This window comes from Mizuhopecten yessoensis, unplaced genomic scaffold (genome assembly GCF_002113885.1).
Source record: "Mizuhopecten yessoensis strain PY_sf001 unplaced genomic scaffold, ASM211388v2 scaffold11171, whole genome shotgun sequence".
Taxonomy (NCBI): Eukaryota; Metazoa; Mollusca; class Bivalvia; order Pectinida; family Pectinidae; genus Mizuhopecten; species Mizuhopecten yessoensis.
In genome coordinates, this window is record NW_018408915.1 from 980,382 (window position 1) to 1,041,329 (window position 60,948).

The following is a 60,948-nucleotide window of genomic DNA, read 5'->3' on the forward strand; positions in this document are numbered from 1 at the left end:
GGTGGTTAGTGCGTTTTCGCTGGAAGGTCAAATATTCTGATTCCGCGGATGGCCCTTGGGGTTGTGTCATTCAACAAGACAATACACCGTCGTTTCTTAACTCTGCTAAAACTTGAGCTAAACATGTAATGGTCTTTGCTTCAGCCTTTAATTCCATTGAAGAGTCCTAAATGGAAAAAATGGCCATATGGCGCAGAAACATATTTCTCTTGTTTGACTCTCAGCGTCGGGAACTGTTTCAGAATTTGTGTTTCATAAGTTCGTATTTATAGCTATTATTTTGGGTATTATGTTTTCCCTGCTGTTGGGATACGGTATGACAAATATACAAATGAGCCGTTAGAAATACAGACTAATAAAAAGTAGAACACCGTATTTACACATTTACAGCAAATTACTATAGTATACTGCTTGTCATACTAGAGGAGGGACATACGAAACAGGAAAGAGCATATCTGCACTATATTGTATTCATTCTAATTGATTGACACCTTGATGGTCTGTCGTGATGCATTAATGATATGTTGATTTATTGAAATCAGAATTCAAAAGCATGCTTAGGAATACCAATGTAGGGGATAATTTTCTCATGTACAATCTTTGTTTACTGGCATGTGAGGACGTGTGAAATTTAAAGCCGTCATTCACTTAAACAATATCACCATTATTACATGTACATGTCCACTCATATGTGACATTAACAAAAATAATTATAAGAATTATATAAGTTTAATCAACCTCGAATTAACTGCAGATTTTCAGATTTCGTGTATAATTACATCAATTGCGCAAGAATATCAGATTTAGTAAAAAAAATATAGACCAAGTAAAGACTAAACAAGCGAATGAAAGTTAATACAAAGATACCATGCATATGCACGCACATCCGACTTAACTATTTACTTAACTAATGCAATGCTTAGGTATAACACTGCTGTCCCCATTTTTGCTTTAGTGGTTTTAAAGACATTTTTGAAAAATATGGATGTAAATGAAGTCTGTACATTCGTCAAAATACAACTTACACTCGAAATAAAAATGCAGCACCATGAACAAACAGACAAGTAAAACGTTACATAGAAAAAATACAGGAAAGACCAGGTGTTCCTGAAGAAGAAGCTGACAGTTTTTAGTTTTATTGGCCACCCTAACATGGACACGAGAAAATTAACATGACGATATTCAATCAGCTATCACATTTATTTTGATTTATAAGGTAACATCATCATCTTTCTTGATAGAAAATCCGGAACTTCCGTATCCGAGGAGCAGTGTCAGCACCGTTCACAGCCTTCAAACCAAATGGGTATGTTGAAGATTAATCAGCAAACGATAATGGCACACCAGGGCCGCTTTCGTTTATCACGATACAAACGGTTGGACAAGAGTTGTTCGATTATGCAATAAGGTCGAACCTAGTAATCTGATGCTGCTTTCAGGTGAGCATTGATGGGATGCACGAACTTTTGCAGGTCTGCCAGGATTTACACCAAAAGATGTTGCATTTATAATCAGACGAACCGAACAGGCCCCAGTATTCCTTATATAATTTATATCAAGTACGTAAAGCAATGTCTAAATATATCGATGGAAACTAAAGCTTTATTTGAAATCTATGATATAGATTTTGGTTACATGGGATGCGATCTATATATGTGGTATGTGTTTTATATAATCCTTTATTAAAATTAAATATATTCAAAGTTGAGGTATATTACTGTATTGAGTAAAGGATCTCTGTCCTACTGACGAGAAAACACTAGACACTTCCAACGTTTTTTTCGTACATACAGTAACCTCCCCTTTATTGCATTTAAGATGTAACTGTTGCGGCACTAAGACAGGGTACCACGGTTGACGTTGTAGCTCGATCGGTTAGAGTAGAGAGGCAGGATAATGTTAAGAGGACACGCTTTCGAGTTCTGGTTAGCCCTCGTCGTATTGTTTACACTCACATCACTACTGTTTAGGGTTTTTTCATCTTTAATTTTTGTGAAATGTGGCGCCGCGCAACATATTGTTTTCTTTTCCGAGATGATTAACGAAAGATGAAGTAATGCAGGGAAACGTTTTCAAAACACTGTCACAGTTTTTGACAGTGTTACGGGGATCCTAAAATGTGAATTAATGTATTAGCGAATAAGTACTCGGAAACGTCAGTTTGTGATATTAAGTATATATTCATGTAATATAAGCAGGAAGTAATAATCTGCAGCATACAACGTTCTGTATTGTACATGTGCAATACGGAATGTTGTATTTACCTACTAGCCGTAACTACTTTTTATAAGTTTATAAAATCTTTGTATCGATCTCTACCAAATACGGAAGGGATGTGATAAAAGCAGGACCACACACTTGTCTTTTTTTAACGAATCAGAAAGCACTCATTTATTGCACGGACGTATATATTCACTCGTTGCTCTCCGCTCACTCGTGAATATACATGTTAAACGTTCTCATTGTACTTAAACTCGTGTACGTCCTTGTGACCTAAATCTGTCTTCTACCACCGTCCTTGCCTCATACATTTCGCGTCAGAATAACCTTAAACAGAACTGACCCATTTCAATACCTAACTATCGATTTTTTACCTTTAATTTCACACATTTACCATACATATACATGTGTTGTATTTCGCAGCTTCTAAGCTAGAAGTATTTGTTTAAAGAATAGATAATAATGTTGAAAAATTCACAATGTTAAAGTAATGTTTCACAATTTTAAATTATTTGAAGGACAACATATTTCGATGTTGAAATAACTTTGATTTTTTTGCAACGTTATGTTAACAACGTTGAACTAATGTTAAATCAATGCAAATATATCTTATAAGGACCTTATTTTAACGTTACGAATAACAAAACATTATTTTGACGTTAAATTCACATTAAATTGACATGAACCTTTAACATTATATTCAGTTCACTGGTTATTTCTGTGAGATTGGCATTTAACATTTACGATATACTAACGTTTTATGTTGTTGTAGACAAAGTATTTTTTTATTGTTCTTCTTGTTCTAAAATAGTTAAATAACAGCTTACATTTATCTGCATTTATTTTGCGTGCGGAAATATTCGCGTTATGACTCTTTAAATAATTTGCGATGTGGATATGTTTGCATTAATTTACTCAACGCAAAAAATGCGAACATTTCCACACCGCGAAACTTCTACTTTTACAGTATATGAGAATATATGAATTGAATCTCTATATTCTGTATAATGATGCGAAAAGGATGATAAACGTTTAAATAGAGGAAGGGTCGTGAATAGTGAATAATATTAACTGAATTATTAGTCAATTTTACTGGATATTGTCTAGTTTTCATTTAGCAATGTAGTTAATATTACAAATTTCACGTCTCATTAAACAATTGAGCAATATGTTCTTGATATATTTTCTTTTCATTACTGCTGTTACAGAGAAATCAACTATGAAATTATTCCCGCGTTCTGCTCGTACCTGAAAGACCATCATTTCGAATATGCATATGGTAAGTGATCTCATACACAACTGCAATAATTTGATGACACATCTTTGGTCAATTAACACTCAACAATACATCACCAATTAGACTGATATAATCTATTTGCTCATGCCTCTGTCAAACATATCGATATCCCATTGATTCCTGTGTGTTTCCTGTAAACTTAATACTGTTATATTTTGTCGCTAGTGCAATATGTTGAATCATTATGAGCTCATGACTAAATATGACATCATGGTCTTGTCTCGATTGTGGCGTCATAATCGATAGTCCAGAAACCACGATTGGAGGTTATTGATTTGTGATCAGTGCATTGCTCATCGGCGTGAGGTGTTTTTCTCTAATTGCCTACATGGTGTGTTTTTTTGTCTCAAGTTTAGATTTGTTTCTTTATCAAATCCTATAGGATCACAACTTGCCTTTACTGAACCGGAAGTGATTGATTGGTATCGTAATATACTTGTGGATAAACTACTGCGATCTAAACTACATATTGAATTATTAAAAAGCAATGTTGATATGATTTGTTTTATTCAATATTTTCATGAATTGATGTTTAATTTATTGTTTATTCTACTTTATATTTTGCGTAACAGTGGTGATATTCATACGCAACCAATGTGACTTCGTTCACCAATATAATATCGTAGATGTTTAAACTGAGTAGGACTGTGCAGGAACAATACCTACCATTCTCTACCTTTATTAATTTGCAAATATATTCACCTCAAGCTAAATTTCCGAAGTTTCCATACCAGTCTTTGGTTCGGATATTCAGCAGTCTTATACCCTTTGTGTTTAGATTAATTTGTTTTATGTGCAAATCACGGAAAATTAATACTCGTTATGTGATGTGTTAATGAACAGATATGATACCGAGTGCTTTTTTAGTTCAACCACTTTCATCTCGCCCGATTCTACCCGCAAAAACTTAACTGATAGCATTCAGCCAACAACACATTATAAACCAATACTGCAATAGAAAGAAACGTGTATAAAATAGTGTCCTCCCTTAATGTTACAGTAAATGGTACACTGGGAGAGGGGATGTCACTGACCATTGAAGAGAGAAAGAAATCCTTAGAGGCTTGGGTTGAAGCAGCTGACGGAAAGTAAGCATGTTAGCGTAATGTCATTAACATACAAAATTTTGCGCTGTCTAAATAAACCTATCCATCGAATATGTTGCTAGCCAAATAACAGCACAAGCCATTACACGTGGATGTTTTCCTATCGGAAAATGTTCGGATCTCACCGTCAGCTGTTTGAGTTATCGGGGACGAATCATGACGTGACGTCAAATTCAAATTATGATGGAAATTCCCGTATGGTTTCAAATGACATTCGCCGATTAAATGAACTTGTAACCATAGAACATACAATCTTGTTAACACAAGAATGTCTGTTCCTTCAATTGATAAACAGTTAGTCCAAAAAGTATTGTGTTTTGTAAGTTTTGAACATAAATTTAAGTATCAAAATGCATATTTCATTCAAACATATTTTCCAAGATACTTATAATGGAATATGTTTGTAAAGAACTGTATTGCATATCATCTTACATGTTAAAAAGGAGGCATTCCAAACCTTAACTGAAAGAACATTCATGCAATTCCAATGAAACAAAAACAATGATTTTCAATGTTAATCGGCATTGAACAAATATTGCAGTAGTGTGCAAACATCTTAAACAAGTTCTGAATAACGGAGAGAAAGTTGTATGTCCTTCATGCTTTCTGGCCTGTTTCAGGATTGGAATAATAGCTCATGTTGGAGCAAATAACCTCCGGGATTCACAGGTTCTTGTGAGTATGAGGAATATTCATTTTATTAGATTAGACGACAAGAAAAGAGTACACGGTACATTTGTGGTAGTGAGTCACATAGTCGCTCAGTGGCTACTGAGAAGAACATTTCTTATATCCCAATTGGTAGAACATTCGACCTGTACTCTTTAGTCTTGGCATCAACTTCTATCAACAGTACATGGATAAATTTAAGTGACTTCAAATACATCGGCGACCATGCAGGGAATACATATTATTATCAACATCTTCTTAACTTTTCACAAGCTCTCACAAGCATTGTTGTACTCCTCGCGATTCTAAAATGAGAGGGAAGGAGTAAGTCATAGAAATGAAGTTCCATATAGTTAATTGTTAATTACTATGCTATTTGAGTTTTCCTTAACGCCCAGCCGGGACAGCACTGGGAAAGTAAACTGTAATTCCGGGCTCTAATCGTAAAACATGACCTCGGCTACACATATATTTGATTCACCTGTTTCCTTCTAGGCCCGCCATGCTGAAGACGTTGGGGTTGATGCCATAGCCGCTCTTGCACCATCATTTTTCAAACCAACAAATGAAGGTAAGTAAATTCAACTCTTTGATATTGAATCGCCTATCATTATTATAAACATTTAAATATATTTCGCAAGATATACACTGTTTCGAATTTATATGCGTAGAGTCGATCGCGATTTAAATATTGATCATGCAGGTACATTTTGGTTTTATTGGGTTCATATAATCCTTCGGATTACATTCACAAAATAAGTTCGCTAAATATACGAGGGGATTAACATAAATATCTTGCAATACTTTATGGGGCATTTTTAAAATATTGCATTGTTTTTTGGAAAATTTGTTATGTGTTCATGAAAAATGTATATACAAGTTTGAAACCGATTATTAGACGTACACCGAATGTTCTGAATTTGCTTAGTGAACAACTGCACCGATGATATCTGTTGTTTAAGTATGTGAATAACGTTTAATGATAAATTGGGATTAAACATAGAAAACAATAAATTGCTTTCCTTATTATTCCCCCGCATTTTATTTTCCCTGAATGATTCAGAACCAACGGTTTGGTGGCGCAGTGGATAGCGCACTTGCTTTTCACCAAGGCGACTGGGGTTCGATTCCCTGATCGGACGTGAAAAGGTATGGGGTCACCCGATCACGTGGGTTTTCTCCGGGTACGCCGGTTTCCACCTACTTTAAGACCCCCACGCGCTATCATCCGGGGCAACAAGAGTGATAAACATAATTGTTGTAAAATAAGTTAATATTTTTATTCAGAACCAGAATTACTTTTGACGATAGTATGATAAACATTACAGAGGCACTGGTGGAATACATGGCTGCAGTGGCTGGAATGGCTCCTAAAACACCTTTCTACTATTACTGTATCAACTATGTCACCGGGATTTACTGTGAGTACTTTTCATTTTCATTGTACAGTTATAATTTTGTCGGGTGGATAAATATTCTTCATACCATATATTTCGTTTTTCGTTTTTTTTTTGTTTTTTTTGCCAGATAAAATACCCCGAACATTGAAACACGCTCTTTTGATGACATATCGAAAAATGCCACTCACTGTCAATTTAATTGTGGAAAATGAGCAAATTCGCGAAGTTTCCATCACGCGTAAAAAAAAAAAAATGATTAAAGGTAACGTACATCTGCTAACTGAATTTTTTTTGTTTGCCGTTAAACTTTCTGCATGTATTATGCAGTGAGCATCGAACGCTAAGTTCTAAAATTGTCTAAATGTTCGAATAATGTTTGACCGTAAGCTGATACATTGCTGGAAATTTTCAAAATGTTTGAATGCTGTTTAATGCTTATTAGTGAATGCGGCCAAATTTCTACGCCTTGCCAAGGATAAGATTCCAACACTTTGCGGACTTAAGCACTCATCCAAGGAACTGACCAGTGCCCATAGCTGTATGATGGTGGACAAGGATCGATTTCAGGTCATGTGTGGGACCGATGTGGTAAGGAATAACTTTGTATAGCAAAAAAAGGAAAACAAAGTCTTACGTAAAAACAAATTATAACAGCCCTTCTGCAGGCAAAACAATAGGGAATTCCACTGTTTTATTTGTATAATATAAAGTTAACTCTCATTCAATTCGTTTAGGATAGAACTGTAGTGCAACTGGGAAAGTGTGCTACTGCAGGCTAGATGTTCCAGTATGTTAGAGAGAATTGATTGGAATTACAGGGTTTGAATCCGTGTCTAGTCCTGTTGCGTATCCAACTTGGAAATTTCATTTCTATTTTGTTTCATGAAAAGTTCCGGAAAGTGTGTTTTTCTTTCAGAAATGATTTATTAAAGCTATGATCTTGTCGGAAAAGAAGTTTCTAGCGCATAATTACAATTTTTGGCAGTGGTATCAGATTCCGTAACATATCGCGAGCCTTATAATCATTTATGTTCTCTTTTTCGGAATCTTCTCCATCCGTTTATAAAGTGGAACCTCATTAGCAGCAATGCTGAACTATCGGTCACGTCGATTTTATTGATGTTTTCTAGCAATACATAACGGCGTTAAGTTTGGGCATTGATGTACCAGTATCGGTGGCCTTCATGGGGGATGTGTTCTACAACCTGAAGACAGCGTATGATAAAGGAGATATGGCCTCAGCTATGAAATTCCAGGTAAGATCAACAACATAAATACTAAGTCTGGTCATCGTTTTTTGGCATTGGATGACTTTCTGTTTTAATAATATCTAAATTCTGTTTTTGTTGATTTGTATAACCAAAGAAATTGCAAGTCATTGTACTAATTTCCATAAAAATTATGTGCCATGTTTTCCTATTTTTGTTTGTTCTTATTCTCCTTGTTCTCCTTCTTTAATATTGACTGTAACATCAGATGTAGGTTTAATACTTATCTTGACAGATAGCTGTAAAATTAAGTACTTTCTATTGATACCACGTAAATGAATCGCAGATCACATGAACTCAATACCGCATTAATCTCCAAATCACAGCGCAGATGTTTAAAACAAACGCGATGAAAGTAGGGGAAGTAACTGTAACCCAAGTTTTGAATTTTAACCGTGTATTTGTCACATTTACAGGAACAAGCCCAACTCATAGATACACTGAGGGATCGCCCCGGTAAGAAATATCGATTTTTTTCTTCTCAAATTATAGAGTAAAATATGATGAAACTGAACATTAGTTTGATTCATTGCAAAACGAAACATTACGCGAAATTGTGTATATGTATTGCTAATCTGTATAAGTCTTAAAAGTCTTCAAGACATTGCTTGGTAATTTTATTAATTCAGGTATTAATCTAACCCATAACATTGAAAAATTAACATAATGTTTTTTAAGGATATGATATGTGACTGTTGATAAATGTCTGTTTTAGGTGGAGCCTTTCCAATAGCAAAAAGGATGTTCACAATTATCTCAGGTCTTGATATGGGACCGGTTCGTTTGCCCTTGAAGGACATTTGCAAAGAACAGGAGGACTCTTTGAGGAAGGACATAGACGCATTAGGACTATGGAAGTAATCCTTGGGAATGGATTTCCGTGGCATTTCTATCTGCAGTAATCAGGTTTAAATGAATCATAGAACGTTAAGAAAGAAGAAATCTTGCAATCTGACATTTATTTATTTCTGGCGACTTCTTTCATTTGCTTTCAACGACGTTGGATGAACATGAAACAGCGTACAGTTTTTGTACTAGTGCTCTCCCTTGAAGTGGAGCATCAAACCACCGATTGTAGGATCTTTTGTTCAGTACTATGCATATGTTTGAGATATTGCCTCTTGTCATATTAGTTAATTTCTTCTTACGGTTTCAAGAAGGTCATTTGACATGAATACAAGTTAAATCTTATATGAATTGGAAATCCTGCCGCAAACATCTAACCCGTTTTCAAGAATGCTTGGATTATGAAGCCGTGATGCACTAGAGGTCCTATATTCAAATGACGTCAGTTTCTTAACCAGATTATTAAATGTTTCTGTTCATCATTTCATTGTATTTGAACAAAGAGAAAACCATGGGCAGATTTATATATATATATAAATCAATCAGTTAAATGATTTGCCTTTTAATCCTTTCATATTTTGAAATTGAAATATACTAAAATAATAACGATAACCATGTAAGCAAATAACATATATCAAACGGCTTCTTTAATTAATCAGGGCTGCTTAAAGATAATTCATTCGGCTGAAATGGTCAGGATGACACAAAAAACGAGTCAAATGGAAATGTATAAACAAAAATAAAAGAATATTTTCGCATAATGAATCAACCATTTTCAATGTAGAATTACCGCCGTCTAGTGGTAGTCAGCACTTAAGTTTTCCTCAGGCTGTTCATTTATGCTAATATCTTCCTTTTTTGTTTGAGTTACCACATTTCCTAGATTTGACTGAAATTTACATGGCGGGTGTCGCCCATGAAGAAGACGACGACACTTGCCCTTCCGGAACACCTGGTTATATTCTTTCTCCATTTTATTTTTTCCTTTAATTATATTTTGCCGCGTTTGAGTTTGAGTTACGGTTTTGTTTTCACTTCAGTAAATCATCGATGAATCAACCCTGAGTTCATATTTTGCCTTTAAGGGCGGTAACGATTCCTCGAATCGTATCGTATCGTGATACATTCTTGTATAACGTATAGAATTACTCTGTTTGCCAGTATCCCGATACACTAACATTACTGAAAATATCAATCACTTTTTTTTTTTTTTTTTATTAAATACCCAAAAAATGTAATCATTATTTTTTTTAAATACATGGTCCACCATTCATGCATATAAAAAGTACTGCATTGTTTGGTCCGTTTGGGGTTTAACGTACACGCAACCGCATAGGTCATATGAAGACGGGTGCCTAGGGAGACACCTCCTAAAAGAAAGAGTAGGGAAGACAGAACAGAAAACATAGGCCCCAAATGAAGGGCAGCAGATGAATTTTGATTTCTTCAGGAGACGTAAAAGCAAACTCTCCTATTCTACATAGGTTTCCGCATTAGTCGCCTCTTTCGACTTGCAGTATGATACAGCAAATCTATCCTTTCCCCGAAACTGCAGGGAGTGATACATATTTCTGTCTACTGTACAATTACTTAATCACTGTGGTCTATTACAGAGCGTTTAAACCATGAACAATAGTGGCTCATATCAAACCATGTCTAAACCATTATAAAAGACATTCGTATCTCCATAACATAATAGCTTTATGCACATCACGCGAGGTAATGTAATCCCATTTATGATTATTTCGTTCAAGTGTTCATATGATTCATTGGCGAGCATGATCGGTAAACTCATGGGGTTGTGCTCTTGATCCAATCCAAATGAAATATAATAATTTAATTAAAAATAAAAAAAATGCCCTTTATTGATTTGCTTAGTTAATGTCCGTTGCAAGAGACCGGCAATCCTAGTCGCATATCGATTTCCTAATTCTTAATACAAAAAATAATACACGCAACACGTGTACTCGTTTATATATGTATGAACATGCACATGTATTCCGACAGAGATACATGACTGGTTTCTCATTGTATGCAATTTAAATTGTAGGTCGTTGTGACATATGTCGGTATAAATGTATTATCTCTTAAAAGACTTGACTTGAGTGGACCCCAATCTGATAAGTCTATCTCGTTAAATACTGCATTAGATCAATTTAAGGTAGACATGATGCAAGGTACATCAAGATACTTTTCTCCCACACTTCACAGGTGTCTTCCCTTTTCTAAAGAAAAGATTAATAGAATCTCACTCTCGCCAAGTGTTTGGCAACTTAAGAATATTTCCCCCATGGTTGAGATTCCCTTTACTTGCCTTCAAGGGGTTTAATGATTTTTCTCTTACCCTGTTCACCCATTTTGTATCATATGCATACTGTAATGTTAACGTTACAGACTAAATTCAGACGTTGATGGATTGTTTACGTGACGCCATTGTATTGTTGATGTGACGTCAAACCATTGTTATGAATAGGGGACCCCCCCCCCCCCCTCCCTCCAGGGTAACAGAAAAACCTGTCTTTGTCTACCAAGAGAACGACAGTTCAAACGTGCTATTATTCTTAAAATGTCACCATCGCGTCATCACTTTATGTAGCGTTACCATGGTCATATCATCATTTTTGTAACACATTTCTTGCATCAATTTTGGCTTACTTTATCTATTACTTAATTTCAAAAGTGCAAACACATCAGTTTGTGTGTGAAACGTTCATCCTTAACCCTTTCGCCTCTGTAGATTATAATGGAACCATCCATATCAATGCATGGTAGAGTCTAATTAAGTTACATAGCGGTGAAAGGGTTAAACAAAATCGATATAGTGTTAAGTAATTGGAGCAAGATGTGTCTGTCTACCTCTTGTATATTGCTCATGAACTCAGTTAAAAAAAATCGGAAATATTGTAATGAAAAATAAATCCTTGAAAATAATACGGTGTGAAACTATCGATATCGTATCACATTTTTAAATAAAGAAAAGTTTTTTTCAAATGAATATTTTAATGAATAAATGACTAAAATTTATCAAAAAATGTAAAAAAAAATCTTGAAATGAAAATATTCTTTTTCAAATGCTGTCATTTATTTTCATAAAATGAAATATATGATGAGGTGTTCCATTTCCAAATTTCCAAAGCTAAATGCATCTAGTGATTCATTATGGTAAAACATAGGTGTTCCAGAAATAGAATAGGAAATAGTGATATTTTTCTTTAATCAGTGTTCCATTTTTGGTGCCCTCGCGATTACTGATACATGTATAAACAACGGAAGCAATGTCTACTATCGAACACAATTTATTTTACATTATACAAACGAAATATAAAATGGTTGAAAAAGAACTTTGAGGTCCAAATATTCATTTGCACTTGTGGAAATAATGAAAAAGACCACACAGAATTGTCCCCAACGAATCGTCATATGCACGTGTATTGTTCCTGCACTTTATCCACTAACCCACAAAGGTAAAAAGCACTTATTTACATAATCAATATATTATCTCTTTTCTACAGCGTAAATTATTGAGCCTACGCGCACAACTTAAAGTAACAGAAGACACGTCACTAACATTAATAAAGGCTACTTGTTTAAAAATTAGCGTACCTGATTCATAGTTTACGACATTTTCCTGTGTGTGAAAAATGATCACTTTCAATGGGTGAGAACGTGCGAAACCATTCATTCATTGATTCTGTTCCCATTTCGCCCTACGGTTCGTAAGAAATGGTGTCAAAATGGCACAAAGGTGTTTGGTACTCATGCAACCAAGTATAAAAGAGACAGATGAAATGCTTTCTCGTTTGCATAGTTTTAGAAAGGCCGATCTCTTGTAATGTCTTAATGATTGGGAGTGATTTCAATTGTCTTACGAGCTTTTGATGATACAAGTGATGGAAGACATTGAAACAGCTGGTCACGTGTCTTTGGAACTGAATACTTCCGTTTCCTGTTGCGTAGTGGTAGCGTCGATAGATGTAGTCGCGGTAGCAGCAGCAGCCTGAAAGCACTCCTCGTAGGAGGGCGGCAACTCCTGTTGTTCGTCAGGGGACTGTGTTGACTCGTCACGTGTCGTTGTTGATTCGCTTATGCAAGCGGGATCGCCACTGGTCTCAATGACAGCGTCATATGACGGAGGATCGTCATTGTATATTGACAGTCTGGAAGGATGATATAGATAACATAAATAGTATATTAAAAAGTGTTATCCTTAAGGGTATATATGTCACCTTATTGTTAACTTTCCCTCCTTTCGTAAAGGTTTCCACACTTAGCATGATTTATTAGTGGCAATTTGGCGCTGGGTAATCAACTGAATGGTATTTACCAAAACATTTATGTTTTTCGGCAATCAGGTTTAAATATGGTATGAATGTCAATGATGAATGTTTAAAGATCTACAAGCCCATTATTTGTCGGCGTGCCAATCATTGTGCAGGAAAAACATCAATGCATATATTGATAAATTAGTTACAGGCGAACAAGAGCAAAGTCTAAAAAAAAAAATCAAATAATTTACTTCGTGATCATATGATATTTCAAAGGTAATCACATCATTTTAACTACAATACTTCCCACAGACGCTTGAATTTGTCGACACGGTGTTCACTTGTATCAGATTAAAGTGTTAGGTTATCATTTGAATTGCCAATGCTACAGTTATTACTGTGTTCAAACAAATCGCACGTAGTCAATCAATTTATGATAATTATCGATTGCTGACGGACAAACTTACAACACAGGATTTCCAAAAAATGCAGGTTGTTGGTTTGTTTTGGACAAGGTTTATGGTCGCCATCATGATCTAATGTGTGTGATATGAAAGCCGATGCTTTTATTATACCAATTAGAGTGCTTTGGGGTTTTATTGTCACTGCACGGGTTCTTGGTGTGAGGACGTGACGTCATTTGAATTTGAAGCTCGATGTACATTGTGGGTGTCGTCGATTTACCGGAGAACGCTTACCCTTCCTCCTTGAACTTTTTCCACTGTCTCTAGATACATTTTTCCATAGTTCATATTTTGACCTGGTTCTAACGATTTGACTTCGAATTATGGTTCTATAGACACCCTGGTATTCTCTTGTTGTTTGTTATTTCCTAGCATAGAATGCTGTTTTATTGTTTTCCATAAAGATATATACAAATGTACTGTTAATGTAACCGTAACGATTATAAATGTTATGATTAAGTTAAACAGAGAACCCCAGTGTAGCAATACATATCGTGCGGAATCTACACCACACATATAAGAGCTCCATTTCCATTTGTCTGGTGTGTGTTCAAGCAAAACACATTGATCTGGTCGCACTAATTGCCAGCGTCGCGCGTGTGTTACTACAGCAACGCACGTGTGTTATAACAACCTCCATCTTATCGGATTCATTTCCTGGCCAGCTAACCATTGCCAACGGGTTGATGTATCGGATACAATTTATGTACATTGATGCGCCCAATGCATTTTGTTCGATGAACATGTTGTAGTTTTTTCTCATTATTTTATCGATCAGCAAATAATAAATTTTACCTGGGATATTCATGTGTCTCCCCAATACTGACAACGCTGCACATCGTCATGGAATTGCTACTGTACTGCAATTGAGAAAAATATTCTCGTATAGAATTAGGTCATACAAGCTTGGTACTAGGCTAAGCAAGTGCTACAGGGAATGTTCCTAGGGCGTGGTTAGATATTTCTATAATGGCAATATTCTAGCTACAGCCACACGTTCTTGATCCTCTTTCTGACATTCTTATATCGAATTTTATCAATTATTCCTGGCTTAAAACGTCTTTGAAAGTACCAGGCAATGTTTTTGTTCCTGGTGTTAGTATAAAACACACTTAGTTTTGAGACGTTGTGTTAATCCACGATCAAACGATCATTTAACACACAAGATTATAACTTGCACGAAACAATTAATACAAATATGATATGATAAAAAATAATGAAGCATCCGTTTGAAATGTAACATCTTAGTGTACCGTATGATCATTTCCTTCATTTAAGACTCTTGATTGGTTATAAATGTCAAAACAATAAAAAAGAAATTGATTAATATGTTTAAGGTGTTCAGAAACATATGTTAAATACAGCGAAAGGGGAAAGGTTTAAGTTGGCCTCGACAGTTTATTCTGACTTAAACTAGTATTTCATGTAAGCTGTGCAAGAATAAATTCCAGCTACAAGCTTCCTGCCAATAAACGTAAAAGTGAACACGCTTCCTACTTCTTTTATAGGATTTTCTATATGATCTAGGTGAGTTTTAAACCCTGTTTAAACAAAAGTAATAGTATAGAATTATAATTATTTAGTCTACAAAATATGTTATGCTCCTTCTCCAATAGTGTTAAATAAAATGTCGATTCTTTTAAAAACAAATCCAAGCTTGCCATCATGGAAAACAGCCCTAGCAGTCGATGAATCTATGATGTCATATGTATGATGCCATCATCGATAAATTGTGTAAATGCAATTTACAAATTGTTTTTATTAAATACATGCTTATTTCCTTAGTTGTTGGCATTTTCATTTGAAAATCAAATACCTCCATTATTGGCCTGGTGGCAATTTCTCCTGTGTAACTTCGTATAACGAGTCGTTGTGGGTTGGTAGAATCTCCGGGCCGGATATGGTTTAAGGCACCTCTTGCTAAGACAAGTACTCCAACCACGATAAGAATGGGACCAGCGTACCTCTCACTTGTTTCACTGTCGTGGTGTTCCAAATTCTGGAATGTCAGTGACGTAATGATGACGCCAATAACAAGGAGAATCAGACCGGATATGATGTAACACAGAGCATTACCAATCAGAAACAAGCAAGGGTTTCCATAGTGAAGATTTCGATGAGCATCACGTGGGCGCCTCCATGTGATAACAGTTTGCATCATAGACTGGAACAGCTAAAATAAAAACCAAAAAGCGTATTCAAGTATCAAACAACCTTCATGTTTCAACCAAAATGATTTTTTTCAAGAGGCTAACAGAGCTTGTATCAAAAACAGTTCTCATTTTTTGTGTGTGCTATATTTATTGACAAGAATATCATGTACCAAAATAAGTAAAAAATATGTCAAAACATTCCCTCAGATGAAATACAAAAATGGCTGTATCACTTAATTCAGAATCACAAAAACTGTAATTAAGTACAAAAATACAGAATTTGTCTGGTGTATCCAACTGCATAATCATATGAGATGACTTTATTATGGCCTTCTAGCTTTCAACTATTCTCTCTTACTGTTTCCATCAGAGAAACAAAAGGCGATGTCTTGTCCATATTGCAAAACTTATCTCAATCTCACCATCTCCCTCCTGTCTTACTCTTGGTCAACCTTTTACCATATCAGTATGACTTAGTGGAGTGACAGGTTGCATTGTCAAGATTGTGACATTGCAATAAATTGTCACTTCAAGGATCCTTGTAGAGAATCCCACTGTTTATTTATTCATACTGTTACCTCCCCTTAATTTTGTTTTTGGACTAGGCCAGGGAACTATAGACGAAAACATTAGAATAACCGTTTTCTGATCGGAGGTCCAGGGTTCGAATGTCGCTCTGGTTCCTTTACATTGGTCATCCTAGTTTTTTCTTTTGATTTTTGTTATTTCATTTTTATTGTTTTTAACGTAAAACTTCTGTAAGATATGAATTAATATTCCGAAAACATGCCTGTGTCATGGAGGTATAGACATTTTCCAATTCATAGTTAAAGTTTTTGGCAGTGGTACAGGGATCCATACCAAAGCAGTGATATGGCCCAACATCAGTGAGTGACTCAAGCATATTTGGGCACCGTAGTTATATGACCTTAGCTGTTGCAAATATATATGTTAAATCCCCAAAAGGAAACAGTAACACATGTTAAACACAACAATAAATGAATAGCCATATTGAATTGCAAATTAAATCAATGGTCACGTAACATTGCATTTACAATATACAAATGACATACGTTATTTCAATAAATGTATTGCGTGGAGTGAATACCATCTATGAAAGCCATTTTATGACTCATGTTGCAGTACCGATGTCTCATTATTATGCAAAGATGATTTGTTCTTCAAATCATATAGAATGATCACCTTCAGCTAGCTTTTACTACAAGCATAGTCAATATAAGTATCTACAAAGAGTTTGATAGGTAAAGTGTGTTTTATATACTTCTGAAATAATACGTATACTTAGTATTCATTATTATACAGCATCTGCCATTTAGCCAAGTGGTTAAGGCGTCTGACAATCTGCTACCACTAGCCCTCCACCACTGGGTCGCGGGTTGGAGGCCTACGTGGGGCAGTTGCCAGAGGTCGGTGGTTTTTCTCCGGGTAATCCGGCTTTCCTCCACCACCAAAACCTGGCATGTCCTTAAATGTCCATAGCTGTTAATAGGACGTAAAGCACAAACAAGCAAAACGCAACACTGATCAAGAAGAAATTAAATGATGTAAAATGTGAAAATTACATAAGTGGACAGCACATTCGTAATAGGTATATAAAATTACACATATTTGGTTATTGAACCTGTTACACATATTTGGTTATTGAACCTGTTACACTGTCGTGGGGTCAACGATGGTTGCATTTGTGCTAGTCAAACAGGTGGTTTCAAACACGAATACATCATCATCCAGTTAATCAGTTTATGATATAGTTTCCTTGTAGGGGGTATGTTGTGTGTTGCATTGGTTGCATTGAAACAGATAGGTTCGAACACAAAATATTCCGATAAGCAGGGTTGATTAGAACGTTTCATTGTAGAGAATGTGATGTAATGTAATGAATTTCATCAAACTAATGCTTTCAAATAGCACTTCTTCACTGTCACTGTGTTGTGCTGGCGCTGTATTTGAATAACAAATGCCTAAGTCGATTACCACATTGCAATAAATGACGGCCTTGACCATTGTAACAGTACCTATGTACAATATTGTAGGCGTTTTATATATCCTTGGTATCTAATATAACAACGAAATGCTTTTGAATACAAGGGGAATCGAAACCAGGCCTCCTTGGTGAAACGCAAGTGCGCTTTCCACTGCGCCGCTCGACCACCTCTGATATATATTATAATATACAAAAATGACTGCTGCATAACCCATAGGTAACCAGTGTGTGAAAACATTCAGCAAGTGATATTTGTACGCTTCATTGCAATATCGTTTTTTTGATATATTGAGCTTTATATAAAATGTAACATGTAAAGGAATAAAATATTCAAAAAATGTTTAGTAACTAAATGGAAATTCAAGAAAATACAAACCAAAACGTAGCTTAATCAGTCAAAAATCGAAAATTGAAAGAAACAAAACGACACATGAAGCTACAAAGCATAGTCCGACTAGAACACGGTTATGGGTTATGCTTACTTTTAAGCATTGATCGTTAGTTGTGTGCCAGCTTATTCCATCAGCCGTATTTATAGACGGAAACAAATTTGGTTTGTGTGAGCTTCTAACCCAAATATGTGGCACCACTTACCTGTTAATAAGCTAATCGGCATACTCTCTGCTGGAGTTGGGAATCACGGGTGGCTGTTCTGGACGAGGGATAAGCACACACGATCGATAGAAGGCAACGGAAGAAGCCTTGTCAAAGTCTGTTATACACAACCCACGATCGATAGCACTACTGCTGCACTGCTGTATTGAAGCACAGTCGTGCACATTCTGTGCTACTTTAAAAACACGTACATGTGACACTATGGCGGGTCTTTGTCGTCTGTACTTCCATTACTCGTTGTGTTGTGTCGTAATAACTAGTAAGATCGTTTGGCTGCCTTTGTGTAAAAAAGAAATTTGAATGTATTCAACACATACACAGATGCTGCTGCCATTTTTGGCCTCTCTCGCCTCTCTGACACGACTGCTAGATAGCAATCCCGCGTCCGCCGCGAAAGATCACGTATCGATCAGCGATTCCTTGTTGTTGTAGCTTTCTGTATAAATAGCGTGCTACGTAACATAAGAAGCAACACGTGAGTAACTGGTACACATTATCCAGATACTGCCGCTTTTACAATTGTTTGAGAAGTTTTTATTTTCATGGTTGAATAGCAATAGTGATTGCTTGTAATATTGTAGTTGCATCACAAAAGATGGCAATCAGACGTTTTCTGATACAATTGTTTTCAATGTCACAATTCGACTACATATTTGTATATATAACATGAAGTTTATCCTAATATACTGTGAATTGGAGGATATATATATTGTAATGTCATGTAGCAATGGTGCAACAAACTGCACCTGTATTTAAAGCATGGATAACTTAACACAACAATACGTAAATTGTTTATAACATCAAACATTTATATACAACAATCAAATTCACCAGAAAAAAAACATTTAAACGTTAAGGCAATAATTTATTATTTATATCTATATATATATATATTAAAGAGAAAGTATTTTTGTAAAAAAAAAAAAAAAAATGAAAAATGAAAAACACAGTGGCGTCTCTGTCTAGTTTTTGGTGGAATAGAGATATCATAGTTACAGAACAAGAATAATTACGTCATTTATAAATATAGATTTGTCATAGTGCTGATTTTCACTTTTGATTTTTGTAATACTTTAACTAGACGTTCGCTATGTCTTAACTAACATTATCCTTCATCATATTACGTATAAGACCTATTAAACAATATAAAAGGGGCGACCAATTATAGCTGTCGGTACTAAATATCCAAGCACACGATCACCAACAGCAGGCATAAACCTAGTGATAACAAAGATATGGTATAACATTAAAAATGTTCGCTTTTATCGAGAAACAGACAGGAGAATACCACAGTGTAAGCAAAACTGTGATTTCAAGTAAAAATCGATTAAATAAGGAGAGAGGAAAAATGACAAAGCAACGATTCACACGTCGACAATTAAAACAATACAAGTAGAATCCGACCAGGTGGTTCGGAAGGGTAAGCGTCTTCTGCGTTATCAACAATACATGATGTGAAGCAAATCAAATATTTCACATCCTCGTGGTGACAACTGGGGGTATTGACAACGAAACTTCGTGACACATATACTGTATAGGCATTAAATATTCACGGTTTCCGAGATGAAGTACAACCATGAAAAATAATTTGCAGAAGCACGTCAAGATGTATACATGTACTTGTAATTAGTGGCTTTATCAATGAACGAATGCATGGTAAATGATGAAGATGTTATAGAATTAAAAAAAAAATAACGTTTGCATTTAAATGAATACATAACTTAATAGGTTTGCCTTCAGCGTCACTGTAGGGATATTTTAATCATGTGCTTTTCATTCAATTGAGTATTTCTTGTGTTTGAAAGCATGCTATTTTACTATGAACATCAAGAATGATTGTCGAACCTATCAGAGCAAGTTAAATGTTTCACATGTTCGATTCACAAAGACGCGCCCTGAAACTGAAACCTTTACATGATAAAACGACCAGCCTTTTTGCTCACATAGGCCTCGCCATAGATGTATGGAGGATGGAACAAAATTGCACCAGACCAAATACAGACGCATTATGTAAATCGGGAAGGCTCAATAAACATCAACGTTTAAGCAAAGCATACTACAATACTTGTGTCATGTTTCCGACATTTAGTGATCGTATCGCTGTACCCACATATGACTAATACAGACAAAAGAAAACCCATGTGTGTTAAAAAACCTATTCGTCTTAATTGAAAATTGAAAATAAAAAAACAAATAAAAAACAAACACGACAAAGTGGATTTGTTCTAGTCATGTCTCTGATTGCTTTGATTGTATTCAACGCAAAAATGGTGCATTTTACTAACATAACGATCAATCTGATAAAACTGGTAGAAAACAGCTCCATTTTAGAACAAAACAAATTGTAAGTTAGAAACAGCGAACTACAGATTGACACGTACTTTTGTTCATATTGATGTAAGAGAGAAGAGAGGGGAAACATTATGTTGACCTAGATATTTCTTTTTGGTGCTTAATGTACAGTTATCTTTATATGAAAAACGAGTCTGAAACAAAACGGATGGACGTTAATTACTTTGAAACATTTGGAAGTATCTAATTTATCTTTTATCGTTATTTTCAATCTGGTATCGTGTTTTTAAATGGATGACTTTACTACCGTATCAATTACACAATTCATTTGCAAATATGAAGATATATTGATTTCGAATTTATCAACTGATACTGCCAGATTTGATCTGTGTGTATTTTCTCCCAGTGTGAATCAACTGAAAATAATAAAACATCACTTTTTTATTCGAATAATTGATTTTGTTTTCACACAATATTAATAACGGTTGAATTGTCGATATGATGACATGCATAATACTGTACAGCCCAGAAATGATAATGGTGTATCATAGGTCGGGGACTGGGACCGGATCAATCGGTAAACATATCTACGACTTGGCAGGGTTTGTCCTTCAGGGAACGCTTTTAGAATCGTTTCGGACTCACCTATCTGCCCCAATTCGAAGAGATTGGATAACAATCCCAAAGTGGCATTTTCACTTACATTGCAGTACATCACGAACGGCACTATGAGTCATAGAATGGTTGTCTGGAACCTATAGGGCAAAATGGTAGCATGGCTTGTGACGGTAGATCGTATCTTCATATAATGTGATTAAAACCTATTATACTGGGAATTTTAATTGAAACATTAATTTATACATTGTTGTGAAAAGTACTTAATTTTGTAGATTTAGTAATTCTATATTAACTTAACATTTACATCAACTGCTTCAGTAATCAAATTAAGACAACCAACTAGTCATTGACCCCCTTCTGATGTGTGTTTCTAGAACTAACCCTTCACTAAACGATTCGATCGGAAAAATCTAACAATAGCAAAATAGACATTGATCGATTTTATGAGAAGATGGTTAACTAATTCTTTTAGTGAATTTTCAAGTGTATAATAAACATATACGGTTTTTTCTCTTTTTTTCTTTTCTTTATTTGTTTGTATTTCAGAGGTTTCAACCTTGGCAAGTTGTTCACGGTTGCATGATGTTTTGTTTAAAACGGTCTGAGAATAATCCCATGTGATTATAATTTGATGCGATTCAATCAGAGGAACACGTGCTCTTAATTTGTATCATGCGGATGTATTTTTGATGATTTAGAATATAATTTGTAACAGTCACGAACAAAGTAATTGAACCAATCATGGACCATTCAGTCGTATGATAGACCTTTGCAATGAACGAACATAAACTCTTATCGTGAAATATTAGATGACACATATCTTTCCTACATTGATTGGGGCATTATCACGTGGAGGTCGGTGATATGTGATATTGACTTGGTGTACCTATTTTTAGAAATAGCACATCAATATTCATTTGATGACGTTAATTCAATTGTAACATCACAATGCTCTCTGACAAATGCAACACTTTCTTCTGTACATTTTTCATATGTTTAATGATTAAACATTATTTGGCATCTAATGTTATAATTAAGGACTTTTATTGTGGTGAATATCTGATTATATGAACCTGAGAAAGTGATAGTTGAGGCTTTGTCTAGGTTTGTCTGGAATGTCACAAAATTGAATGAATTCGGGTGTTTCCGAAGCTCCATTTCAGGGGGGTATCGGTCACATTCAGGAACAGAAACAGTGTGCGTATAAACCAAATAATGACTAAGGAGGTCTTCAGAAATGCAAAAGGATTTATTTTTTGTCATCAGTAAGACGAGAAAGAAAGTGAGGAATACAGATCCTATTTACTGCAATAGATCGATAAACAACCAGGCCCCGTGCGAGCCTTCGCCTGACAATTAAATACACGTACTGCCTTATAAATGAACGTACTTTGGCATGTTCCCCGCCTAGATCGATACAAAATGAAAACTTCCAGACGGTGTACAGCATTTTTCTAAAGAAAATATTCAATTCATGAAAATATCAAAACGCACATCTGAATATTGATTCTGGGAAGGAATTGTATTTATTTTTGCGAAACACGCCATTTTTACATTTAAGCTGAATACAGTTTCTTGGACTTTAAGCAAAGGACGGATGCACAAGGCCTGGCGAAAATGGATAGTATCATGCTAGACCTAAAACACATGAAATTTAAGCAAAATACAGCGAAGTCCATATTTTTAGTTAACCAATTTAAAATTTCAACTCAGAACGTTGAAGTATAAATATGTATAATTTCTTTTAAAAAGTGCAATCACCATCAACTCAGCGAACGCAAAGTCGAATTTGAAGGTCGACCAAACAATATTCATGGTGAAAACTTACCCATTTGTTTCTACTGTACTCAATCAGAAAGCAAAGCTTGACGTCATGGCGTCAGTGTCAAATTTACAGACCACAGACCCACGGCTCAGCAGAAAGGGTATAGGATGAGGATTAAGTGGGTTTGGATTGTTTCACATCATAACATTATGACAATTGGCGTCAAAAGTGTCACCATTAAATGTTACAACACCAGCGCGAAAAAAGGTATAAGATTGCAAGCAATGCCATGTTTGTCTTTTCGTTCGACGTACCTTAAGTTATGCACACTATTAACGGATCTAGAGAGGGTAGTCCATTACTCATTAAACCTGCACTGTTAATCTTGTTTTCTTTGAAATACATGACTGTATGTTCCCAATAAATCCCATGTAGAATACCCGACCAAATTTGGTGCCCTTCAGATTGGTCTCTGTATCCACCAACGGACACTGATGGAAACCAACGACATCAGTCAGACATAAACGTGGATTGGCTTTCAAGTCAACTCTACTATTGTAGTACAAGATGTCAAGGGAAGCATTATAGGTGTAATCTTGTCAGAAAAAGGACGAAGGTACAAGGGGCGTCAAATTACCTCGGCAGCAAATGATGGTCATGTTTCACATTGGCCCACAATGAACCAACACTTAGTCTTACACCTCTCAAACTGTCCAATACGTTCACATTATCACCTTTTATCATATTAACGATAATGAACTGCACTTAATGTCGAGGATAGTCGATGTGAATGTTTGATCTTTTACCCTCGTCTACACTGTAAGAATCAGATGCGAAGATGACAGCCAGTGAAAGACAAAGAGAACATAGAACCCACACAAACAAATATTCCTATTCGTGTACTAGTGTTTCTATTTATGGTTTAGTTCATTTTATGCAGGAAACGCTTATTGACGCCTTTGACTCCAATTTGTGTTTTGTGGTTCTTTCTAGCTTCATCAATTATTGAGGTTTGATGAGGTGAAGGATACGGGTTAAATTGGCCTGAAAAAGGGATGTTGACCAAAATAAACTTGAGTTCAAATCCCTTTTTTCAGGTCCATATTACAACGTATTCATCGAAAAAAATATTGTTTTATTGGATATAATGAAATAAGTTTTAGCAAACAAGATGGAGCACAAGTACATTGTTGAGAGAAAATTACTGCATTAGCCAGGGAGAACTTTTGCATTATTATAGAATCAAAGTGCCGTTACAGAGAGAATAATTACCTGCTGTTTCTAAAAACAGTAACACCGAGTCTATATAAAAAAAATCATCGACTTCATTATGATCCGACCGATGGGGATGTAAGTGTAATATAATATTTCATTACTTTTTTGTGTAAGTTAAGGATAAATTAACCTGAATATGAACTGCTTACTTTCATGATATTCGGAGCAAGTTTCGAATGGCACGACTTCCGCGATAGATGTCGACTGCTGACGGAAAAACTAACAACACAGAGTTTCCATAGATGAAACTTGATGAAAACTATGCACACGTTGTATGGACGTCATCAGGGTCTCGCAGGAAAATATGTAATTTGTGTTTGTGATATTATGAAGGACGATATTTTTTATTATGCTCACTAGAGTGCCTTGCGGTTTTGTTGTCACTACTTGAGTTCTCGAAGCGAGGATGTGACATTATTTGGATTAAACTTAGATTTAAACTACGCTTGTCGTCGATGAAGCAGAATACGCTTATCCTTCCGGAACACATGGTCTTATTGTCCTTGTACTTTTTCATGGGTCTCCTCGTAAATCTTTCCTTTGTTCATTTTTTTGTTCTATTGATTGAGAGTTCGAATTGTGAAATAAAATCTACATGCATAGTTGGCGAAATAAAGAACAAACAAAAAGTGTTTTAAAATTTCACTTAGTTTCTGAAATTGTTTCCGTTATCAATCACTCAGAATAGTTCGTTGATTAATACATAGTTTTAGACTTTGTGTGATTCGTCTTCGTAAAATCTGTCATATGAAAAAAAACTGAATCCACAAACAATTAGGCTAAACAAAAACCTCATGGAAGTTTTATCTCAATATATTTACCATCGTATGGCTTTCTACTATATAACCTTACCATAGTCAGGTGCTATTTATCTATGCTATGAATGACATGAGCCAATGGTTGGCGTTATATTCATTATGTAGCCATACATGTTACGTTGAATACCACTGGCCTCCATAGACAGATGGCTGTTTTAATCATTGAATAACAATAGACATGATTAAAACCAAATACCGACTCCACAATACAAGTACTGAGCTGCTTACGGCTGACATTCATAAACAATTATGAATGCCAGATAGAGAAAAAAAATCCAACATGAAGTGCATGCGAGCTTTATTGAATTAGTCTTAGTTGGCATTCATAGTGTCTATGAATGCCAATTGGAAGCAGTTCAATGCTAAATAATTCCTTATTCTGTGGTAAAACTGAGGAAACATCATACAAACAACTTAAAAAATGATATGATTAATATATATATATAATTTTATTTGGTTTCTACAGCCTCATGACATCAAGTTCCGACTTGTCTATGGTTTAAGTTGGAACCTTCATAGAGAGACGTAGGTTTACCGCATCATCTGTAGAAAACGGGGAGAAAAATTGCAATCAAATACATCAAAGTGTTTGCAGTAACCTCCCCTTAATTTTGTTTTCGATTCAACTGTAGGAAAGTTAGTCCATCATACTTCCAACGACTAACATAATTTTAGAGCGATAATACAAGGCACTGAAGTCTGGGGTTCAAATCCACAGTCTAGCAACGCTGAATTGTTCAACTCTGAACTTTGCTGTTGATTATGTTTTGTTCATTGTATCTTTATTTGCTTTAAAAAAAAAAAAAAAAAAAAAAAAAAACATTTGCAGAGATGATTGATTCATCAAGGCTGTATAGCTATGCCGGAATATAAAAACACAGTGCTTAATGCGAAGTTACAGTTTATAGTGGTACGGTGTTCCTTAAAGTGAAGTGACAATATTAGACTTACATTACAGCTGAGTATTACGATGCCTTGTTAGCGTCAATCGTCTTCACAGCCTCTTTGTACAATGCCAAATCAGGACCATCAGCTGGAAAATGAATAAAGAAAAAAAGGGAGATGATTACACAAAATGGCGAATTTCCATACAAAAACAGTTCAAATAAAAAACCAATTTAAATTATCAATGAAGTCAATAGTATAAATGCCTTTAGCAAATATCAACACCCGATGCTTCACAGCCCATGTAGCTGTCGTATTGGCTTTTACATACTATCAGTTAATCAACTTACTTGGTTGGAAATTGGTAATGGTGGACGACCACACCTTCTTTGCACCAATGTACAAGTCACACGCTGCATACTTCGGTGTTTTCTGGGTGGTGACCTTGTGACCTGCCGCAGTTATTGCAGCTGCATTGAAAAAATAAGATGAATTGTATATAAGTTTATCGTACATTGTGTCTCTTACTTGTAGTACCGTAAGTACTAAAAATATTGCTGTACATTCAGAGGATGTACTGTTCTACCTTACCAAATGCAATTTTCAAAAGTTAAGGAGTATAATTTCAAAAAATATTGTTGGATCCAAAAACGATCTGAAGTGCAAAAATTCAGAGTGTTGATTTTAACGAAATGTTAACTGCTTAATGAAATTCGCATTAGGACTGTTTTCGCACCAGATTTAACAAATAATTCACGTAAGAACATATAATGTGCTGGAAAATGGACGGGAGACAACTCTGGTGGACTTACCAATCAATCCCTTGGCCCTCTTAGCATCGTGGTATTCGGTTTTTCATTTCTTGTAGGGTCCATACTTTAGGACAACTTCCACCATCTATGTCAGAAAACATTGTATATTACACTTCAAAAATCGGAAGAACTATCATAATATCAATTAAAAAACATTGTCACGTCGGTACTGTGATTAGTATCCGTTGTTGTCCAAATATGCACAGAGGTCTGTTATTAAACGAGTCCTGCAATCAGTTTTGAAACAATTGTTTAGTTGATATGCGTATGTACAACGTACATGTTACTGGTGTATGTGATTGTTTCTGTCTAACCATGTAAAACAAGTTCTTTAATTTATTTCTTTTATTTTCCAACATCATAAATATATATAAAAAAAAATCAAATGATAGGTAAAAGTAAAGTAGATTCAAATATCAAATTATCATGTACTTGGTTATATTAATATAAATGATGAACAAAACATATTTCTTATATTATGCTGCAACCGACTGATACTTTATATTCGAAGTCTGTTTCATGTCAAAATCAATTATTCAATCTTGCAAGCTTCGATACTTTGACAACAATATTATACTTCCGACATGTCATAATGACCTGTGCAACTACACAGTTGATTAAGTTTATACATGTATTACAAATCAGGTACTCAATGTCCATTACGTCACAGTGTGGTGGTGACGTAGTACGTTGAAAACACAAGCAAACGCATGATTGAAACACAGTATGTGTATATACTTGATACAGTGTTGTAGACCACACTGGAATAAATGAGTGTTTTTCTAAACCATTAAAAATCAGGTTAGTTGTTTGGCAGATGAATACCGATTTCCAGTATGACAACGTGTAGTTTATAAGACAGAATGAACAACTGGTTGAGTATTTTAGAAAAACACATAAACTATTGTCGAATGTTTTTCTTACTTTATTGCTCATCAGTTTAAATCCTATATCTGCATATGGGTCAATGAACCTTATCATTAACATGGTTAACACACACGCACACATATATATACTTTCATGCATACCGTTAGTATTGTCGTGAATAGAGGTATAATGATCATATACATGGATATACTAACCTTGTCGAAGTTTTAATATAAACCCTTTCAGCGCTGAAAGCCTTTAACGGAATATTTTGTCGAGTCGTTTCTCCAGTTGTTCAGTACTGAATGAACCGGTCGAGAAATTTAACCCGACCAATATTGATTTTTTTTTAAGTAATGCTCCTGTCGCACACTTGTACGGACGGGTGTGTATTATGGTATCTAGGAGACACGGTTAGCACTACCATTGTAAGTAGACCACTTACGTATTATTTCAACACACTATTTAAATCATCTCTCCCAGGTTGTATTTGTTCTCAGAGGAACTTTAAATTCGCTATTCCGCTAACAAGTGTCGCTTATTAAATGTCTTATCTTTGCTCTGGCAAAACTAACACCAATGATCAATCAAATAAAGCCATCAATGTACTCAAACCTATTAACTATATAAAATAAAAACTGTGCCTTTTATTTTTATTTTTTTGAGTGTATGTCTATATCACCAAGGAATGTAACAATAAGCGTGACCGTTTTCCAGCTTACGTTTTCTAACTTACCTTTTGTCAATCTTTTATTTTGGCAAAAGTGTTGATCCATTACATTTAATTGCAGTCTGATTGTTTCAGAATAAACGTCCTCGAAATGGCTACGGTCATATAAAACTTTTGTTTTCAAATGACAGGACTAAAACTATGACCTTGTTAAATACTATTTCATTGTCATAACAAGGTAGCGTGATGCCATACTCAGTCAAATCAACGGGATAACTCGAGGTATCTAGATAAACAACGTCAAACAGAAAATGCATTATACCACTCTCTCAAGTACTAGACCATAGTTCAGAGAAAAACGATGATGCCAGTTTGAAGATTAGATACCATTGCTAATTTTGCAGTACTGCAACTTAACTTTAATAAACTTTGTTGTAACTTTGTAATATGTTCTAATACATGTTTCAAATGCACACAATGTAATGTTGTTAAAAGATATTTGCCGATATATCCAATGGGTATGTTGTCCATGGGAGTGTCGTTATCCTAAGAATGCGACAGGTTGATTTACATGTTCAGAGTTAAATAATGCATTAGAATTTTAAAAAATATGAGTTCGAATTATGTTTTGTTGTTGACATTCAATAAAAAAAATCGTGAAAGTAATGTTTACCTTTATTTTTTTCCTTTTTTGAAAAAACAAGAGTAGGTGATAATACAGTAACATGTAAAAAGAAAAATAATAAATATTAGATATTTTCGAATAGTTTTGAAAACATAAAACCAGTGAATGAGCTGTATAGCATTGTTACTAAGTATCCCTGTCCTCCTGCAAGCAAACCCCTTGAGAATTCCACTGAAGTTTTTTCAGACATTCAGTAACCTCCCCGTTATGTTGTCGTTGATGTAACTGTATCAGATCACTTAAGTGGTCAGATTGACGATGATGTCACAGCAGGTCAAAAGCTCAAATCCCTGTATGGCCCAATTATATTTTGACTCTCACTATTGCTGCCTTTATTCATCAAGGTTTCTCCAGATATGAGTTTCTCTCAAGTTTTGACTGGTTAACTGACAATGCCTATGCATGCCAACTGAAAGCAGATCAATGTTAAAGAAACAATTTAACTCGACGTGTCCCCTAGGCAACACACAAACAACCAAATATGATATAATTAAATGCATATTTTTAATTTTGGTTTTACAGTCTCATGACATCAAGTTCCGGCCTGTCCATGGTTTAAGAAGAAACCTTCATAGAGAGACGTAGGTATACCGCATCATCTGTTATAACAAGAGAGGAAATTGGCAATTAAATTATCAATTTGTTTGATATTCTTCGACGACGAAAGGGAGCTTGAGTTAAACTTGGCGTCATGATTCGTATTGTTTCATCAAGACCAGGTTTTAAAACGTTTACAGCTTGCATTCACGATCAATTGATATCCATTTAAAATGAATCAAATTTTACATTTTTAGAGACAGAAACAATCACACGAAACGAGGTTCAGAATAGGTAAGCTAAACGAATCTGTGGCCATCTGCGCCGTAAGAAGGATATCAAATTTAACAGAACATAGAATGTCAATCTGAAGTTAGTATTTGCTTATGCTCAGTATATTTCCCAGCCCATGCAACATAATACCAAATTACAATATCTAAGTCTGTCAAGAATATTCATCATCATCATCAGACTGCGATTCTTTGAACGAGTTATGAAGGAAGCGCTTTTGTTGTTTGCCTCATATAATTATCAATTACATGTACCTCCAAACATCTTTCGCCATCCTACTTATTTTATTCGAGCATCTCTGTCCCACTGCACTTTCCCCGTGTATACCGTAACCTCCCCTTTCTTCCTAAGTGCAGCAAGGTTGGGCGATGATATTTCCGTTTACTAAATGCATGTAGTTCATTCGGTTAGAGCGACAGTATAACAATATGAGGTCCGGGATTCGAATACCGGCTTAGTCTCGCTGAATTGTTACATTCCAAACGCTCTTGTTGAGTATGTTTTGTTCATTTCATCTCTTTCAGTTTTTTATAAAAATCCCTCAAAGTATGGTGTATTTTCCACAAATGATTTATCAGAACTGTAGTCAAGCCGGAAAAACAGTTTCCAATGCGTTGCTACAGTTTTGGTATTCTTAAAGTGAAAAGAAAACATTTCAACTAACATTACATCAGGGTATTAAGATTTCTGGTGAGCTTCAATCGCCTTCACAGCCTCTGCACACAATGGATGGAAAGGACCTTCAGCTGAAAAAAAGATTAATGGAAAATTATTATGATTAAAAGAAACAGCTAATTTAGAAACAAACTAAAAATATTAATAAAGTCAATCGTAAAAAAGCAACGTAAAACAGCACTCACTGTTTGATAACCAATGCTATTGATGTACGTGTACTTGCATAACATCATCCTTAATAATCCAGGGGTTACGCTCACTTACGCTCTTTGCACCCCTGGAATATGTCATGACGAATTCAAAGGTTCAGTGTGCACCGCCATGTAGATGATACAAGACGACCAATTAATAATTCTTAGACGTACATCAAAAGAATGACGCTGCACTGTAACGGCAAAATTGACTAGCTTTGAAGTCAATTGTCGAGCCTCTTTAATCTTCAAAAGACAGGTTTCAGCCTTACGACTGGTCAGGGTTTTAGTTTTAAATGAGACCAATCAGAAAGCTAGTCGCGTTTCTTCAATTCTGCCATACATGCTTAGAGTGGATGTAAGGGTTACCCCTAGAGTATATAGAGGATGACATATCAACAATTCAACCTACCTGGTTCTAGACTGGTTATGTCGCACGACCACACGTGTTTGGAATCAATGTACAGATCACACGCTGCATACTTTTTAGTTTTCTGAGTGGTGACCTTGTGACCTGACGCAGTTATCGCAGCTGCAATGAGAAAAATGTGCATAGTATATCTCCTATTGTAAGATATGTCTCTTAATTGTAGAACCGCAATATTTCACAAACATGTTAATTGAAATTATGCAGTGCGAATTTTCTTATTACATTACATCATAGTTTTTTTGTCTAGTTAGCTGGTTCGTTGAAAACAAAACAAAAAGAGACTTAATCAAATAACTATTTTAATGAAGCTGTCCTGTGTGATCCACCTTTCATGTATTTCAGTTAATAAGGTGGCTAGGTGCACTTCAGGAAATCGGCAAAACATAAATAAACAAAGACAACCGTTGGTGCAAATCTTTCATTGCGGTGATGATCTCTGTGAATTTTTTTTAAAATGTTGATTAAAACGGTATGAGGAGTTTGGATATGACTTAAAAAATGCACAATTTCAACTTCAGAGTGTGATGTTTATCGAGTTTTGGATGAAATCTGTAGCATGTTTTTCGCAATATTATTTTACAAATAATTGAATAAAAACATGGAATTCTGTATCATACACGGGAGAAAATCGGTTGGACTTACCCATAAAGCCCCTGGCCCTATCTAGGTTGTGGTAGTCGACGCCTCATCTCCTGTAAGGTCCATACTTTAGGACAACTTCCACCATCTACGTCAGAAAACATCGTATTTTACCCGTCAAATATCGAGAGAAATATTACTATACTAAAGGAACACATGAGGTGTAGAACGATCTTACTATCAAATACAAACGTTCCGTCAGTATTGTAATTAGCATTAATAAGTGTCCAAATACAGTATATGTCACAGCGTCTTTTGTTCAACAAATAAAAAAATCCTATATTTAATATTTTGTAAAAGTTGATTTGCATATATATATATATTAACGCGCAGTTATCTATGTTAATATTTCTGCTCTGTCCAACCATGAGTTTGACCTGTAATACACTTTTCTTTCTTTTTGTAATATCCAAGAAAAGACAATGTAGCGTTAAGATAAAGATAATAACCGTACACAACTATCTTAAGTGTCTTATGATAGTTAAACGTAACATACCAGTAGAGAATTAATAAATAAACAGTTTTGTTAGTTTCACATATCAAAAGACAATTTCAGTTCATAGGGGAAAACAAAGTAAATCAAAATATTAATAGAATCACTCACCCCCTTGGGGTCACATAGGGGAATCTTAACCCGAGGGGATGATTCTTAAGTTGCCAATCACGAGGCTTGGCCGAGTGTTGGGCAACTTAAGAATATTTCCCCTATCGCTCCCTCAAAGGGGTGAATGATTCTTTTTCTGTTGCCCTGATCACTCATTATGTATCATATACATTTTGTAATGTTAACGTTACAGGCTTAGTTCAGGGTTGAAGTGACGTTGATGGATTCTCGACGTGACGTCATGGTATTGTTGACGTGACGTCATACCATTGTTATGAATAGGTGAATCCCCCGTCTCAACGCTAGGGTGAGACAAGGATATTACACACCGGTAACAGTGGCGGATACACCTGTCCAGGGTAAGAGAACAAACTAGTATGTACTTAGTTATATAAACGAACAACAAAATAGTGTTTCTTATAATTATTATTATCGATTTTACCTGGTATACAAAGTTTGCTTCATAACCAATAAAGCATGCAAGTTTGCAAGCTAACAATACTTTGGCGTCAGTTTTGTATTTCCTACATGTAATCATCGCCCAAGTCTTTCACCATTATTGATAGTGATTTGGTTTTAAGGTTGATTTAGCCTGTCTTACGAATAAGATTTGCAGTATCGTTAGCATATCTTACGAATAAGATTTGCAGTATCGTTAGCATGTCTTACGAATAAGATTTGCAGTATCTGTGACGTAACTGATTGCTTAAACCTACGAAATCCTTGGCCTTTTTGGCGTTGTACATTGTAGGCGCGTGCAGATTGAAACATGTTAGTATACACATACTTAAAATTTAAAACAATACATCAGACAGTGTGTTGTTTCCATTCGAATACAAAACGTGTTGACTGTTTGACAGATGAATATAGAATTCCGGTATCATAATGTGGTTTATAACACATGTGATCAACCAACGGTGGGTACTGGTATTTTAGAAAAAAGCATGAACTTAATGCGGAAAGCTTTTCCACTTTAGAGACTGATTAGTTAAAATCCTATATATTTTAGAGACTGATTAGTTAAAATCCTATATATTTTCGTAGGTCAATGAACCGTATCCACATACACAAGACTAGCTTACAGTACAATACATTCTTGCATAGTCTTAGTGATGTCGTGAAATGAGGTAATACGTATATTTACATACTGATATACAAACCGTGTCCACGTTTTGACAAATTCCTTTTCAGCGTTAAATGGCGTTAACGGTTAATCTTGTCGAGTTGTTCTACCACGTAACCAATATCTAAAGAACCGGCCGAGAAATAGAACCAGACAAATATCAATCTATTTTTATATTTCAATCCTATACACACTACTGTACAGACGGGTGTATTGTGGTGTGTAGGACACTTGGCTGGACATTGCCATTGTAAGCAGACCACACATGTATAGTTCAGCGCCCCATTTAAATACTTTCTTCCTGTTGGTACTTGTTCTAAAAGGAACTACAAAATCGTTTATCCACTGTGGCTTATCAAATGTCTAATCCTTTGCCCTGTCGCATGTGTCACAAATGATCAATCAAATTAACCTAGAAACATACATGTATTAAAAACATTACCTATAACAAAATAAACAGTACTTTTTGAATTTTGGTCTTAAGTATCGTGCTTTCAACTTGAATTTAAATTTTAAAATTTAATATGACTATATATTACGTTATAGCTTCATCATTACAGGAATGTAATAATAAGCGAGACCGTTTTCTAGTTGCTAAATAATCATAATTAGCCTTTTGGACTATTAAAATCAAAATATCAAGGCTCTGGAATGGTTAGGACTAGGGGAGAGGGTTTGAAAGTATTACAATATTTCCATTTCTAAGAGCAATACGTAACTGATAATATTAACAGTGTAGTATAAATAATTCTTTTGTCAATCTTCTATCTATCTGTTGATATTTTGCATTATATAAGAGTTTATTTATTTAGTGATACAGATATTGTCCTATGAGGATAGTGCCCAAAATTATAGACCTACAATGTAAGCATGATTATTTTAGTTACATCTCCATAAAACGTCATAACATGGAATCGTGATCCATACCCATATGGCTTTTTAAAACATGACGTTAATATGATATATATATATATAATGAGATACAGAGAAATAGAAGAAAAAGTAAGAAAAAAAAAACATTTTCAGAAAAAAATTATTCATGAAAATACTTTAACCAAGCAGCAGCAAAAACGAAAATCCATTGCTATCACTCTGTCGAACGAAAAACAATGGTAATAATGGTAATAGAGAATAAAATGTTTATGCTACATTTTATTATTTTTGAAGAACGGTAACATTTGCCATTTTTAAGTAAGAAAACACGCAAAACTTTGACATATCAGTAAAATTGAAATAATATTCATTATATGAAAACAGCCTATGTAAATATTTTGAATATTTTTAATGTAGTGTTTTCCAGTATTAGCAATGCACCTTAAAATGTATTAATGTTGTCAATATGACCAGGGTTAACTATGAAATTGTAAAACATTAATATATAAATAAGGATAATTTATCATTGGTGTTACTCTTATCAAGAAAATCGTGAAGTTTATATATATTTCCTTTTACCTTTTCTACAAACAAACATAGGTGATAATTTGCATACCGTTATGGTGCAGTCCTTAAAAAGACAAATATAATCCCTGTTAATATAATTGTGAAGTTTAAAAACATTCATGGAATATGTAATGCATAGTTGATATATTGATATATCGTGAAGATTAGTTTGTTAATCATCCCTCTCCATTTCAGGTAACAATAGAAAATCCCGCTGTAGTTTTTCAACCAATCAGAAGCTTCTCCCTCTTTTTGGTTTGGATATCACATTAACAGGACTTGACAATGGAACTGACGTTGGTCAGGTAGCTCATTTGGTTAGAGAGACAATAACATGATAGGAGGACTGGGGCTCAAATCCTGTTCTGGTTCCGTTATATTTTATCTATTTGTTGTTGTTGTTTTTTCTCTCTTTTTTATTTTCTAACTTATTAAAGATATTTGCATGCTGGTTAAAAGTACGAATGCACAGTGACAGCTTTATCAGTGGTACGGGGATCCTTAAGGATGCAACGTCTTCCCATTAGCTATGGTTATGTTAATACAGTGACCAACGATGTGAAATTGTACTGAAATATCATGACCTAGATATAATCACACGAGATGCCAATAAAGTCAAGCAAGAAATGATTTCATTAATGAAGTTTTTATTTTTTGTTTCTACAGTCTGAGTGTATCAAGTTCCGACTCGTCTATGGTTTAAGAAGGAACCGTCATTGCAGACGTAGGTAGTTTAATAGGTCAAACCTATCGGCTTCAGCATCATCTAGAAAGAACAGAATAAAACAATTATCAAAAGAAGTAATCTCATATTTGATATTATTTGACGACGAAAGGGGGAAGATGCGAACGTCAAAATTCAATATGATATAAAGATATCTTAATCTTTTCATTTTAAATCGTTTGTTATCATATCTTATATTAATTTGCTAGCTTTAACGATAAAAGTATACCTTTGTTAATGAGATTAAGGTTTGTTTTTCTTTTCGAATTATGTTTTATTAAATTTGAAATAGTTTACTATGAACTTCATTTTCTCATCATTGACCAATATTTTGATTTCAATTAAAATGCGTTTAAAATATGATTATAAACATTTTATTACATCATGTCAGGGTTTAGGGTCATTTGGACCCTCCAGACGCGTCAACGGCATTTACAGCTGCTACACACATTGGATGCGAAGCGTTGGCTCCTGGAAACGGAAAAAGGAAAACAGTGTTGATTTTAGCTACAGAGCAACACGGTAGCAAATGAATAAACTAGCAGTTCTAAAGGGCCATACTTTCTACTAGCCCCCAAGTTATTTTAATAGTGTAGTTCAGTTACATTCATCCACTAGTTTAAAAACCTAGAAACAGATATGTCCACCCGATCAAAGTTATAAGGGGCCCATAATTCTCCGAATGGAAGTAGTTGTATCAAGTGGAAGGGTAAGGAATCATGTTTTAAATAATGAAAAGCCGTATCGTTTATTTGGCTTGTTCATTATACCTATGCGGTAGCAGAAAAGACCAGACCAAAGCTGTTCTGAATTGTAGTTTTATACAAGACGTGATATACGGTAGCTATTTTCCGGGTGGATGTGGGGTGGGGCGATGGCTGGAATGTGAATGTAAGAACACGCAGGTGAAAGAAAGCACCTTCAAAATGTGACAAATATTTACAGAATACCAAACTGAACTACAGCTGGGTTTTTTCCTTCTAAGCCTCATCGGTGACGCCAGGTTCAAAAAATATGAAAATCCAAATTGGATTAAACTACTGTTGAAACAGCATTGGAGGTACGTAAAACCACGTAATTATGTAAAGGGCCGGTTTCCAAAACGGCCCCTTTTCCGATTCAAATTTCCTGTTGGTGGTGCATTGCCCATGCCGTTGTGGTCACAAATCTATAAAGTATAAAGATTTAGGTCACTTGGTTTGTTTTTTATGGCTCCTCAAAGTTGTACCTTTCAGAAGCTGTCTAAGTGTTGATAAAATGTGCATGTTATGTAAAATATTAATGAAAATCTAATCAAATGATGGTCACCGTAAAGAATACATTCATGGCATGATTGTGACAAAAAATCATGTTTCCATCGCGCCATTTGGCTGTTTTATGGAAGAAACAATCTCAAAAATGCCATTTTCGATGATAACATTTTAGACACAAAAACTGTGTTTTTTAGAGAATACACCCTTTTATGGGCGTTGGATGCAAACCAATTTTTATCCTATTAAACAGTACGTAATATGCTATTGATGAGAGGAAAAATCATCAAAATGTAAGTGGTGGAACATTTTCAAATGTTGGGTTGAATTAGCCTATGGTTGAATTGCCGATTTTCGACTTTCTTTAGATAATTAACAAAAAAACGAGAGTATTTGCTCGGTATGTTGAGAATATGTACACAGATATGAAAAAAAGTGAGAGAAACACTTTTTCATAAAAAAAATCCAAGATGGCTACTTCACAAGTCCCCGTGGTTGAAGACATTGGCTGACAAATAGACAGAACAACAAACAAAACGTGTTCCTTATGATTTTGGTTGGTTTTCGCATTTACGGGAGTGTTCATAGCTACGGGCGATTGTATAATACCTATATTTATAAGTTTGGTTAGTCACATGGTAACGGGGATCTTTCATATCGAGCCCCAAACATACTTTCGACATATGCACTCCGTTGCCGCATGGAAAACTATTTCAAGTTTTGTCGGAATTTCTTTACCTGTGGTTGTAATGGTCGAGGGTTTTCCAGCGTCCTGTAATACCCAAGGTAGTACAAGATACTGGAGATGTGCGCACACATTCCCATCGTTCTCTCTCCAACTGGGCACTGGCAGTAGTAGTCCTTTATTGGGGCCTCAACATCGGGTGAAACGGTGAACCGTATCCAAACGTTATATTTCGTTTGGCTTTTGTGTCGAGAATGTATTTGACATCGGAGAAGGTCTGGGGAGTGCTGGTAAAGCCACACCTCATAGTCTCCGTCATCACTTAAATGTTCGGCGATGTAACCAGGAGCCAGAGATATCTGATACGTTCCACACGTAATGGTTCTCAAGTAATCAAGATCGAGACGGGGAAACAGTACGGAAGATGCATCCATCTTGACAAACTCGGACCTTGCCCGTCTAGATAGATCCGGATCTGTCTTGACTCTCTGAGCTAAACCATTCGGTGTTGTCAAACGGTCCTTCATACGTTCAGCCATTAGCCTATCTTTGGCATCTCTCTCTGGAGATCTCTGGTAGATCGGTCCTCTAATACCATTCAGACAGGCTGTGACGGTTCGAAGCAAAGCCTCGATGACATTGATAAAGCTGTTAGACACCAATTGCGTTCGGAAGAACGTCCAGTGTTTCAGACGACCATGATAGGATTCCACAATCCACCTCGATTTGGTGATAGTTCTGTCAAGATTTGCTTGGACGTCAGAATGTTGACTTTGACCGGGTTTCAGGTATGACGGCATGCTAGCATTGAGGCCAGAGGCTTCGAGAACTGGTAGGACATCTCTAAAACCTCGGTCAACGACAACGTTGTCGTCTGGTTGTAGCCAAGTAACTAGCTTGTCCATGACTTTTTTTGTAATTGTAGCATCATTTTCGCTGCCAGTGAATGGTCCTACTGTGTCCAGAATGTAGCCATCTGGTAAGGCGATGCTCATGAATTTGAGATAGTTTCTCTTCTTCTGGCCACAGTAGGACATTCTCTGGAGCTTGTGGTCGGAGCTTTTCTGGATATAAATATAGGTGCCATCTAATATGGCAGTGGCTTTATCTCCAAAAAATGCTTCTGAAAAGACAGTATTGTGCCCGAGCAACTGTTCTCTTGTCAAGTGATCCGGACCTAGAAATTGTGGGACTATCGATGTGTCTAATGCCTGTACTATGGAGTGGAAAGTTTTGGACACACTTGACTTGGAAATTCCAAAAAGAGAAGAACACTGACTCCAGGAAATGTCGGTTTTCAGTTTTACCCAGAACAGTAATAGAGCATCGTGTGTAGTCTTGGTATATATACCAGATGAAAGATATGGGGAACAGTGCGAGTGGATTTCGAGGAACTGATCTTTGGACCAACCTGTCCAGGCCATGCATGCCGAGTCATCAAGAGAAGAAAAGCTTATTGTAAACGCAGACTGGTTCTGTGAAAGGACGTGCGACACCTCTAGGAGGTCATTAATGATTTCGGACGATTTTGATGGTAACTGAGATTCCAAGGAACCTCTACCATCAAGGACAACCTCTGTAGACGGATCTAAGTCGTTACCAATAAGGTGAATGGAGCAGACGCGGGATGAGGTGGGACACCACAGTTTGTGTGAATAGATCAGGTGATGTCTTGCACGTTTTGGTAAGACTGATGATTTTGTTCCATTTCTTGCAAAGGTAACAAGACAGAGACAGCATTTTTTGTGTGAAGATGATCCATTCAAAAGATCATGAAGGGTCAGCAACGGCAGGATATGGGACGGGGAGTCGTCTTCTTCCTCTATTTCCTGGTTCTGCTCGGGTTCAGGTTCAGGCTGATTTTTGTTCCGAAGATACTTCATGTAGCACTTCTGGCAAATAAGTGCTTGTTCCTTTGCTGACATCAATCCTTGTTGCACCAGCGTATCTAGGAGCCATTTATATTGTGGACTATTTACATTGCGTGCACTTCTGTTCTTATTGCCACTACGTTTCTTGAAGTATACTTGACACCCTTCTCCAACACATTTACCCTCCATCTTGAAACAATAACGATTGGTTTATGAAGCGTCGATAAAGTAACAAAATAGCAAGCCACCGATGATTGCTGTAAACAGCTAATACTTAGTAGTTTGGTACAATTATGCGAAAATGTGTGATAAATAACGAACAACTAATTACACAAAATAACAAGACAATATAATAAATCACATTCAATACCTCCAAGAAGCGCAGAATTGATTGATTACTTAGAACAAAATAAAGTATTTCATATGGATAATCTATCTATTCGATGTGGCGTGGTCGGCAGGCACAAAGAAAGTGAGACAAGTCAGGGTCCCAACCCTGACAGAGCCACAACGCTTTGGAGATGGGACAATAAAACAAGGAAAGTGAGACAAGAATAGCTAGCGTCGAGTCAATGATTCCGTAAACGTATAGACAAAGACAAGAAGATACGGATAAATGTACAAGGCCACACGATCAGAAAATTCAGAAGAGGACAACTTGAGATAGAACAGTATTCATGTATCAGGGTGTCCTCAGTGTAAATCTTTATATCGATACTGTTTATTTAGTCGTTACACATCATAAAACTGTCATGAAAATATCCGCTCTGATATTCAATATAAAAGTTTGTATATAATAAGCTATATAATAGGGTTTCAGACAAGGTTGTTACTCATTTCCCCTTTTCTTTCAATTTACAACCACATTCAGGCGGCGATATGAGAACGTTCCACCACATGGAATTAGCTGATTTTTGGTACACATATGAAACAAGTAAAGCTCTATCCGATTTTCTGATGGAAATTTGCATCCAAAACTATATAACGGGAGAAAATTGCAATTTTATGGCATTTTTCTTCATAATTGTGTCTCTGCAAGTGCATTTTCATCCGAGAATTTTTTTTTTTATGTTTTATGAATAAACACGATGTTTTGGAAATATTTATCAAAAGAAATTTATACTATGTTGCGAATTACAATTTCGAGATAACCTTCTTTTATTTACGAACTTATGTCTTTGATGCTGAAATTGACAACTTTATAAAAATACATTTTCACTGAAATTATGAAATCTGGGTGTCGGAAAGGTGTAAAATTATTCTTCGGAAAAGAAAAAACAGTAGTTGAGCTAGATAAGAAATTATACGGGGGCAGGCTCCTATGGAGAATTAACATTACTGGAAACAGGCCCTTCATAAAATTCGAGAAGTTCCCGTTTATTTTAAATTAACTAATGAATGCAGTGTGTGGATTATGAACTCAAAAAGGATTTTTATGGAAAACGATTTGTATGGCTATCAAGGCTACATATCGCAACGGATGAATGTACAACACACAGGCGATTGCAACTTCAAATTTGGTAATATATACAACTAATTACATTTCACCATACAGGTAATCCAAAAGTGTAGACGACTCGGAATGCTGTTACGTACCTTGTTTAAACTCTGTGATGTTACAAGACCACACCAGTTCGGAATCAACGTACAGTTCACATGCATTGTCCTTCTGGATCTTTTGAGTGGTGACCTTGTGACCGGCAGAAGTTAAAGCCGCTGTATTTAAGAAAACAATTAATGACAAATCTTTCTTATTAATGAGTCAATCAATCGTAGTACTACACAAGTGCAATCTATAAATAGAACACATTTAAACTTTTAAAAACTCAGTTTTTTGTTCAAAGTCTCAGATGTAATTCCTTTGATAATGCAAGCACAGCTTAGAAATAATAATACATTTAGTACATTTATTATTTAAAATAAAGGAATATATTAAATATCCTCTTGGCGTGTTTAACTTAGATATGAATATGATGCGACAATTAAGATAATCTCATCTTTGTGGGAAGATCATTGTAATTTGGCTTACCCATCAGGCCCTTGACCCTATCTAGATTGTAGCCGGTGCCGTTTCATTTCCTGATGGGTCCATACTTCAGGACAATTTTCACCATCTACGACAAAACAATTGTTCATTACTTATCAAATAAAAAAGGGTTTATAAAACTATTTAACAAACTATGATCACAAACTATCAATACTTAATATAATATAATTAGTATCATTTAGAGATACGACAAAATTGCAAAAGGCTTCTGTGTTTAACGATTCAAATTTAAATGTTTCTAATCCTTACAAATGTGTTTCATCGCCATTATACAAAGTAAAACAAAATTAATATCTAAGATAAAAGAAATAGATTGTTTTCGTTAAGAATTCAAGGAGTAAAGTTTTATGGTAAAACACATACACAGCATGTGTAAAAAGCAAGCTTAGTTAGCTTGATATTTCAAACAAGACAAAATTAAGCGATTAGATTATCAGTGAAAACAATAATTACGCCTAAATGTATTTCGTTATACTAACATAAATGACGAAAGAAAAGCACTTTTCATATCATTTTACAACCAATTATGCGAAAAATACTATTAGAAGCAATTAGAGATGGGCACGGTTGATTATGAATACAATTTAAACGTGGCCCGCAATATCTGTTACGTAGCGAACTATCAAGATTAGAAGAATCATGCATTTTGTTTCTATTTATAACACAGGTAGATTCACGATGATTACAGCCATGCAGTACGTATTCATCTAAGCAAGCTAAGCTTCTAGACACAGTTTCTGATCAATGCTAAGACAAGTTAACAAAATGACGGACTGCATACACAGCCTTCCTGTGTAGTAACGTGCCTTTTATGTTATACATAACACCCCACTAAAGGGTACTGCCATTTTAAAAGGGTCATCCAGGTATGGTCGAAGTATTGTTATGCCCACAGGTTTATCAGGGAAAAATATATATATATATTGCTGAAGATCAATGTACTGAATCGTAGCCACATACACGTGATTAACTGGTAATTAAATAAATTGATACACTCACTTTGCTCCAATTCTGCAGGAATCCTTTCTAGTATTGAAAATCTTGTCGAGTCTCTTCTACATGTGACTAACACAAACTGAAACGTTCGATCAACAGAACATGACCAATGTCGGTCTATTTAAACACTTCTAAACATAGTATGTTTTACGAACGTGTTGTGTCTTGTCTCTAGGGTACTTCGTTACAACATTACCATTGTGTACAGTACCATTGTAAGTAGACCACTTATTTATAGAGTATCGCATGTTTTTAAATGCTCTCGCTGCCCGATAATACTAGAACTCTGTTTAACTTAGAAATCGGTAATCCGAGTTTCGATGACCCTGTCTAAAGAGATTAGCTTTCTAGTCTTGAGAAGCATAAAATTTACTTTAAAACATAGGAGGGTTTAATTGCACTATATTGCGTAAGAGCACCAGTAACGAGTGTAGCTAATTAAGTATCTCGTGCGTAAGTCTATATGCTTATCATTTAAAACTTGAACGATATTCAAAGCTAAATAACAAAAATAGACAAAATGGTGAATATTTACTTAAAACGTAAGTTGGTCTATGGTTTCATCCCGTAATTATTCAAAGAGGTTTTACCATTTGTAAAAGTGTGTTTATATGATCTAGTAATAGTTGGAAACGCTCGCAATTTTATAAATATAAAAACTTATAAAACAAATAAATAAAAAAATAGATAAACAAACTAAATCAACATCAAATATCTCGAAATCTAAGAAGATTTTTCGAAAATATCAACCTTTTTCCACGTTTTAATTTCCCAAATAAATTATGCACGACTATTGAAACAAAAAATAATGAATATATATTCTACTGATAATAATGCTTTAATTGTTTTGTTGTTTGTTATTGGTTATATTCAATCAAAAATAAATTGCACTGCACAATAAAACTGTTTCGTTCTTCTATGACTCATCGGTAACGCTAGGGACCATTAAGATATATCCGAATTCGTCTTCACTGCTGCTAAGGCAGAAGGGGGATGTGCATAAATAAAACGCCTAAAACTTATGAATTTCAAAAAGTAGAGGAGTACTGGTTAGTTTGAGGTTAATTACGGATTAACTTGAATATATTTTTCATGTTATGGAGCTATAACACAAAAACTCCGGGGTTTTTGTGTTATATCTCCATAACATGAAAAATATATTCAAGTTAATCCTTATAATTTAATTTACTATACACAATCACTTTGGAAATCCACTTGTATTGATGGACTCTTTTCTCTTAGAAATTATTGCGCTGCTGTATCAGCCAATCAAAAGCGACGTTACAAATGAGGACGTCATTTTTTATGTTATGGGCTGATAACATAAATTTTTAAGTCAATTAAAATGCTTGTTACAAGCAAGATTAAATTATCACTGAGAAAAGTGTGTATACTGTGAACGGTGCCAGATACAGATAATTGAGGCTATCAAAGTAAGGGCAAACCTGGACGACCAAACATCCACCAGTCTACCAACCTGTATCTTGAAAAATAAACGCAAGACGTACGTATTTGTTTGCACTTTTAACATTTGAGTATGCCAACAAGAGTACCGCGAGGCGGAACAATATACGCCCGTCGAATGCCGTATAGTGTTATTGTTACTGAAATGAACAAAGGGCAATAACTTTTGAAAATATAGTTGATTCAAAATTCTTTTCAAGGAGACACAACTTCATATCATGATTATAATGTAAACCAAGTTTCAAAGAGAACGGTCCAAAAATGTAGGAGGTGATTGCCGGACAAACAAAAGTTTACGCCGGCCGGCCGGCCGGCCGGCCGGCCGGACAACCCCATACCATAATACTCCCGTCACAATTTGATGGGCGTATATAAATGAAACTTTTAACTATTGAAGATATCGTTTTCATTATAGGTTATGTTTATTTGCCTTGGTCTTCACTTTTGATGGGTGCTTTTAGCCTTAAATGGGTATCTTTGTTTGCCTAGTACTTATCTTTGATGGTTTTGAAGGAGTTGTTAGATTGTGTTTTAGATGTTAATAGGCAGAGTGTTCAATATGAGTTCTTCTTATATTGTAAAGCAGTTCTGCAGTGTTGTTGGGGATCAAGTTTGACCTCTCTCATTATCACGTTCTGTTTACTCTCAAATATTGATGACATGCCTCTTGTATAACTTGATCATCTGTTTATTTGTTGCTAGGGTCTAACGTTTTCTTTACAACAAAGGTCATGTGAAGACGGAGGAAGCCTATGGGGGCATCGCAGACGAAAAGAAAGAGTAGGCAAGAAGAACAGATTTAGACTCTGAGCATTGCATTTAGGAAGCAGATCGATTGTACCCTTAGATGTCACAGAAAGACAAACCAGGGTCTGCAGGGCTGTCCACATCAGTCGCCTCTTACAATAAAATGCCGTGGGGTACAGTTCTCCCCTATGAACTTAGGGGTATTTCGCGATTGTGTCCGCACGGTCTCTGTTATATGCTGGCGTTGATGCAATGTAAGATCACTGTGTTGCCTATATCCTCTCTTTGTATTATTTGTGTTATATATTTCGCTGTTGTTGGCCTCGCAGGAAGCTCTGGAAATTGTTAAGAGGCATTGTGGTGTTTCTTCAAATTCCGGTCGTCGGTGCTCTACATGGCCCATATTATATGACGTAAGACCATACTGACCTTGTGAAATATAGGGCCCTTGTATCATGATTTAAAAGTGTTAAAATGGTAGACAAAAGCTGGTCCAGAATAAATATATATTTTTTTTTTATATTTTGTTGATTTTCTTTTCAAGTGAAGACTTCTAGTTCTAAAATAGATGTCGATCAACATTTCTTATGCACCTGTTTTAAGCCATTATGGAAGTGTTGAATTTTAAGATGCATCTGTATGTTAGTTGTTTTTAGAGTACATTGTACGATGGCCGACAAGTAAGTGCCTGTCAAAAAGATGTGAATTTTCATATCTTTTTGTACCATGGTACACTTTTATATGGTACACAAAGATATTAAAATTCAAATCTTTGTGTACCATGTAAAAGTGTACCATGGTACACAAAGATATGAAAGCAGAAATAAAATCAACCCGTTGCTTTTGTATATTTCTGTGCCAAAATAACGGCCGAAAACAGCCATGGTACAGAAACATGTGAAACCATAGGACGAAAAAAATACCAAGTATGACAAATTGCACCCTGATAAGGCTGTCATCACATACAATGAAATGTTATCGCACGGAATGTCTGTTATACTTATTACACCAATGAGCTACCAAACTATTACTTACTCATTTAAATTGAAATCAACTATTCAATATCCTTTACCGAATTTTATAAATGTTTTACGTTAAAAAGGAAGTCATTCTGGATTATTGTTCTAAAACTAACATTTCTAATGTATTCTATCTGTTTCAACTTCTCAAATGAAAGAAACTCCAAATAAGTTGAAAACGCCGACAGGGTCCGTAGGGGACAAGGGGACAATCAATTTAATTACTTCGAAGGATAGTCTACCTTTTTATATTTTTTGGGGGAAAATACGATGAGCTAGTTGTACGATTCTTTTATAATCTGGACATCTATCAAAACAAGGGAAATGACAAAAATATTCAGATGTCCTTGATCCCTTTTGGAGACCCTGTCAAGGCCCCAATACTTACACAATTGCAACTAACTCTGTTTTTCATCAGAAGTGATTAATGAACTTCACGACTTGTTTCGACGTTGTTATTAGGGTTTCACTATTCGGGGTCCGTTCTGGTCATAGTGTCCGATAACAACATTCCGATGCTGTGGTGGTACACTTTTTTCATATCTATTTGTACCGTAGGAGGTACAAAAATAAATGAAAAAAGTGTAACGCGGTACTAAAAGAAGAGAAGCTTTCATATCTGTTTGTACCGGGCGAAAGTGTACCACGGTACAGAAAGATATGAAAATTCAAATAATTTTGCCGGCTGATATCGGCTGTTGGTACATATACATGTGAAAGTAAAGAGTATTTTGTAGGTTGTTTATAATCTTTATGTACCATGGTACACTTTTATATGGTACACAAAGATTTGAATTTTCATATCTTTGTGTACCATATAAAAGTGTAACGTGGTACAGAAAGATATGAAAATTCAAATCTTTTTGTTAGGCTCTTGTCGGCCATCGTAACATTGCAATAGTGATACATGCTAATATGAAATAACAGATGTTATATCAGATGTAAAACAAATTATCCATAAGGTTATTTCTAACGTGTTTCTTCTACAATTCAGAAAATGTCTTTGGTACGCTATAAACACTCTTATGTACAAACTCAGAACAAAATTCAGAGTTTTGAGAAATAGTCGAAAGAGTAGTGTAAAAATGAGATTTCTCATTTTCGGACCTAAAACAGCTGTACTTCACTAGAAAAATGCGATAACTATCTACAAGTGTTTCATCCTCATCCACGTTTTGCGCTGTTTCAAAATTAATGTTAAAATGGTTTAAAAATTTAAAATCACGTTTTCAGAGCCTTCAGCTGTGGTTTTGTTTTTTAACGTTTTAGTAACTGTATTGACGTGTACGAGTAAACGTCGATATTCTCAGATAAAAGGACACCGCACAAATGACAGTTTGTAATCGATCTCACGTACTGAACTGTTATAACCCGGACACGTTGACATGACACAAGAATACAGACAATCAAGGTGTATGAAATAATTTATATACTTTTATTTTGGTTTTACAGTCTGAGGACATCAGGTTCCGACCAGTCTCGTCTTTAAGAAGGAACCGTCATTGAAGACGTAGGTAGGTATAAAGGTCATACCTATTGTTTATCACATCATCTGTAAGGAATAATAATATAAAAACGTCAATCAAATATATGAAAATAATTAATGCTATTTGATGACCACTGGAGAGAATCAATGCCTTATTACGTCAGAACTGGGATTGGTTTTTTTCATTATAAATCCCACAGATTACTAATAACTTTCTAGAAAAATCCATACACTTTTAGAGTAATAATATGACTTATGGGAATGATATTTTAAACACAAGAGGATACAATGTATATGATTTTTTTTATTCGAAGTAGCAAGATAGAACAGTTACATGTAAACGGATAGCTAAGGCACCGGTGAACACCTTCGACGCTAAAACTTCATTCTCTTTACTAGAAATTTTAATTTTATTAATCTTACAAGCGTGAAGTTATAAAATTTGATTCATTTCATGAAACAAGATAAGTTTAATTTACTACTATCAATATTTTTTGTTGGCATGGAACAAAGTGCTTTGCTAATCGACAACTTTTATTTACGCTACCTACAGTAACTGATGCAATGCCCTTTTAAGTTGTCATCTCTTAAAAGACAGCAAAGAAAGGAAATCTTCTGATATAAAGCAACTGTTGTCCCTGTACTGAGGGGTATATCAATACTGCCGTCGTTCCTTGACATTCGTACTCATATCATTTAAAGTGTTATAAAAGATTCAATTTCAATTTCAACACATTGTATTGACTTTGAATGTGTCAATGGTTATAACAGATCTTTTCACTTACATTACATATATATTACGATGCCCTGTGAGCTTTTATAGCCTTCAGAGCCTCAACACACAATGGATGGGAATGGCCGTCACCTGGAAACAGAAAATAGAAAAAGCAGATTTACGGAATATATATCAGGAGGAGCGAAACGGTTAGGACATCGTTGTTAGTATATGACAAATATTTTAAGTTAAATACAACTGCATGAGGATCCCCAAGATGGACATCCTCGAAATTCCAAGGCCGGGTTACGCTCATTTACATTGTATGCACCGCTAGAATATGTCATGATGAAATCGCAGACTGTGTAAGCGACACCTAGCGGAAGCGTAATAGTAAAATTAACAAGCTTTGAAGTTGGGTGTGGCTCCACTTTAATCTTCAAAGATTGTTTTGCCTTAAACCAATCAAATTGCTAACCGCGTGCCTTCGATTTTGTCATAACATATTCAAGGGGTGAGGAGAACATAAATGAGAGAAACCCGTGGACTTTTAATGATGCAGTTATGCTGTTATTCCCTAACATACCATAATAACAAACTGGCAATATTATGAAATCGACGTTTTGATACCAATATTTGTCTACCCAAACTAAGCATTTTGACATTTGGTTTGAAACCCAAAAGTGAATCTCAATAAAGCGTCCATTAGCCAAATAAACGAATGAGACGTCAGTACCAATATGGTTTTGCCAATTAACACAATAAGATGTGTCATTAGAAGGTTGTCAAGAAAAAACACGGAAGTATAAAAGTTAAAGATTCTAAGTACTGTAAATGCCCATCAGTTTATTACTGATACTTACCTGGTTGCAGCCCTTTAATGTTACATGACCAAACTCGTTTGGAATCAATGTACACCTCACATGCTTCATGCTTCTCCGTCTTTTGAGTGATGACCACGTGACCAGAACAGGCTATAGCCGCTGTAGTGATAGAAACACAAAGCATGATTTATACAACTCCATATCATACATTTCTGACTTAATACCTTACCGTTGCAAAAATGCTTACATTGCATATAGACGTATGGTATGTTAAGTTGTGATGTACTAAATACATGGACACCAAAACTATAATTTTGACCTTTAACTTTTTTCACCACTGTAGAGCATAATGGACTCTTCCAGATTAATGCATGGTAGAGTTCACTCAAGTTACATAAGGGTGAAAGGGTTAATTTGTACCACTGATGAGTCCTTAATGGACGAAAAGCTTTATTTGAGTCTCTACTTTGAAGTACTACCTTTCATTGAAGTAGGTGTTTCCTCACTTCGTGTTTCTAATACTTATTTTATTACCAAACCCGTAATTAGTATACCTTTAATTACTTGAGCAAAAAAAAAAAAAAAAATGTATCAATGCATTTAATTTCTTTTATGCGCTTACTTTTTTAATAATAAATAAATATATAAAATAAATAATATAAAATTCTTTGGGTGTGTTGTTTTTATATTTACACGAAATTTGAATTTATAGGTTTATGGTATTTTAACTAAAGATTCGACATTTACGGGAGACAACTCTGTTGGACTTACACAACAAGCCCTGGACCTTTCCTGCATTGTGGTAGATGCCGTTTCACCTCTGGTAGGGTCCATACTTCAGGATAACTCGTACCATCTACCACAAAGAAATCAAGTAAATTAAACTTTAAATAAAGAGAGAGATATATAAGCATGAACTTTAAAAATTTTAAACACGCAAAATCAATTAAAAAACGTACCACACCAGTTCGTTCTAATTGTACGGTAACTAGTATCAATAAGCGTCGTACACGTCGATATAGTTCAAAGCATTGTTAATTTAATCATTTCAACTAAGATATTACTCATATTTGTATAAGATATATATGCATATGAACGTATTCTTTATTAATAACATTTCTGGTCTATGCAAACCGTTTTTGATCCATAAAACACAGAGATTATTATTTTGTATGTATCAAAGAAACGGATACGTTAATTTTATTGTTAAGATAACAAGGCTTTTGACATTAGGATCGTGTTGAAATATACCTTACATCAGATATATCAATACACCTACACATGATGTATAAAAAGAAAGCCCAGTCAGCTTGATGATTCAAAGGTGAAAAGATAAATGTTTAGAAACAATATGGATTTATAAAAAAAAAAAAAAAAAAAAATCTTACATTTAGATATGCCAGCATAGAAGATAACCAAAAAAACACGTATCTTAATAATTCAATCTATATTATGCATGTTCTGTAGATTTCTGATAATAGCTTGACTTTAAAGTATTTTATTATCTTGCAAGGTAACAAAGTTAATACAAGGGGAATTGATACTTCTGACTTTAAATCACGAACTGTAGATTAAAAACACAATTAATAATATTGTAAAAGCACGGTTGATTAATCATAAACTACACACGAGGTTGTCAATATCTGTAACGTAGCTGATCGTGTACATTTGAAGATTCTTGCTTTTTGTTTACATTGATAACATAAGTAGATCCACGATAAACACGGGTAAGTATACAATATGTTACAGTGGTGCAGGTCGAGCTTCTTGACACTATTTCGTATCCTTTATCAAACCAAAATCCGTTATTGAGCGAGTAAATAATACAGGTTTCTAGCGTTGTACCGCGTGTTTTATCATACATTACACGCCACTGGAAGGTACTGACATTTTAAAAAGGTCAAAGACGTTCTGTTGAAGGCTTTTTATGACCACAAGCTTATCCGTTTTACAATTTTACATTTTCTTAAAGGCCAATGTACCGTAACCAAATACACATAATTAAATTGTAGTTCAATACCTCTATGCACACCTTTTGGTCCCGACGTGAACTGAGCTGAAATACAATTTTACGGGTATACTCACCTTGTCCAAACTGTGAATTAATCCTTTTTTTTTTTGGTATTAAATGGAGTTCCGTTTGTATACGTACACACAGACCAAATCTGTGGAAAAATATAACTTGGCCAATATATCGATCTAGTGGAATATTTAGTTTCTCTGTACACAGAATTATAAGTACGGTCGTGTTGTGTGGCTAGCACACTCAAGTATACACCACCATTTTAAGTAGATCACCTATTTATAGGTTGTTTCCAATGCTCTCTCCTCGATAATAATAGCACTCTGTGGAATTTAACACATGATCTGTGATCCGGGTCTCCAAAGCCGAGTCTGAAAGACAAACTCTCCTGGTTCTGATAATGAAAAACTGTAACAGAAAAACTAATATGCAGCATCAGGTGTTTTCTTCAGTGTCTGCTGAGGGAACTTAAAGTACATGCAACAAGTTCGGGGGGGGGGGGATAAGTTTTAACAACTTGTGCCCAATCCCTTGTTCAATTCTATTGGCAATGAATATGTTTAGTTTGGTTTGGTTTGGTTTGGTTTAATTTTGTTTAACGTCCTATTAACAACTAAGGTCATTTAAGGACTTGCCTCCATGTTCAGGCACTGGTTTCACCCGTTGTCAGTATAATGTGACAGTGCGGAATGCTGTGCTGGGTGCCTTTGGCATGGTATTTCAGTGAGATAGCACTATAAAGCTGGCATCAGATCCGCGCTTTCACAAGGAGTCAAGTACACCAACATACCCTGTCTACCTTTGACATTGTATTTCAGTGAGATAACACTATAAAGTTGGCATCAGATCGCGCTTTCACAAGGAGTCAAATACACCAACATAGCCTGTCTACCTTTGGCATGGTATTTCAGTGAGATAGCACAATTAAGTTGGCATCAGATCCGCGCTTTCACAAGGAGGCAAGTAAACCAACATACCGTCTTCTACATACACACACGCAAGTACGGATACTCTACACACATGGAGGCACGTCCTTAGCCTGTTGGCGATTTTGTTTATCATTCTCAAAATTAAATATGCACAACTACAGACCTAGGGGAGCCTACATACCAAACCTGGGAAAGATCCCTCCAGTTCTTCCTGAGAAATAGTGATAATAAACCTTTAATGTCACAATCCAAGGTGGTGGCTTGTCGACCATTTAGTTTATCTGATCATTCTCAAAATTAAACATGCACAACTAGGGACCAAAGGGAACCTACATAACAAATTTGGGAAAGATCCCTCCAGTTCTTCCTGAGAAATGGTGATAATAAACCTTTAATGTCACAATCCAAGGTGGTGGCTTGTCGACCATTTTGATTATTCGATCAGTCCCAAAGGTAAACCTGCACAACTAGGGACCAAAGGGAACTTGCATATAAAATTTGAGAAAGATCACTCTGGCACTTCCTGAGAAATAGCTATAACCAACCTTTACTGTCAAAATCCAAGATGGCTGCCTGTCGGCCGTGTTGTTTATCTTATCAGTCTCAAAAGTTAACCTGCACAACGTGGGACCAAGGAAAACCTGCATATCAAATTTTGGAAAGATCCCTCCAGTACTTTCACTATCAAAATCCAAGATGGCTGCCCATCGGCCATGTTGTTTATCCGATCAGTCTAAAAAGATGCCCTGCACAACTAGGATCCAAGGGGAACCTAAATATAAAATGGTGGGCTAAAAACATACCTTTATTTTCCCTGTTGGGCCGATTCCTCTGCCACCAGAAAACCACAGTTGATACAATGACGAGTCCCGGTGGCTTAAAGATTCTCCAGAGAAAATTTGGGTACAATTTTTAAACAGTATTGAAGGAGTTTCCCCTTAAATGTTCCTTAATCAAATTGTCTGCCGCTGTTTTGAAATAGCAGCGTCTTCAAAGAAAAAAGTTTACGACAGACGGAAGTCCATGATGCAAGTTCATTTGGCCCTTCTGACCAGGTAAACCAAAATCCAAACTTCAGGATTTGGAATTTATTTACATGTTCACTTAATCCTAGCAGAAATAACAAACAGGCGTTTTCTTATTCATTGTTATTTTATTTTTCAACACAGCCATCTGTCTAGCAGGCTAAACCTGCTAAAAATAAATTTTAATTCTTTTATCACTTGACTAATCCTTTTATCATAATCTATATATGTATTGGGATATAGATATATTGAAAGGGCCTTTAAAGAAAACAGAAGCCAAAACAATAATCTTGCTAACCTCATTAAAAAGATGACATTTCTCTTTTATAATAATACAAATTTCTAATCGACAAAGTAATTTCTTCTTCAAAAGACATTTGGAACTGTTTCCCCAAGCCTTGATCACCGCTTTTCTATGAGCAAGCTTTGATGTACATGTCATCACGTTGTATCAGGTTTAAGAGTTGTCCATTCAAAAATATGATTCCCTAGTTTCGACTGTAGACCATATTTTCTATTGGGGCAATGCACTATCAACGTATCTTACTTTTTAGTGTCTATACTAAAAGGTGAAATCATTACATGAGTCAAGATGTAACGAGAGCAATAAAATCATTGCGTAGTGTACAGTCTTGTGGTCATTGTGTCTAGAAGCATATTTTCAAACCAAACTTTGTCTTGAATGTCCCTTTAAAGATTTTGTTGCTTAATTCCGATTTTTATTTAATTCTCATAAGTACCTGTATGAGAATTAACCATTGCAAGAAAACTCAAGATTCACATAGTGTACACTATGTAGTGTATTTAAGCACAAAAACTGAATGAGCACAATTAAAGACCAATGAACAGAATACTGGAAATGAAAGGAAAGAAGACAGGATTTCAGAACAAGGAAAATGTCGAACAATGCGACAAGAAAAGATCAATGGCTGTACTCATCAACTCATGCTTTTTACATTTAGACAAAAAGAAAACGGACACTAAAAATACATTTTATGTACAAAAAAGGATCATATTTATCAAACAACACAAGAAAAGTATGAAATAATATTATTATTAGGTATATATCAAAAGTAAAACAGCCTGTCACCTTAAACTTTTGTTACCATGTACTCTCAATCATGCTTGAGTGTCAGACAAAAATCATGTATTACACCAGTAATAAACCCAAGCTCTGTAAAGAGCCCAACCCCTCAAAATAGGAAATTTAGATATATGATATTCAAGATATAAGGTTGTGAAGGGACAGGGCGGCATTTTTTTGAAGATCAATCGTCAGTTCATTCCTTCCACTTCATCTCTTCATGATCATTATTAAATGAAAGTATATCCCCATCAGAAAAAAATATTCATCTTTAATCAGGAATAGCACTATCTAGAAAACTTACTTTTTCTACCATATTCAGTCTTCTTGTCCATTTATACCCTTTCAAAAGACAAAATGGTCTAAACCATCTGATCATGTATAAAACATGGTATCTGTGAATACAAAAGTAGCTCCTGGCCACCTGTCTCAAAATGGTCTGATTAAAGACATCTCAACTTGTAGGTTATTATTTTAACCCTTTCACCCCCATGTAACTTTATAGTAGACTATCCCATGCATTGATCTGGATGAGTCCATTATGGTCTACAGTGGTGAAAGGGTTAAGGTAAATGTCACACACAATGACTTTGAATAGATCAGTCAGATTTTCGTGCAATATAAACAAACATTTTATGTACAGGCGAAAATAATAAATGCATAAATTTTCTAATACATGATTTAGAAAAAGTAAACATGGGACAAATTAGTGATTAATACCAACAAAACCTAGCATTAATTTTTACCCCTCTTATCTCTAGCTTAAGCATTTGTCAGATCATTTGATGAACGATATTGAATTTTATATTGTTCTGATGAGAAGCAAATACACCATGACCTTCATCTCATAGCAAAATAATGTGGGTAGCCTGATAGTCTGAGACTAGTGAAATCTCTGGCTTAGACTAGTCGTTCTACAAACTGTTAGCTTTATGGACTTGTCCGAATTTGATATAACTTATCATGTTGAATAATATTAGGTTAGTGGAATTTGCACATGGACTGGTAATATTGAAAACTACAAGCCCAAATTTACTGACTAGTGGTTTTCTAAAATTAATTTCTAGCCCTGCATCTTATTGCACATTACAGTGAGGAAAGAGCAGTTAGCATGTAAATGCGTCTATAATCTATACAGTTCAGCAATTTTATAGAAAACCCTGAGTTTTATGCAAGTGATAACCTACTTAACATGCATTGTAATGTAAGCACACTTTTATCAGTTTTAGTATATTTTTCAAATGTAACACATTGTTTATATATATGCATATTCAGAAAAAAATCTCACTACTTTTTCATTGCATAATCTAAAATGCATATTTTCAGGAGAAAGAAATGCCCTGACACTGGAAATAAAACTATAATTTATTTGTGTTGTTATTAATATATCAAAGCCGATATATAAATACTGTTAGACCAGATTGTGAGATTTTCACTAAAAAGAGCAACAAAGAGAAAAAAAATCAAACAGAGAGGACAGAAAATCAATACATTTACATTCAGAATGACCAGATTGCGAGACCTTCACAGAGCATAGCAACAGACAAGCACTAATAATTATACAGGAAATGAATGCACAAAATCTTCACGTCTGCAAATAGATACCAGTTGTAAACTCTGTTTAGGAAACCTGTCTCCACTTCTTTCTACATCATGTGATTGGAAAACAATACGTTTTCTCACACTTTCACAATACGTGCTGAGCAGCAAAGCAGTTATATCACACCGTTTCAGTGAAAAATACGAAAGCAAATATCTACTGGCCACTGCTTTTCCGAGCTGAAAAGCTTTTTTCTTTGGACAGAGCAAGTGCCAGAAATACACCCTTTTTTCCAAACAAAACTGTTCTGTACTTTGGCCGTCGCTCTCAATCTGTCTTTTTATAAGCCACCATTGTGTCGAGCTTATGTATACTGGTGGAGAACGAGCGTAGTCTCACTTCCTCGGAGTTGGCAATAAAGTGGGGACCGTCCTCGCCCCAGGAGCTGGGCACCTCCACATCCTTGTCTGTGTATACCAGCAAGTCAAATGCACCTGAAAGAATAATGACAGCTTAAATAGTCTGTAACATTTCAAATTGTTTTTTTAACCAGGCTTTCTCCCGTGTTTTAGCACGTTTTCCATGTTATCAATCTGACACAAAATAGCCTGCATTTAAAACTGAAATTATCCCAATAGTTTCAATAACTTCAAAACAACATAGTCAAATCACGCACACTGACTAGTATGCATCTAGTATTCATTTTGAGTTTTTAGATTAAGTTACAGAACTGAGGTTTGCATCATTACATTGTTACACTAGTGAATGCAAGTAGTAATGCATCAAATTATAAAGCTTATTATACTATGAATAAAACACATCATTCACATACAAATATTTAACACATACATGTATCATCACATATCCTGCAATTTAGCATAAGGGCTAACACAATCTTAACTTAAAACTTGTGTGGTCAGTTCAGGAAAACCAAACAGCATTTGTTTTCATCTATACTTAGTGGCAGTAGATATAGGGATGGGCTTACCTATTTAATACCAAGCATGATTTTTTTGCCTGATCAAATAAGGTGGTTTATTTGTTAAGTAGCCAACATTGAATCATTGAGACAGTATGCAACACCAGTAAAACTATCTCAATAGCAATTGTATCGCTGATGATTTTAATATCACAAAAGTCAAAATTGGATTCAAAACTTTCAATCGTCACCATTTTTCTATACGCAATCAGAAAGGGTCGTCTCAGACAATTGTGCCTACTGAACCAAGGAAGCTTTAATTAAGTTTTACATGGAAACTGAAAACCTTGCCATGACGTGGCCAGACAGTCAGGTCTTAGGAGGTTACAGTTTAATGTAAACAAGCATGGTTCTTACAGGCACTCTCCAGCAGAGGCAGGAAGGTCACGGAGGCTGTTATTTGTCGTATCACAGAGCAGATTTCTTTGTTGATATCTTTCACTGATTTTTCTCTTGGTTTACTGAAAAAACGTAAGTGAAAATATGTTAATGAAAAGTGTCAAACATTTCAATATTGCAACATGAAATGCGTTGAAAAACTTAAAAATTGTTAACATTTCAACAGTATTCAGAATAACTAACTTACTTTTAACGTTTGGAAATAGATGTCGAGAAACACTTTTAAAAAAAATGGAACCGAGGGCTACTTCCAGATGTCATGCGAGGGAGACAGGGAAACAAATTAGGATGGTATGGCCTACAATGATAGGTTTGAATATGTAATGAGCAAGGGGGAGGAGAGGGCAGGATTGGGCTCAAGGCTATGGTGGTTGGTCACTGTAGATCAGGGCCCGTATTCACAAAACCGTTCTCATGCTCAAGCATGGATTCTGTGCCAGCTGTATTGTAACTTACCTAAATCATGTCAACGATCAACAAGTCAAATTTAAATATTGAAAACAGTATTCGGCTTAAAGTTTCTTCAATTTTTGTCCAAAACTTTAGCAAAACAAGATTTTTTAAATAATTTATAACTGGAACAAGAAATTAGACTTGAGCACAAAATCCATGCTTGAGCACGAGAACAGTTTCATGAATACGGGCCCAGGTCAAATAAAGTGACTGACCCATACATATATTGTATTTTTAAATCGACTCGAATGACAATATTTTTCATCATGCTTTTTTCTCAGCCAAATGAGCTAACAATACTACAGGATTCAAAGCAAAACATCAACATTGCTTCCTGTAATTTTTAAAAGCTCTGTTAGCTTTAATTTGTTGACCCTGGGATGTACTGTACAGTTACCTTTCTTCTAACACAGTTTTGTCACACTCCACATCAAACTGCCATCGTTCCATCACCTCGTTGGTGTCTATATCTTTGATGACAACAACCAGTTTCTTCACCGTCATACTCAGCAGCCATTCTATAAGAGATTGGTTATTTTTAAAATATGTGAAAGATATATTTAAATTTATGATACTGTTTTTACGTAAAACATTGAATAAAAACATGTTTTTTTCAATTTGAAAGTGGTATTCATTAATTCATCATGATCACAAGCTTGCTCAATTCCTTGTCATTCACTATATATATATATATACATATATAATAAAGTTGAACAATGAAATAGTTTTTCATTTTCAACAAAAATAGCATTTAGAACAAGTGAAAACTGTACATTGCTAAACTTTTGTCTATACATTAGTGACTTTTGTTTTCATTCCTACAAGTGTTAAGAAAATTAATTTTGCAAATGAGACAATGCGACAGTTTTATCATTTATTTATTTTTAAATTTGCGATTTATTCTCCTTTTGAAAACATTATCCATCACCCCAAATACAATGGATTTATGTGTATTTACTTTTAACGTGTGACAACACTTCGTTGAGATAATTTTTGAGAGCATCATCCGAGGACACCAGTAGAGTCAGACCATATTGTTGTACTCTGGTAAAATCTTCTGGAGGGTAGATACCTCGCTGGTACAGAATACTGTTGATTCCATACCCTGGAAAGAGAACAAAATTGTTTAATAGAATAGAATATCACATTGTGGCAAATTTAAATCGCCTTCTAGTCTACCTTCATGCTAGAGGGATTTCCCCCATTAGCTCCATTGGTAGAGCAGTTGACTAGGAAGCTTGGAGTCCCTGATTGGGGCCTGGGTAAAGAACACGTACCTGGTATTCTCTTCAGTTACATGTGCATCGAGTCTTGGTCATAATGATTTGACATGATCTATCTAATATAGCTATTCATCATTCTTATTTTGGTACAACTTTCATAAAGTGCTGGCATGTATTAATATACATACGAAGTGGTTATATGCATGGGCTAGATTGAGATATGAACCTGGAGCCTCAGAAATTCCTAAAAAATAGTATTTTTCGCTTTTAGATATATATATATATATGTGTCATTTCTGGTTGCTACTGTATGTAGCAGAACAGTCTGGGTTGGGTCAATATCGCCAGTGACCAGCTATAGCTCTGTATGATTGATTGATAGGTTTTACGTCAGCTTCTCTACCGAGTAGTAGGTTATCCTGCAGACGAAGTAGCTCTGTATTTCTCTCCTGTTATAATATATTGGTGCCCATTTCCTACCCTTGTTTCCATTACTGCCTGAATGCCTCGCAAGCCAAACCTGGGTCGTAATAAACAGTTCTGTCAATTACAACTAAACACGGTAAGATCATCCATCTAGAATCTGGAGGGATCCACATTCAAATCCTAGCTGATGCATTTCTCTCTCCTGTTACATACATTCTGACCCTTAAGCTTCAAGATCTAGATGATCAACTGATCATAACGTTGATTCCTCTTTAATTGCGATATGTAAGAGAAATTAGGTGAGGATGCGGTCTGGATTTTCCTAGGCTTAATGCACCCTACCAGATATTTTGTTCTATCTAACACATTCAGATCTTATTATTACAGACAGTGATGCACTAACAACCAAAAATTAAAAAAAACTGGCAGTACTAGTACCCATATGATTTGTAATTAACGTTTAAAAGTACGGTGAACTCATTACTATGCGAGGCCGTATAAATGAGTTTTTTGCTTTCTTCTTTCCAAGAAACGAGCACGTGTACATGACAACGGGACCTGAATCGCTTTTGACGTCTACGTACGCATGTACACAGTGTAGATTCACTTAACTTGCAAGTCGTTATTAAAGTTCGAAGATGTACTAGCTACATACATTTAAGAATAACTCCTGGCAAGAATAGGGAAATCGTATTACGCTAATGACATAGGCTTAGAAGCCTGACATACCGTAATTAAAGGGACTTGAAACATTTCGGCTTGAGATCAACAAAATCTAAACAATCGCTTGAAAAACCAGCTCGGGTCGACTGACAGTAAACAAAGACTTTGCATTCGGAAAAACACAATATTATGTAATGGAGCGTTATCAAAAGTCATTAAAATTAAAAAAAAATATGCTTACAAAAGAATTCAGATACAATTTCTGTCGATCCCTTCAAGGTGATGGCGTTTTGAGATGAAGTCGCAGCCATTATTCTAAAGTTCGCGCCATTCGTTGCGCCCTCTATAATATTGATAACAAGGGAGCTAATTCGTTTCCATTTTGCTAACTACATTGATGGTAATATTGCTGACTCGGGTTTCCATTCAGGAATAACCAATAATAACTGCAACTTTACGTATTTTATATAAATATAGTTAAAATATTGTGCAACGCACTAACACGATATTTCATAAGATATCTTCTTCATTAATGGAGGGGCAGTAACTCTTCGAAAATATTCGATTCATTAGGTCCAGTATCAATCGCAACTTCTCGGCCAATTCAGGCTAGGCGCGGAATCATAGGTCTAGTATCTGGCACACTATGTTTAAATGCTGACAACGTTTTTTCACAACCATACACCAGGGACAGTATATTATACGTCCCTGCATACACTTATCTATGTCATAGTTCTTATTACAAATTGTTAGTCGAGAAAGTCTTTCTTGAAATTAACATGTATCATTTCTAAATAAAAGTCTTTCCGTCGAAAACTTCAACAGGAGTTGTGTGGTTTTACCACGGACTTAGCGGATAATCTAGTTCCGTGGTTTTACGTATACACTAACCCATACACGATCAGTAAGAAAGTCTAAGTAAACTTTCCAAACAGCGGACGAAATGCCTTGACCTGGTGTAGTTTAAGAAAAAATACATAACACGATGTTTGATCAGCAATACATTACTACAATTTCAGTCTGTTTAAAATTGTTCGCTGACTTTTAGCATTGAGATAACTATATATATGTAATAGGACGAGGAATAGTGATAAAGATAGTGCCGTCGCTGAGACTCGAACCCGCGACCCTTGGCTCTCCAGCCCGATGCTCTACCGCTAAGCAAAAGGGAAATTCCCTACAGCTGACGTAAGGCAACCTAATCAATCCACATATTTTACATATATATTAAAAAGATAGAAATGGCCACAATCCGTTTGTCTTTTCTATTTTTCTAGATCGACTGTACCAGGTATATTTTATATTTTGTATTTGAAAGGGAAATACAGAGAAAATGCCAGACGGAGAGTATGCGAGTTAAGTTTCAAAGTCGAGAGATCTATAGATCGAAAATTAGTTATAAGGCGAAATATAAATGATGTTTTTATATCCATGTTACGTACTCTTTGGGT

At 35.4% G+C, this 60,948-nt stretch overlaps 3 protein-coding genes and 4 long non-coding RNA genes across 10 annotated transcripts in view; 1 reads left to right on the forward strand and 6 right to left on the reverse strand.

Moving 5' to 3' along the window:
- The window catches only part of LOC110467336 (N-acetylneuraminate lyase-like), an 11,902-nt gene extending 656 nt beyond the window's left edge, over window positions 1-11,246 (forward strand). The window contains exons 2-11 of the mRNA XM_021524447.1: window positions 1,242-1,306; window positions 3,429-3,499; window positions 4,518-4,605; window positions 5,244-5,298; window positions 5,788-5,863; window positions 6,621-6,713; window positions 7,135-7,280; window positions 7,823-7,948; window positions 8,377-8,416; window positions 8,676-11,246. Of these exons, the coding sequence (XP_021380122.1) occupies window positions 1,242-1,306; window positions 3,429-3,499; window positions 4,518-4,605; window positions 5,244-5,298; window positions 5,788-5,863; window positions 6,621-6,713; window positions 7,135-7,280; window positions 7,823-7,948; window positions 8,377-8,416; window positions 8,676-8,821 (906 nt within the window). The 3' untranslated portion in view covers window positions 8,822-11,246. The remainder of the gene's footprint in view (window positions 1-1,241; window positions 1,307-3,428; window positions 3,500-4,517; window positions 4,606-5,243; window positions 5,299-5,787; window positions 5,864-6,620; window positions 6,714-7,134; window positions 7,281-7,822; window positions 7,949-8,376; window positions 8,417-8,675) is intronic.
- An 840-nt stretch (window positions 11,247-12,086) lies between these two features.
- LOC110467377 lies at window positions 12,087-18,767 on the reverse strand. The gene is made up of 4 exons (XM_021524501.1): window positions 18,288-18,767; window positions 15,352-15,708; window positions 14,331-14,395; window positions 12,087-12,963 (listed from the first exon to the last, which is right to left on the reverse strand). The coding sequence occupies exons 2-4, from the start codon at window positions 15,694-15,696 to the stop codon at window positions 12,720-12,722; spliced, it is 654 nt and encodes a 217-aa protein (XP_021380176.1). The 5' UTR covers window positions 15,697-15,708; window positions 18,288-18,767; the 3' UTR covers window positions 12,087-12,719.
- A 6,742-nt stretch (window positions 18,768-25,509) lies between these two features.
- Window positions 25,510-28,003, reverse strand: LOC110467378. The gene is made up of 5 exons (XR_002464853.1): window positions 27,856-28,003; window positions 26,774-26,858; window positions 26,312-26,431; window positions 26,028-26,109; window positions 25,510-25,619 (listed from the first exon to the last, which is right to left on the reverse strand). It is a non-coding gene; the product is annotated as an uncharacterized LOC110467378 (long non-coding RNA).
- Window positions 28,004-29,483: 1,480 nt separating this feature from the next.
- Window positions 29,484-34,059, reverse strand: LOC110467379. Its single transcript, XR_002464854.1, has 5 exons — window positions 33,511-34,059; window positions 31,762-31,846; window positions 31,102-31,221; window positions 30,488-30,569; window positions 29,484-29,594 (listed from the first exon to the last, which is right to left on the reverse strand). It is a non-coding gene; the product is annotated as an uncharacterized LOC110467379 (long non-coding RNA).
- Window positions 34,060-35,555: 1,496 nt separating this feature from the next.
- LOC110467359 lies at window positions 35,556-42,626 on the reverse strand. Its single transcript, XR_002464848.1, has 5 exons — window positions 42,502-42,626; window positions 41,485-41,569; window positions 41,052-41,171; window positions 36,031-36,120; window positions 35,556-35,691 (listed from the first exon to the last, which is right to left on the reverse strand). It is a non-coding gene; the product is annotated as an uncharacterized LOC110467359 (long non-coding RNA).
- Window positions 42,627-47,129: 4,503 nt separating this feature from the next.
- Window positions 47,130-52,584, reverse strand: LOC110467375. Of its 4 annotated transcripts, none has more exons than XR_002464850.1 (5): window positions 52,509-52,584; window positions 49,525-49,609; window positions 48,793-48,912; window positions 48,000-48,079; window positions 47,130-47,280 (listed from the first exon to the last, which is right to left on the reverse strand). It is a non-coding gene; the product is annotated as an uncharacterized LOC110467375 (long non-coding RNA). The 4 variants fall into 4 exon arrangements; XR_002464851.1 differs by lacking the exon at window positions 52,509-52,584 and adding an exon at window positions 51,052-51,158; XR_002464849.1 differs by lacking the exon at window positions 52,509-52,584 and adding an exon at window positions 50,839-51,156.
- Window positions 52,585-54,865: 2,281 nt separating this feature from the next.
- Window positions 54,866-59,841, reverse strand: LOC110467354 (mitotic spindle assembly checkpoint protein MAD2A-like). Its single transcript, XM_021524467.1, has 5 exons — window positions 59,739-59,841; window positions 58,144-58,290; window positions 57,583-57,703; window positions 56,691-56,794; window positions 54,866-55,848 (listed from the first exon to the last, which is right to left on the reverse strand). The coding sequence occupies exons 1-5, from the start codon at window positions 59,806-59,808 to the stop codon at window positions 55,682-55,684; spliced, it is 609 nt and encodes a 202-aa protein (XP_021380142.1). The 5' UTR covers window positions 59,809-59,841; the 3' UTR covers window positions 54,866-55,681.
- Window positions 59,842-60,948: the final 1,107 nt, after the last annotated feature.

Bases quoted from the DNA above. Each gene is read 5' to 3' on its own strand.
- LOC110467377 (XM_021524501.1), bottom strand. From the start codon at position 15,696: ATGATGCAAACTGTTATCACATGGAGGCGCCCACGTGATGCTCATCGA. The intron at 14,396-15,351 runs GTATTTGATTTT...TCTCAATTGCAG, and splicing joins CCACCAGGCCAATAATGGAG to TACAGTAGCAATTCCATGAC. The intron at 12,964-14,330 runs GTAAAATTTATT...TCATCCTTCCAG, and splicing joins GAGACACATGAATATCCCAG to ACTGTCAATATACAATGACG.
- LOC110467354 (XM_021524467.1), bottom strand. From the start codon at position 59,808: ATGGCTGCGACTTCATCTCAAAACGCCATCACCTTGAAGGGATCGACA. The intron at 56,795-57,582 runs GTAACTGTACAG...ACGTTTTTTCAG, and splicing joins AAAACTGTGTTAGAAGAAAG to TAAACCAAGAGAAAAATCAG. The intron at 55,849-56,690 runs GTAAGAACCATG...TTATTCTTTCAG, and splicing joins GCCTCTGCTGGAGAGTGCCT to GTGCATTTGACTTGCTGGTA.